The sequence below is a fragment of the Camellia sinensis genome, chromosome 3, assembly GCF_055761805.1.
Source record: "Camellia sinensis isolate YWXY chromosome 3, ASM5576180v1, whole genome shotgun sequence".
Lineage (NCBI taxonomy): Eukaryota > Viridiplantae > Streptophyta > Magnoliopsida > Ericales > Theaceae > Camellia > Camellia sinensis.
Window position 1 is genome coordinate 218,704,372 of NC_138963.1, and position 72,089 is coordinate 218,776,460.

Sequence of the window (72,089 nt, forward strand, 5' to 3'; positions counted from 1 at the left end):
TTTATATATTTTTTCTCTTTTTAAATTTTTTTTCAAATTTATGAATAAATACGATTTAAAAAATATATATTGTACTTGATTAAATTTTATTTTAAGTGTTATTCACGTCATACAAAGTATAAATTTGAACTACCACACCCTTTTTATGTATTAATCCGTACACCTAACTATTAATAGAGTTGTGGCTTGTAACCTAAGTGAAGTATTACTACTAGTCATAAATTCGCAAGATCATGATGATTTTGTGGACTGCTTTCCACTTTCTTCGAGTTAACAAAAGTGTGTTGTGATGGAAATTTAGGGATGCTTTTATAAATAAATATATTTTTTAATTTTTTACGAAAAAATATAAAATATAAATTGAATTTGAAATGATGTATAATTCAAATAATATGATTGTAATCGAAGTAAAGATAATGCACTAAAATAGTATTTATTATTTTAGCACATACTAAACACCTTCTCAATCTCATTATACACTGATACTATAAACGAGTTAAGTAGAGTTTATAAACGACCTAAGTATAGTTTACGAGTGAGTTAAACACGAACAAATTTTAACTAAGTCGATTTTGAGTTTGAGTATTTTAATTTTTATTATACATATAAAATAGTTGAATTGAGTAATTGGTTTAATTTTGATTTGAAAATTTAGGAACTTTAAATTTGATTAAATTTAACTTATTTACATATTGAACCCATTTTAAGCCAGTTTTTATAAAATTAAATTTGAATAACTTTCCATCCCACCAAATTGACCACTAACGACAACCATCAACCGAAAGTGATACTGTAGTTATTGAAGGTAAATTATATTTCAAAAATAAATTTGTTCACATACTAACACATAATCAAATTGATCTAAAATATTGGATCTCATATTTAAAATGTATATTAATACCATCTAAAAATATTAACTACTATTTTGTTAATATATGCCTCTGCTGACTGACCTTACCTGCCAATTTTTTAACTTGTTGAATTGATGTCAAATTCAATAGAAATTTTTTGAAAAGTCAGACCACTTTAATTTTAATGTATTTTAAAATTGATTAAAAAAATTCACACTTTTGACTTATAATTCGTTTAGATTAGTTATCCATAAATTAAACTTAGTAGTTAGGAGCAAATTCAATGGGTTGAACTTGGTTGAATTTGAGTCATTTACGCAAAGAATTATTATTATTATTATAAGTTTCAATAAAAATAAAGTAAATTAGGAATCCCCATTGCATTTGAAACTAATCATTATCTTAAGAAATGTCATTAACCAAACACACACATGCATAAAATATAAAAAAAAATAAAAATAAAATAAAAAAAGTGATGGTAGAAGTGAGAGTGAGTAAGAGTCACGCCTGAGCAAAGAAAAGGAAGCTATTACCATCCGAAAAAAGAAAAGAAGGGAAAAAGGGAGCTACCCAGCAAAAAGTAGGCTGCTCATAAAAAAAGAAACATATAAAAGTAAAGATGTAATACATGTTGGAAAAATTGGGTTTATAAGCTTAATTTGGGTCCCGAAAAATGCTTAATAACTCAAATTTATATGACTTGAATAGCTTGAAATGACGTCATTTTATTCCAAAAACAACATCGTTTTGAGACATTTGAATCATTCGAACCATGAGAATTCAAGTTACCAAGCATTATTGTTGGGCCAATTTTGAGTCTATATTTAAATGGGGTCCACATATTTTTTGAGGTGGATCCGAGTGATAACGTATTCTCACCATGGTAAGTCACATGTTGAAATTGATTCGTCAAAATTATTTATGGATGAATGGAAAGTTGACATCATTTTCGACTTCGTAAAATAGGAAGTCGAAGAGACAAATGTAGGTTGCTTTATTTTGGGTTGTTCCACGTTGAAACAATGAGAGAGTTTATATAAACTCTAAATTGACATACTGTTGGAAAAATGGTTTATATAGGCATATTTTGAACCAACTTTGAGCCCAAAATTGAGTAGGCCCCAAACGTATTTTGGGGCGGGTCCAAAGAGGTGAAGTGTTTCTTGCCGCGTGGCAAGTCACACGGTGAAAACGGAACGTCAAAACCATTTATGAGTGAATGAGAAGTTGACGTGATTTTCGAGTCTAACATTAATTTTATTTTAGACAATTCATTTGAATTTTTTTAATAAAAAAAAAAAATTATTGTGGGAATTTAATTTAAATCTAAATTCAAATTTTTGAATTCCTGAGTGGTTTCCTAAAGTTTGTCAAATAGATTAATATTTATATTCCAAACAGTTTTTAATAAATCTTTTCAATTGAATTGGCTTTATTTGATTAAACTATTCTAATAGTTTAATAAGAAATATTCCAAACAGTTTTAAATTTTGTTCACCAACGGCTATGTTTTCAAAATTGTTTGGAAGGGAAAAAGAAAACTGTTCCATGTGATACGGGCAGAAACTATTTGAAACAGTTTTGCACCTGTTCACTACATGTTTTGTACCTGTTCGGGTCATTTGTTTGCCTATAAATACAATTCATTCCAGCAGTGTTTGTGGACCCAAAATTTCAGTCTGCAATTCTTGCTTTTGCTGTCCAGATTTCTTTTAGTGCATTATTCTTCATTTTAGATTGAGGAATAAATATTCAGAGAGTTAGATCACAAGTTTGGTTCGCCGAACAATTTGTTTTGGAGTGCTACTACAAATTAGTTAAGATCATTGTATCCTGGGAGATAGACGCCACTCAACCGTAAACACCGTAGCGGGGCAAATCTGTCTTAAGGATAGAGTATCACACACTCGACTTGGTCTTTGAATTATTTATTCGGTTCTACAAAATAAATATTGTAAGTTTTATTTTATTTTTTTTAGATTGCTTCAATTTATTTTATTTACACAGAAGATTGTTCCAACAATCTTAAGACAGATCCGAATTTATTCTGTTTACAGAATTTTTTCGTTTGTTTCCTTTTCTGTTTCTTCTTTTAAGAAAATTATTTTATGTGGATTTACAAAATAATATTCTGGTTGGAAAAACAAATACTGACTATATGCTATTTGATAGATAGTAGTAATATACTGTCTATTTTCTTTGACAACTAGTAGTACGATACTAGTGTCATTAACAATTCAGAATATATTTTTGTAGAATTGTTTCAGAAATTAATTTTGGGTTTTAGAAATTATTTTCTGAGTTTTCATTACTTAAAATTCTGTTTTAGTATTTTAATTATTGAAGTGTTACAGAAGTTAATTTTCGGTGTGGAATTAATTTAGTTAAATAAAATTTTATTTTATTTCCAAATTAATTGAAAAATAAAAGTTATTTTATTATTTCTTTTATTTTACAAAAATTAATTTTCTGTGTAGAATTAATTTGGTTAAATTAAATTTTATTTTATTTTCAAATTAATTGAAAAATAAAAGTTATTTTCTTATTTCTTTTATTTTACAGAATTTAATTTCCTGTGTGGAATTAATTTGGTTAAATAAAATTTTATTCTATTTCCAAATTAATTGGAAAATAAAAGTTATATTCTTATTTCTTTTATTTTTACAGAATTTAATTCTGTGAATTTGGATTAGTTTTCTGTGTGGAATTAATTTGGTTAAATAAAATTTTATTTTATTTTATTTTATTTCCAAATTAATTGAAAATAAAAGTTACATTTTGTTTTGTTTCTTTTATTTTAACAGAATTTATTTATGTAGTTTTGGTTTAATTTGTTTAAATAAAATTTTATTTTATTTTCAAATTAATTGGAAAATAAAAATTACATTCTTGTTTCTTTTATTTTCACAGAATTTAATTTTGTGAATTTGGTTTAATTTTCTGTGTAGTGTAAATTCTAATTATAATTTTGTTTTATAAATTAGAATTGATGGCTACTGAAACTAATGCCCAAACAAGTACTTTTGTAGTGGCTGCAATTGCACCAAACCCCTCTCCTGTGCTGACAGTACCAATAAATCATGGAGAGAAGCCAGAGAAGTTCTCAGGAACTGTCTTTAAAAGATGGCAACAGAAAATGTTGTTCTATCTTACAACTCTGAACTTGGCTCGTTTCCTCCGTGAAGATGCTCCTATCTTGAAAGAGGATGAAACCGACCGGCAAGTGGTTGTTGCGATTGATGCCTGGAAACATGCCGATTTCTTTTGCCGGAACTACATCTTGAACGGACTTGACAACACATTATACAACCTCTACAGTCCTATCAAGACAGCAAAGGAACTTTGGGAGTCTTTGGAGAAAAAATACAAAATGGAAGATGCCAGCTCAAAGAAATTTATGGTTGGCAGATTCTTGAATTTTGTAATGGTTGATTCAAAAACTGTGATCAGCCAAGTTCAAGATTTCCAACTCATTCTGCATGACATTCACGCAGAAGGTATGTCTCTCAGTGAATCCTTCCAAGTTGCAGCCTTAATTGAAAAATTGCCAAAAGACTGGAAGGAATTCAAGAACTACCTCAAACACAAGCACAAAGAAATTTCTATGGAAGAATTAATTGTGCGTTTGAGGATTGAGGAGGACAATCGCAATTTTGAAAAGCGGGCTGGTAAGCATCCTATGGAGTCTAAGGCAAATGTGGTGGAACATGCTTCAAAAACCAAGAAACGAAAATCTTCTGGAGAAAGTTCATCACAAGACTCTAAAGGGGGGGAAATAAAAAGTACAAGTTTAATGGCAAATGTTACATTTGTGACAAAGAGGGATATCGGGCCAAAGATTGCCGTATCAAAGGCAATAGCAAAAGGAGAACAAGCAAGAAGCCTGCTCAAGCCCATATGACCGAAGTGGACAATATTTCCAATGGTGTCGATGACGTCGATCTTTCTGCAGTTGTTTCCGAGGCAAATCTTGTCGGAAATCCTAAAGAATGATTGGTGGACACTGGCGCTACTCGCCATATTTGTGCCGACAAAAAGATGTTCACATCTTATTCTACAGTGGACAATGGTGAACAACTTTTTATGGACAACTCCTCAACTTCCAAAGTTTGAAGGACAAGGGAAGATTGTACTCAAGATGACATCAGGAAAGGAACTCACTCTCAACAATGTGCTGCATGTACCGGATATTCGCAAAAATCTTGTTTCCGGATCTCTGTTGAGTAAGAATGGGTTTAGGCTAGTATTTGAGAGTGATAAATTTGTGCTTACTAAGAATGAGATGTATGTAGGAAAAGGTTACATGTCTGATGGCCTTTTCAAGTTAAATGTAATGAGCGTCGTACCCTCAGTTATTAATAATAATACATCTTCTTCTTACTTACTTGAGTCTTCAAATTTATGGCATGGTAGATTAGGACATGTTAATTATGGATTTTTATGTAGATTAATTAATATGGAATGTTTACCTAAATTCAACATTGATTCAAATCATAAATGTGAAATTTGTGTTGAAGCAAAATTATCTAAAACTCCTTTTCATTCAATTGAAAGAATTACGGAACCACTTGAATTAATTCATAGTGACATTTGTGATTTTAAATCAATTCAAACAAGAGGTGGCAAAAAATATTTTATCACTTTTATAGATGACTATACTAGATATAGTTATGTTTATTTAATTCGAACCAAGGATGAAGCTTTGGAAACTTTCATTCAATATAAGAATGAAGTTGAAAATCAACTTGGTAAGAAAATCAAGAAACTTAGAAGTAATAGAGGTGGTGAATATGAATCACCTTTTGGTGAATTTTGTAAAGAACATGGAATAATTCATCAAACCACCACTCCTTACTCACCTTAGCAAAATGGAATTGCTGAACGAAAAAATAGGACTTTAAAAGAAATGATGAATGTCATGTTAATAAGTTCCGCATTACCTCAGAACTTGTGGGGGGAAGCAATACTTTCAGCTAATTACATACTTAATAAAGTACCCCAAAAGAAAGTGAATCAAACACCTTATGAATTGTGGCATGGAAGAGTACCATCTTACAAATACTTAAAAGTGTGGGGGTGTTTGGTTAAAGTGGCTATTCCTAGTCCTAAAAAGACTAAGATAGGTCCTAAGACCATTGATTGCATTTTCATTGGTTATGCCAAGAATAGTAGTGCATATCGGTTTTTGATTCATAAATCAGAACATTCCGAAATGCATGTAAATACTATTATTGAATCTCGAAATGCATCTTTCTTTGAACATGTATTTCCAAATAAGACTGGACAAGAGACTAGTAACAATAAAAGATCTCATGATGCTATTACAAGAACATGATCAAGAACAAGAGTTAGATCAAAATGAGGAAAAGAAACCTAGAACCTCAAAATCTTTTGGTCCAGATTTTCTAACATTTTTGTTAGAAAATGAGCCTTTAACTTTTAAAGAGGCTATGTTTAGTCCTGAAGCTCCTTTATGGAAAGAAGCTATCAATAGTGAAGTTGAATCCATCTTGCAAAATCACACTTGGGAATTAGTGGACTTGCCACCAGGTTGTAAACCTCTTGGGTACAAGTGGATTTTCAAAAGGAAAATGAAAACAGATGGATCAATTGACAAATACAAGGCAAGACTTGTGGTCAAAGGTTTTAGACAAAAAGAATGTCTTGATTACTTTGACACATACTCACCGGTTACTAGAATAACATCCATTAGAATGCTAATTGCCATTGCATCTCTATACAATTTAGAAATTCATCAAATGGATGTTAAAACCGCTTTCTTAAATGGTGAGTTAGAGGAAGAAATTTACATGGAACAACCAGAAGGGTTTTCTGTTCTAAGGAAAGAAAAGAAAGTGTGTAAATTGGTTAAATCATTATATGGTTTAAAACAAGTGCCAAAGTAATGGCATGAGAAATTTGACAAGGCAATGATATCAAATGGATTTAAAATTAATGAGTGTGACAAATGTGTTTATATTAAAAACACAGACAAAGGTTATGTCATTGTATGTCTTTATGTAGATGATATGCTCATCACATGTAGTACTAATGACATGATTAAAACTACCAAGAAAATGTTGAATAAATATTTTGACATGAAGGACATGGGCATTGCTGATGTAATCCTTGGTATGAAAATTACCAAAACATCATAAGGTTATGCTTTGTCACAGTCTCATTACATTGAGAAAATACTTGACAAATTTAGCAAAGATGATGATCATCTTGCTAGAACACCTGTAGATGTTAATTTGTTTCTATCTAAGAATGCACAGGAAAGTATTTCTCAATTAGAGTATGCCCAAATTATTGGAAGCTTAATGTACTTGATGAACTGCACTCGCCTAAATATAGCTTATGCAGTAAGTAAATTAAGTAGATATACGAGTAATCCGGGAGTAGAACACTGGAAAGCAATTATAAGGATTCTCGTAACATTGGGCTGAATTTTATTAGATATCCAGCAGTACTTGAAGGATACTGTGATACAAATTGGATATCAGATACTAGAAACTCGAAGTCCACCAGTGGGTATGTCTTTACTCTTGGTGGTGCAGCTGTATCTTAGAAATCTTCCAAACAGACTTGTATTACTCGGTCTACTATGGAATTAGAATTCATAGCTTTAGACAAAGCAGGGGAAGAAGCAGAATGGCTTCGCCACTTCCCTGAAGATATTCCAATTTGGCCAAAATCAGTGCCTGCTATATGCATACATTGCGATAGTCAATCAACTATAGGTAAAGCACAGAGTCATATATATAACGGTAAGTCACGACACATTCGTCGTCGACATAACACTGTGAGACAACTACTCTCTAATGGAATTATTTCCATAGAATATGTTAAGTCTAAAGACAACATAGCAGATCCACTAACCAAAGGGTTAGCAAGAGAGTTAGTTGAGAATTCATCGAGGGGAATGGGACTTAAGCCTATTAAATAAGAGTTACCACAACGGCAACCCAACCTAGTTGACTGGAGATCCCAAGATCCAAGTTCAAAGGGACAACTGAGTTGCGAATGACTTGGAAGGATCACTGGGGAGTCTAACTCCTACCCATTTCTATGATGAAATAGTGATGTCTGCAGCGTTTTAGGTTAAGTAAAACTTTTAATGATTCTTATATCTAGGTTAACCTAGTGGAGTATAACATGATACTCTTCATAAGAATCACTTATGTGAGTGTGAACTGGGCCGGTTCTATGAGATTTGTGAAGGGCTACAATTCTCTAGAGCACTCATGAGAGACCAGGTTGTTCTGGGCCAAAATAAACACAATAGTGAGAACCAAACTGTGTCTGGGGATATACTGTGTAAGTTCTATTGTCTTGGTTTACACAAACGGCTGAACAGTTCAAGACATCATGTTCACTGGTTAGCTAGTAAATCCGATAGTGTCTCACAAGGGAAGGTTCAAAGCCAAAAGCTACCTATCCTTTGCAGAATATTTCCAATTTCTGTACTTTCTGATATTAGATTATGTTGTTGCATTTTCTCTCCGTCAAATTCCATTCATGTGGGGGATTGTTGGAAAAATGGTTTATATAGGCATATTTTAGGCCAACTTTGAGCCCAAAATTGAGTGGGCCCCGAACGTATTTTGAGGCGAGTCCGAAGAGGTGAAGTGTTTCTTGCCGCGTGGCAAGTTACACGGTGAAAACGGAACGTCAAAACCATTTATGAGTGAATGAGAAGTTGACATTGTTTTCGAGTCTAACATTAATTTTATTTTAGACAAAATTCATTTGAATTTTTTCAATAAAAAAAAAATTATTGTGGGAATTTAATTTAAATCTAAATTCAAATTTTTGGGTTCCTGAGTGGTTTCCTAAAGTTTGTCAAATAGATTAATATTTATATTCCAAATAGTTTTTAATAAATTTTTTCAATTGAATTGGCTTTATTTGATTAAACTATTCTAATAGTTTAATAAGAAATATTCCAAACAGTTTTAAATTTTGTTCACCAACGGCTATGTTTTCAAAATTGTTTGGAAGGGAAAAAGAAAACTGTTCTATGTGATATAGGCAGAAACTGTTTGAAACAGTTTTGCACCTGTTCACTACATGTTTTGTACCTGTTCGGGTTATTTGTTTGCCTATAAACACAATTCATTCCAGCAGTGTTTGTGGACCCAAAATTTTAGTCTGCAATTCTTGCTTTTGCTGTCCAGATTTCTTTTAGTGCATTATTCTTCATTTTAGATTTAGGAATAAATATTCAGAGAGTTAGATCACAGGTTTGGTTCGCCGAACAATTTGTTTTGGAGTGCTACTACAAATTGGTTAAGATCATTGTATCTTGGGAGATAGACACCACTCAACCGTAAGCACCGTAGCAGGGCAAATCTATCTTAAGGACAGAGTGTCACACACTCGACTTGGTCTTTGAATTATTTATTCGGTTCTACAAAATAAATACTATAAGTTTTATTTTATTTTGTTTGGATTGTTTTAATTTATTTTATTTACACAGAAGATTGTTCCAACACATACTTAGAATGGGCCCCAAAGGGCACCCAAAGTTGTGTTGGGGGAGTTATGGACCAAGCATGCTTTGCAATCAAACACTATGCGCGCCGCCGCAACCGTCTAGTTGGGCTAGTTGTGGGTTGGGTCCTATCTTTAATTTTTTTGGATAAAATTCATTAAAATTTTCAAGGTTCTTGCAAGAAAATTTAAATTTCCAAAATGAATTCATTCAAAAACTTATGGGTTTTCCGAACCGGTGCCTTCTTCGGAGGTTTAACTTCGCACTTGTTCGAAGGGTTCTTCTAAATAGACACCACTATGTCTATAAATACAAGGCTCTTTAGCAAATTCACACCATTCAATTGCTTTCCGTTTTCCTCATTCTCTGCATTTTTTCTTCATATTAGTTTATAGAGATTTAAGAGAGTTGCAGAACTCAGGTTTTGGTTCGTTGAACAAACTATTTGTGGTACTACTACAGTTTGTGTTCTTGATTATTGTATCATGCAAGATAAATGCCATTAATCTGTGAGCACTTGTGCGACGGCAAATCTGTTTTAAAGACAGATTGTCACACACTCGACTTGATTAGTTGTTTTTGTTCCATTTTTCGGTGAAGAAAAGATTTTGTAAGTAATTTATTCGTTTGTTTTAGTTTTAGTTTTTTTTAATTGTACACAAAAGATTGTTCCAATAATACATACTCTCACATTATATACACATTTTCCCTCATTATTTATAACTAAATAATAGTTATTAAGTAGTCAAGAATAATATTGTGCCATGTGCACGTGACACTTCTGATTAATGAAGGAGTAAAACGAGAATAATATCTAATCAATTATGATTCTCACCTAATTATGATTCAACAAGTTGTTTTTAGTTTGAAAATACTATGTCAATATATCAAGTTGTTTTAAAAAATTACTTGCAGTCTCGTTAGCTTGTGTTTAATATTTAAAAAAAAAAATGTAAGTAAGAACTATGAAAGTGTATAACATAACTATGACGATAATTGAATGACTAAAATGTTCAATATGTCTAATAAATAAAAAAAAAGATGTTCAACATGTAATTTCTATTATAGAACAATTTTTTTTTTTTAAGGTTTAGGCTAGGAGTATTTTAGTCAAAAAAATTTGCCTATTTGACAATGGCTTAGAGCATCAGCATCAATCTCTCTATAATGGTTTTGAAGTCATTGTAGAGAGCAAAAGTTGTAAAAGTGTGATCCATCAGCCTCACTATATCCGTTTGTTATTTTGTTATCAGCATCAATTCCTTCCTTGATGAAGTGAGCCACTGTTCATCACTACAACAAGCGAATTAAGTGTTACCAGATGTCTACCCAGAAGTTCAGCCGGTCAACTTGTTAACGGCAATTTATTTTTATTTTTTTAAAGAATTGTTGGTAGGCAACTCATCAATTTAATAAATAAAAAAAAAGAATAACAAATACAATAAGAAAATAATATTTTAATATAATTAAGTTAGAAAAGAAAGGATTGAGTTAGAATAGAGAATTTGATACAATGAGTGACTAGCTAAAATAGCAAAATAGCTTTTTAAGCTCTAATTTGATTAAAAATATGAAGAGGCTGATGCAGATGTTCTTATTTAACTTGATGAATACATAAGAACGTGATGAATATAAATTTTGAGAAAAAGTTCAAAAAAATAAAGGAAGAAATTGTGGATACACTAGTTTTAAAGAAGTGAATAGTGAAATTAAAACTTCACATTTAAATTATTTTGTGCTTTCCCGGTCCGGTGAAGAAAATGAATCAAGGAGTGAATAAATTTTAGAATATTTAGGGGTTGATTCTGAAATACATGGCTTTTTGGGGGGGGGGGGGGGGGGGTATATTATGCAAACTTCAATCGTTATCCATAGCGATTAGACATATACTTTGTACAAAATTAGCCTATTCGGCTACCGATTCTTACTTTGCAACTTTACAAAGAAAGCAGCGTCCCTCTCATCTCACCTGGCCGTGACCGAGTTACGTCACCAGTTATTTATTTGACTATAATACCCCTACATAGCAGATCGGGTCGATCCATTGCATCAAGGGCCAACCCGTAAAATCACGTGGTAGCGAATATTACTACGTCCTCTGCAGGTAATAAAAGAATGAGAAACGTTAACTAGAGCCGCGATTAGGTACTACAAGAACACTTTACACCCGTCATGATTTCAAATGCAGCCAACCACAGGAGCCGTTGATTACATAATTGACGGTGAAGACGACTGAGTACTCACAGTATAGTCGTGCATCCTCGCAAAGAGCTCTTCTACTTTTCCGTCACAAAACAAATCAGAGGGTCAGAGATAGAAACAAAAGAATTTCAAAACGACACAAATCCACTCTCTCTCTCTCTCTCTCTCTGCCGACATCCTAACGGTTCGCCGTCTCGTACCGGCGAAGGCGCTTGTCCGTACTCCGGCGACCGCCTCTCAGCCTTTACGCCGCCGTGATCTCTGTACTTCGCTCACATTTTCGGTTTATACGGTTTTTTTTCTTATCAGAATAAGCATCGGAGGGTACTGATCGATTTCTCACTCTCAATTTCTTGTGGATTTTGATTGTTTCGAGTGATGAAATCGTTTTTTGCATAATGTAGTTGATTCGATTTTTTATTTTTTTAATTCGTGTAGCCGCATAGTATGGTTCGTCGATGGAGATTTTGAATTGTTTTTTTCTTGGCTTGCGATTTGATAGTAATATGGATTTTTTAGGTTGTTATTTGTGAGAATATTTTGATTTTTTTGGTTTGCTTTTGGGATTTTTGTATTTGATTTGAGTAGTTGTTGGGAATTTTTCGCCCTCGTTGATTGTGAGGTCGCAATGTTTGATAGATTACGATTCTTCTTAACTGATTTGATTTCGGTGTATATCTTTTGGTAATGCTCATCTTATGGCTGATCGAGCTGTTTTCTATATGTATTAATCCGCTTGGTTGCTAGAAAATGGAGGAAAAAAAGATATATCAAAGCTATCAATTCTCACTAGTTCCAAAAGATATTAGGATAAAAACAAAAAACACCCATTTTTTGTAATTAGAGCATAAAATGCTAGATTTTCTAGTTCCTTCTATAAGTTTTCCTTTTTTTGGTAGCCAAGTAGAGCTCAATTTTCCCTTATATTGTTTGCATTACTAAGAGTATTATTGGTTTTGAGTTATAAAGTTGTTTTGGAAATTCAGAATTTGCTTAACTAATTGTTTTTGTCTTAGGAATACAAAATGATTGGATCCTTTCTTACCAGAGGACTCGCGTATGTTGCCAATTAAGCATACTCTATTTTATCATAATTTCATAAACATTAATTGGTTCAGATGGTATTACAGAAATTTAATTTATCTGATACTTTGTTATGCAGGATGGTTTTTGGTTATGCTTATCCAGCATACGAGTGCTTCAAAACCGTGGAAAAGAATAAACCAGACATTGAGCAACTTCGTTTTTGGTGCCAGTATTGGTATTCTACTTGCTTCGACTTTTGTCGTAAGACTCCTATGTGCAAAACTTTTTATTGGTAAAATGTGTAAAATTTGAAAATTTCAGGATCTTAGTTGCTGTTTTGACTGTTGGCGAGAGAATTTGCGATACTTTTATTTCATGGTAAGGAATCCTAACTTGAGTATATGGTAACATTTTTTGTGCTTTGATTTCGTTATTTTGTATCTCCATAGTGATTGTTATCTTATTTTTCCTTGTGAAGGGTTCCAATGTACAGTGAAGCTAAATTGGCATTCTTTATATATCTGTGGTACCCTAAAACAAAAGTATGTATTCTTCCTCTGATTTTATTTTATTTTGTTTAATTAAGAATCTTTCTCAAGATGGCATCTTTACTTTCTCTTTAATTGTTTCAGGGAACAACATATGTTTATGATTCCTTCTTTAGACCATACATTGCAAAGCATGAACCGGAAATTGATCGCAACTTGTTGGAACTGAGGACACGGGCTGGAGACATTGCAGTTTCGTATTGGCAAAGAGCTGCGAGCTATGGTCAGATGAGAATTTTTGAGATTCTGCAATATATTGCTGCACAATCTACACCAACACCCCGTCCTGCCCAGGTACATTTTGTGAAGTATAATTTGGGATTGATCATATTATTGTTATAGCACTATTTTTTAACCTTGTGCTCTGCTTTTCTTATGTCATATTAACCCGTTTAGTTGGTAATTACTATTTCTTCTTATTTTCTGGTCTTCTGGTTTCTGTGCACCATTGAAATCCTCTTTGTTCCCTAAAATGCGTAATTTTCTTTCTCTTGTGTATTTTGAAATTGGGATTCATGCACTCATATTTCAATGGAATGATGAATGGGGATGTGGCTCCCTCCTCTCTTGCCCAATAATTTTTGACAGAACCATGTTTGCTGGCTTTTCTGCTTGTTCAATTAAAAATGTGAGCTTTTTGTGTAAGATAAATGTTGTCACACAACAGTCTATAGACCACTATACACGCATCTCTCAACTTCCTTTTCAGTGGATCTCAACATTGATTTATAATTCATTAAATAGTTCATGTTATCAATTATCGATAGAAACGTCAGTGTAGCCAAAGTTGTTGTGCTTCGTGTAAAGAAAGCATACACGAAGAAAAGATTGGTTGGACCTAATCATTGGCAGGAGTAACACGTACTGCTCATGAGACCATATTTGCATTGTAGAAAATTGTTGTTGCAACAACAGTCTGCACCTCTCACCTTTCTTTTTAAAGGAGATCTATAATTGAATGGTGCAACTAAAATTTTGCCATCTTTGTCCCTCCCTTTCATACCATTTTTTTGTGTGGTTACTTTTCAATTACAGCCACAGCAGCAAGTTCCTAGAGCTCGCCAACCCAAACGCAAACCAGCTGCTAAAAAAACACCACCTCCAAATGAAGAGCCATCTTCTCCTGCTTCTAGTGCATCCTCAAGTCAAGATGAACATGAGGATGCACAAGAACTGGATAACTCTCAAGTAGCTACAGCAACTCCCCCTTCAACAGCCTTGAATGCACAACAATCAACAACAGTAGCTCCCCCATTGGTAGCATTGAATGCACAAAAAGCAAATACTGTAGTTGAACCGCCTGCTGAAACCTCCAACCATTCAAATTCAAAAGAAACAGAAACAATGCAGATTGAATCAGCATCTTCTTCATCAAACAAAAATGGGAACCCTCCCGTGCAAGAGACAGTCATGGAAGAAGCCATTCGGGTTACACGTGGAAGATTGAGGAAATCCCGTTCTACAGCAAATCGTTAAATAATGAAAGGCCTGTTCCTTTCCAGACATAGCTTGCAATATTGGGAGTATTTTAGGTAGTTAGGTTCACAGACAGATATTGGATTATTGTTGTTATGTACATTTGTCGTTTTCTATTCTATTTGTTGCTTTATGTGTTCATGATTTTTTGTTGATGGATTGAAAAAGGTGTGAGAGCTTTAACATGGTAGGACCAAAGGAATCAACCTTTAATAATGAAATCACCAGTAAAACATCATCAAGTTAGAGATAGCATGGAGCAACAGGTGAGGCTCTTTTACTAAAAGGTTGAAATTTGGATGGTGCCCATATTTTTTCGGAGAAAATTTTGAATGAATTGTTCAGAAATCCTCTGACATGGATGAATGATTTGATCATGTAGAGTTGTCATATTGTTCATATTGTAGTATGTCATTTACAGAGAGTTATTGTGCAATGAGTGGATTACCGTTGCAAACATTTTTAGTTTTTCAATCTCATGTATCAGTGTGAGATGAGTTGCCATTTATATCGCCTGACAGACAGTTCTGGTCGATTTAAATGCAATTCCTTAAAAAGCACAAAAGCAATGTTCATGCAAATCCAAGGTCTGCAAAACCTAACGTCAAACACACATCCATGGGATCAATGACCCATAGGACTGACTGTACTGACACACAGGCATTGGATCAATGACCCATAGGCCTGTTTTACAGTGCATTCATTTTGCGATCTCAATAATTGGTCCATATAAAGCTTTTGCCAAAAGTAAATAAATTATAATGGACAAGACCAGAGGAAAAACAAGGGCAAAAATTATTGATTAGTCACTATTATAATGATTATCAATACAACCAAAAAAAATTACAAAATGTTTTTTCTCTTTTAAATCTAGGTGCAAAATTTACATTTTAAAATGAGCCAAACCTTACCGTTATCTCCAACTACCAACTACTTATTTCCATCATCTTCTTTTTTTGAGAACGATTTCCATCAGTTTATGGGCAATACCAGCTGGCGCAGCTGATAGCTTAACAATACTGTGATGCGCGTTCTAGGATGGACTTGGCAGAAAGCCCATATGCTCGGTCCCATCCCTCATTTGCCGGGAGTAACAAAGGATTATGGGAAAACAAATACGGGTTTTGTAATGGGCAGCAGGGCTTGAATAGTTACAGTTGCAGGACCAGGTTCAGAAATTCCAGGAATCAAAATTCACTGCATTACCGGCTAAGGATATTCCATACCCCACAAATCAATAGCGCTTACTTCATGATCTGGCCGGAACCAATAATCATCATCAACCTGCAGATGGAAGGAAGACCACACGGATAAAGTAGTATGTGAAGAAAGGGGGGTTGGAGGAACAATCAATAATAGCCAACTTAGGGCCCGTTTGTTTTGGGAGATAGAATGGAGAGGATTGATAATGAGGGGATTAATAGTGAGGGGATTGTTAGTGAGGGGATTGATAGTGAGGGGATTAATAGTGAGGGGATTGATAGTGAGGGGATTAATAATGAGGAATTGTTAAATTATTTTTATATAAAATAATAAAACAAATAAAAAAATATAAAAAATTAAACATTATATTAAAAAAAAATTCTCAATATATAAAAAATAAAAAAATTTCTAATCCCCTCACTATTTTCTAATACCATCTCTACCTCCTCCTTACCAATCCCCCTTCCAAGGGTATTAGCAATACCAAGGGACTAATAGTCCCAACCCTTTCTCTGCAAACAAACAGGGGCTTTGGTAATACCTTGGTATTACTAGTCCTAATACCCTCTCTATACCCCAAAACAAACGGGGCCTTAAAGCTTGGAGAATAACTTACATCACAGTCTGATGGAACAATCTTTTGAATCCCAGAAACCTTTGATCCTATTGGGCTCAAAGTATCAGGAGCCATTTTCAGATTATTTTGGTGATCTAAAGACAGATTTGTATGTCGGCCACCACCCGAAGAGCGTGAATCTGTTGAGTTTACCTGCTTGACAGTTACATCCTCATCTTGCCCTCCATTTTTGCTACAAGCATCATAAACACAGCCATGAGAGAGAGAGAGAGAGAGAGAGAGAGAGAGAGAGAGATTATTTGATACAAATGCATCCATGGGCTATGAACTAATACCTCAGCAGATACAGATCAATTGGCCCTGTGCTGCTTCTAACAACTAGTCTAAACTGCCTTTGTGGGAAACTGATGTCCTACTCACTCATACAAATAAGAGATGAGGTACAAACACATACAACCTCAATTCTTCAACCAACATTTATGCAAAAGTACCCACCTCGTCAGGATCAGGAACTTCAACAGTACTAGCACGCGGAGCTTTTATTGCAATAAGAGTTTTGTTCTGTTAAGATAACAGCATAAAATACACAGTGAACTGAAAGGAGCATCAGATAAAAACACATGATTGAACAAAGTTTCAGGGACGCAAAGGAAAATGAACCTTGAAACAAGGAACACTCATGATATCTTCCTCTGTCAAATAGAGGTACCTGAAGTAGTCCAAGTAAACAATATCAGTTGGCAGCAAATACTACCTTGAAAGGCACACACAAAAAATAAAAAATAAAAAATTGAGCAAAAAGAGCATGTACTTTTGACAATTTTCGTTACATTCCACGGTCCTCAAAAGCTCTAGCTTTTCCCTGAAGAAAAGACCAGATGTTAGCTCGATATTCTAAAGAAGTCAACTACAAGAATACCTCTTTCATGTCCCGGTTAACAACCTTATACAGTCATCAAGCCTGTACTCTTCATCATATAAGCTCTCAACTTCAGCCTGTTATGAGAGAATAAGATGTAAGTCGTTAAAAAATTAAAATAGATAATGAGTGGCTAAAATATTACAATAGATAATGTTATCATAGTATGTTTCATCCACAACGTTGAGAAGCTTGTAGTAACTAAATCCGGGGTCATGTTATGTTAAAAGACCCAGTTACAACCGGTTCAAAACCAACCTAATGGTTTGAACTCTCAACATAACTTCTCTTATTCAACTCCCAAACCTTAATAACTATTCCATGAATTTATCAAGATTCTTCAAAATATGAGATTCAACCTAAGACCGAATCAAAGACAGACCAAAATTAATTGAATAGTAAGATTAAGTAAAGGATTGTAGGATTTTGACAACAATGAATCAATCCATATTTCCATGAATACAGTAGAGGCCAAATGAATGGAAAGTCACTGAAACATGAAAGGAAAACAAGTGACTGCCTTCTCATCATTTTGTCACATTATATGCACCTTCAATGTAGTAAACTGATCATCCACCTCTCCTGGTGCCATCATTCCAAATCCCCTGTTTAAAAGGTTCACTGGTCATTAGCACAAATGAAATTCATACAAAGTGAAGAAGATTAAAAGTATTACTTCAAGTGTATATGGTTCTTTGCAGTTTTCTCTAACAATCCTATCCCTTCAAGAACATTAGTAATATCATATATTCTTCTCTTTTGGACCTGTAAAACAGATAGAAAAATAAAATAAATAAATCAACTATAGTACATAATATAGAACAAAGGGTGTCAAAATTGCACTCACCCATAGACATAGAAATCTAAAGTTTTTCCCCTTGTTCATTTTTTCCTTTCAGGGATAGATCATGTTAAACACAACCCTTAGAGAACGTTATACCCCGTTTTTTCTTAAAAAATCTGTCTCCTCTATTTTATATATCATGGGATATTGCATCTCATTCTCATTCAAATGTTCATGAGAAATATCGAACAAGCTAATTTCCTTGGAACCAAAACATTTTTGAGAATTCTACCACAATAATGTTTACATATTAATTCCCCTAAGGGACACCCAGCAGTTCAGGCCACATTCCCCCAATAAAGAGACTCAAGTTCGAACCTCCATAACTTACCTATCAAAGAAATATGTTTACATATTAGGAAAATATTAGAACATACCTCCAACATGTCTGCAGTCTTGTTGAGGTCGAGGGTTCCATCCTTAGCCTCCTGGATCAAACTAATAAATTTCTTCGTTAACAATCCTGCCAGTAACATATTACATCCCTTGAATTTAAAATCTCAATAGCAATTAATAGTTATATAACAAATAATGCGTACTGAAATGGAGCTTAAAGGTACAATATCAATTATGCTTACCTAAAGAACTGTCATAACGACAACCACTCACTGCATTCAGACCATCAGGAGGGTCTACAAAAAAGTTCAATCAACAAGAAACTTAATATCCCCAGAAATATAACTTCAACTCTTGATAGATATAATATTTGTAAAAATGAATTTGATGAGAATAATATTACCTGCATTTGAACCTTGAGTCCCATGTCTTGCAACCTTTGGTTTACCAAAACGCTTACCACCTGTGCAAGTCTCTGGTCCAAGTAAAGTGTTGTTAACAAGATCCGCTTCATTACACCCTTCTATGGTTGCTAGTCTGCTAGTCTTAGCCTTGCAGTTACCAATTTCATTTGTTTGCTTCAATCACAAAAGAATTTAAGCAATAACAATGTAGATGAGAAATAGGTGAGACAAATATCACAAAGATATAAGGAAATTAACTATCTAAGTAAATGCACCAATATTTGAAGGCAATAATGCCTAATGCAAGTCCGAATCAAACACAATGGCCACTAGGCACTAGCATTTATCATCTGGTTCAGATAATAACCATCCTCCCCTTTCTAGCAGTTCTGAAATAGAGGTCTGTTTTCTTTCTGCTTCCCACATATAAATAAGCTAAAAAACTCAAAATAAAAATCCATGGGTTTCTCCCTGTTCAGTTGTTTTCTATCACCAACGCCATCATGTAATAAGTTGATGGTATTAACACATACTGCAAACTTATGGTGCACATTGAAGGTCTTGAGATTTGTGCACACAGAAGTTATGCTCCGACAAGTTCTTTTATTTGGATTAAACTTCATTGGTCTTTTAAATTTAAAATTTCTTCCAAATTTCAAAATTTCCTTTTCAATATGAAATTCCCAAAAACCAACAATTTGAAAGTAAAACACTAGTTCAAAAAACATATCAAACAAAATATTGTCAAAAACTTTTTGGGGCTGTTACCAGAGCTCTGTCTTGGAAGGAGGTTCTTTCTTAACCTAGCAACCAGCATGAGGCCTTCTAATATAGAAAGATAAAATATATAACTTAACAAAGGAAATACATAATAGGAATCACTAGTCTCCAAAGAAAAAAAAGATTTCAAGTGACAAGTTATTGTTCATAAATTCAAGCAACCTTTCATTTGGAAATGAATGGTGTACCAGAACTTCGGAACTTTTAAACCTCCAATTTCTGCTGCACATATAACAAAATAATTCATATTCTGTTAGAAATTTCAAGTATCAAAAGATGCTAGCAAAGCAAAGAGGAGGTGGATCTCAAAGAACTTAGGAGTGTTTGCATACTCTTCCAAGCATGCATACATTCCTTTCATTCAATTCTACTACTCAACCAACCCTTAAGATAGTTTTCCTATTAAAGTCATCAACCAATAACACATAAAGCATAAGCAAAGCAGAGAGGAATGAGACTTCACATATTCAATATAGATTCCTCTTTACTAGAGTCATATAATTCAGTTACATAATAAAAAATCAACATGTCCTAAATTTGCTAGACTTCAATGCGACTCCACGTTGAAATTAGAATGTAATGAACAGTTAACACTGGTTCACTTAATGACCTGAACATTCAAATCCTGACCCATTTCAACTACACAGGTCACCAGCAAAATCCAATTAAGCACCCGTTCTTTGACAAAATATCTTCCTTTTTTATCATGATCATTTGCGTTCGATATCTTTGACCAAGAGGATAACTCAAAAAAATCTCACCAACATGAAACTTTTACGTGTCGAAATAAAGGATGCCATAAATGCATTTAATGTTCGCCAATCGCAAAATCAACAACTGAGGCAGCACGTGCTCAATTTTGAAATGGCACAATGAAAACGAGCATAGGCCTACGCACATACAACTTACGGCATTAAGACATGTTTAACTTGCAATTTTTGTCAATACACGTGCAAACTTCAGAGTCCATTTCAAATAATACAATTTCACGAACTAATCTTTGACATGTATAAAATTTCTCATTGAATGCAGCTGCCGCAATGCGTGCACCACACGTGTGCATTTGCAATTTGATTAGCTAAGAAACAAATTACCAAATATCCAACACCTATTTAACGGGGATCATAAAACCATAACTGAAATTCCATATCAAACATATAAGTGGAAAAAAGACACAATCGATCATAAATGCAACCTATATGAATGATCAACAAGTGCACTTAGAAAACCTAATCAAGATGATCATCAAAATCAAAAACAACGGCAAGCAGGGATCAAATACAGATTTCAACCATACATATATAGAAACATACATGAAGAGAATCAGAAGATGAAAGCTCACCGGGAATTTGGAAAAGGCGAAGGATGTATCAGTAGTCTGGAAGTCCGTAGAAGTAGCTGCGGAGGAGGAGGAGGAACGATTGGAGTCATTGGGAGGAGGAATGAAAGCGAAAGGAAGAGGCCTTCGAAAGTGAGAAGGAGGAGGAGGGAAGGAGCGATTCGAAGGAGAAGGAAACGAAGAACGGTGGTTCTGCGAGTGAGAGTGAGAGTGAGATTGCAACTGAATTTGAGATAGGGATTGTTCCAGTGTTCGATTACGATCTTCGTCAGAGATCTCCATGAAAGCGACGAGAGAGAGAGAGAGAGACAGAGAGAGTTTGTTTCAGTGTTGCAGAGAGAGAGAGAGAGAAGCTGAAAAAAATGGGTGGGGATTGGGGAGGTGGGGTGGGGAAGGGTTTCGAGAGTGAAGGGGAGAGATGGTGAGAAAACAGCGGGGAGAGGACAAGGCGGTGAGTTCGAATCCGCAAGTCCCCGCCTTTTGGCTGCTTCTGTTGTGTTCTGCCCGCTTTTTGCACTTTCCCTCTCTCTCTCCCTCGCCTCTTCTCTCTCTTATTAAATTTTATACGTTGCAAATCACTTTAATTAAACAAATAATTATAAATTTATATAGGATTTTGCTACTAAGGCCTCGTTTGGGAACATGTTAATTTAGTAATTTTTTGGTTATTTGGCTAAAAAAGTAGGTAAAAAAAACTTGTATGTTTGGGATGATTTTTTGACTAATTACGAAAAGATGTGCAAAAAGTAGAGAGAAAAGAGAATCTTTGATTTTTTGGTATAGGTTGTTGACTTTTTGACTAATTTAGTAACTTTTTGGCTAATTGGCTAAAATAGCCTCTTGCCAAACGAGGCCTAAGTATTTTTTAGGGTATAAAAGTAAAAGATAAAAAAATTAAAGAATACAATATATTTTTTGTGAGACGAGGAAAATCCTATCACATGGATTATACAAATCCAACGAAGAGATGGGCTTTGTCCCTATAAATCTACAAAAATTAATGGTCGACACCACCCAACTGGGGTTGCCGACATGAGATACTCCGATAGTGAAGTCAGTCCCTGGATTTAGAGAAAGAAGATGAAGAAAATGAAGAGTGTTTGTGTAATGTATCACCGAAAGAGATGAGGCATACCTTCATTCCATAGGATGTCCTCCTTTTATAGAGGGAGGTTATAATATTTACTTGATGGGTTCCCTTGTTTGGGCTAGGCCCAATAAATTGGTATATATTTTTTTTCTGCTCCCACAATTGCCCCAAAACTTTTATTGTCTGCGGTAGAAGGAATGAGAGTTTTTCTTGCAAAGTTACTCTATCTATACTATTATAAAGTGAACACAATTTCTGGTGTCCTGAAGCTTTACTCTCCTCATGCCATGTGGATGCCATGTGGCAGTATTTTTTATTTTTTTAAAAAATATTAAACAAAGAGATGGGCAAGGCTTGAACCCATGACCATGGGTTTAAGTACGAGGACTCATACCACTTAAGCTGAGTACACATTATAATATTAATTTCATTATTATTTTTTTTTATTCCTACTTATTTAAATTGCACACACATCGTGTGTGCCACCCACTAGTTCAAATAAATGTTAGGTCTCTTGACAAAGAATACAGTTGATAAATAAATAACATGAATACAGTTGATAAATGGATAACATAAATGAATGAATGAATGACTGGATGAATGTATGTATGTATGAATGTATGTACAAATATATGTGGCACATTCAATAATGCACGACACGATGGGACCATATAGGTCTAACATAAAGATCCCTTAGGTCTACATCCGATATCTCTGCAACGATGGGCCACGGTATTGTTACCTCCGGGCAAGGGCCGTAGGCTGTGGTATTATGACCCCCGGGCGAGGGTGTAGGCCACGATATTTATGACCCCCGGGTGAGGGTGTAGTATATTGCCAAGTGCAAGGAGCGCTTCAAAATATGAACTTCCGTGCCGAGCTAAAGATATTTTTATGTGCCGAACACGAAAATGATTGCTTGAACCAAATAATGTAGTTTAAATAAATCTATATAGTGGCCAAAAAATGGACCGCGGTATTATTACCCCCGGGTGAGGGTGTAGACCTATAGTATTACAACCCCCGGGCATGGGTGTAAGTCGTAGTATTCTAAACCCCAGGCATGGGTATAGGCCTTTGCTGATGACGCTCCGTGCCGAGTGCAAAGTTTACGTTGTACTCGAAGACTTTTGCTGATTTTAAGTGGCGATCAAGTGCCAATATTGCAAGGATTTTGAATGATGCATCTTGTCAGTGATGGCCTATTTAATTGTTGAGTAAATGTTGGGCCAATTAGCAATTGGCCGATTTACATTTTGCATTTAGTCCAATGTAGACTTGCCCCATTGCTTTCGAATGACAGGTGTTAGTCAGAAGGAATGTAGATTGGACTGGCCCCACTGCCCTATGGTGCGAGGCAGAGTCGGCTCTAGGAAAATGACGGCGCGCGAAAATATGCAAACTGTCGACTGCCAAGTGTGTAATATATTGCCCCAAAACTGGCGCTTGCTTGGAGTGGTGTGAAAAGGAACGAAAGTTTATAACTCTAGTAAATTTTGTTGTAATGTTTAGTAGAGGTGCCGAGATTTGATCGGCTGAGATGCCCCAATAGAAAAGCAGAAAAATAAAATGGCCAAGGTAATGAAATGGCTAATCAGGAAAGACGGAGGATTATTTCCTAGCCCCAAGATCCTGCTGCTAAAATTTCGTGCCGATCGGATATGATTTGACCGTTGATTTTGCATTTAATGGTCCCGATTGGATGATGTATTGATCGCAATATGCGACTCAGAATTTGCAAAATTAAACTGCTCGAATGTGTTCAGAAGGCTCAAAATAGCTGGAAACAACTATTGAATCATTGGAATCGGACTCCTAATGGCGTAGTGGTAGCCAAAATAAAATTGACGGCTCAGATCGATTGAGAATGGTGCGCTACGAAGCACTAGATAATTGCTCCTATATTACTGAGTTAGACAGCTTAGCTTGGTGGCTTAGCAAAAATTAAAAAGAAAGTTGTTGTTGGTTAGAATTGAACTCTTGTTCTTGGAGTGAAAGCATAATTCTAAACCACTTTGCCATGACATTTGAATAAAATCTATATAATATTTTTTTTTTTTTTTGGGAGTTGAATTTACAAACTCTGACTATACGGATGGGCCCAGAATATGTCAAATAATGGAGAAGGCTATTGGATCATTGTAATGAGAGTCCAGATGGCCTAGATTTCACCAAAATAAAATGAATGGTTCAAATCAACCAATTGCAATGTAATTGCAAAGTACATAATGATTTCCCAGTTGTTTACTGGTTCTTCTTCTTCGACAAAATATTGAATTTTCTGGGCAAAGTTGGACGGGGCTGTACGAATTCGTTTTAGCACCGATTTTGACATGGTTTGTTGCGTTGGATTCGTCTCGATGAGTACTTCACATTGGGATGATCAAAACTTGATTTCGACAACTTCAAAAATTTTAGTGTTCGGAAAATGTGGGCCGTTTCGCAACTACCAGCGAACTTGGGTTACTTATTCGCTCCTTGGGTTGGTGGGTTTGGACTCTTTGAGTTGACACGAATCTGCTAGTATTATTAGATGTGGATTTCGACAAGCCAAGATGCTTGTATTATGCCGAGATATTTGTAATAACCCTCACCACTGCTTACCAATAAACATTGATTACCGTTAAATTGAACTGATTATGACTGAGAACTGAACTGATTATGACTGATAATTGAACTGATTAAAGTACTGAACTGACTGACTAAAAACTGAAACTGAATTGACTAAGTGTGTATGTTTGAATTGCATTCTATCTGTTGATTGTTTATTTGATCTGTTCGTATTTTAGTGTTTAAACTGCTAATTGAAGGCCTTATCGACGGCCGAAACCGGGAATTGATTGATGTTTTATGATCATGATAATTTATGTGATTTTATGGTATAATTACCTGAAAACTGTTTAGGTATGATTAAATTAGATTAAAATGAGTTAATTGCATAGGTTGGCCTTATTTACCAAACTAGCCTTAAGTGCCCACTACCTATACACCTTTGAGCTCATTGCACTTGAACAACATAACTTCATCAGCCATTTCCCTTGTCATTGCCGACTAGAGAGAGAGAGAGTAAGAGGAAAAGAGTGATTCAACTTGATTCATCTTTAGAATTGCTTGGAATTGGAGGAATTGAAAGGAGTTCTTGCTAAATTGAACCTCTAGACTTGCATCCAAGGAACCTAGGTAGGAATTCCATCTTTTTGATTTGTCTTTAAGTTGGTTCTTGCATGATTCATGCTTCAATTGTAGAGTCAAGTCTTGTTTTAGTTCATACATGTTGTAATAGAACATAATTCATGCATGCATGTTAGTATTGTTGAGTTATGAGTTGATTTCATAGTAAAATGGTGCATGCATGTCCATAATTTTGTAATGGTCCATGTTTTCAACTTGTTTTGGGATCAAGTGGCTCCTTAGAACATCAAATTGGAGCTTCAAAATGATTTGAATTCATGCATGTTTGCATGTTCATATTGTTCATGAAATTGGTTTGAAATTGAGTTTGAATTAAACACCCTTGGGCTTTAATTTCTCAAAATTGAGCTTTGAACCGTGTTATTCTATATGTTTACAAGTGTTTTCTGGAAATTTAGCCCAAGAGGATCGGTTTTGATGCTTTTGAACCTGGGTTTTGGCTTGGAGGTGCAATCTGGAATTCCCAGATTTTGCATTTCCGCTCGAGCGGGGGAAGTTCCGCTCGAGCGTGGAATCCGAGCATCCAGTATCTCTGCACTGTTTTGCAGTCCGCTCGAGCGGAGGATTGGGCGCTCGAGCGGAGTCTTGTGTATCAAGCTCGAGCGGGCGTTGGGCGTCCGTCGAGCGGAGATTTCACCCATCCAGTACTTTTACAGTACGCTCGAGCGGGATATTTGACGCTCGAGGGTGTACCTTTGTTGCATGTCCGCTCGAGCGGGTAAACCTGCGCTCGAGCGGGACTCTGTTTTTCTGAAAATTCTGAAACTGCTTTTTGAGTACATCTTTGCATCCCCATCCCATTCTAGGCATTTTTAGGCCTAGTTTAAGACATCTTATTGAGGATATAGATGTAAAACACACCAAGGCAAATTAGGGATTAAATTATGATATTTCCCAACTGTGTAGCTTAGTGTGTGTTCAACCTGTGAACTGTGTAGGGTTGGCGACTGGGGAGACACGCTCTAGCACACTGTAGCCCGAACACTGTGAGTAACGATTGTGTAAAGATATGTTCACAAATGATTATCTTCTGAACAACTGAACTGTACTGTTTTTCGAACTGATTTACTGTTAACTGAATGAATGTATGTCCTATATTCTGAACTGTATTGTGGAATCCTTAGCACCTACTGTTTACTGTTACTGTGACAGAATTCTCTGTCGGTTCCCTTGTTGGAACCACTACTGTTTACTGACTGATGGCCATCATTACTGTTCGGTCTTCTAGACCTACTGTTTACTGTTATGCTAATGGATGTACCACATATGACTGAATAACTGTTCTGACTGAAAGACTGAAGTATTGTTTAATGAACTGTTTTCATTACTGTAAGGACATTTCATTCTTAACCTCTTTACGCATTATGTTATTCACTGGGCTTTAGCTCACTGCTCATATATATATATGTAGGTGTACAGGCACCAGACCACGGCTAGGAGCGTCAGGATTACTCCAGTTTTGTCAAGCCAGCCTATGTGCCTCACTGCGAGGTTCCAAGCCTATTTTGCCAAGGCTTAGAGGTGTTTTAGATTCCCCCTTCTGTACCGTCTTACTGTTTTGTATAGACTGAATGTTTACCGTACTGTTATGTAGGGATTAAGTCCCTAGTCTGAATGATTCTAAATATTGTGCATACTGTTCTGTGCCGTTTATGTATGAATGTATGAAAAATCTTTTTGGCATACAGACTGTCACAGCTCAATGGACATTATTTATTTACTGTATTGGCTTCCGCCAGGCCCTGTACTCTGTTTTACTGTGTTACTGTTCTGCAGGCCTTCGGTAATCTCGGATTACTGGCCGGTTACGTTGCTAAACCCATAGGGCCGGGTTTGGGTCGTGACAATATTAGTGCCGAGGCATTGTGTTGCCGAATATGTCTAATGCTTTGAAGTGGAGGTATGTGGCCGAATAGTCTTGTCGAATAAGCAATGTTAGCCGAATAAGCAATGTCACTAAAGTGCGAGTTCCCAAGCTGGTTAGAACAGTATGTAGTGGTGGAGAGGTGTCAATGTATTGAAACTCTTGATTGGATTGAAACTTGGCGAGTGATTACCTGCCGATCAATTCGCCACAAGGTCTTATGTGTTCGGCGTATAACTCCTAGATCACCCCAAGCAAGAGTTGCCAACCACTTTTTGTTACTTACCGAAAATTGTTCTTAGAGGAGCAAGCCCCAACTATTGGTGCCGATTGACATTCCTCTTGGCTTGTCGAAACACTAGTCGGCATCTCTTAGCTTGCCGAAACAATTGGTCGGCAGTTCGTAAATTCTGCTCTTTGATAGCACTTGGTTGGTTATCCGAGAAATGGTAGAGTACTGCAATCTATATTTTTAATAAATTGAAGGTTATAAGCATATATGTATATAGAAATCATATTGAACACAATAATTATTCAAAGAGAAAAGAATAGAGGTTCCACTTAGCAACTTGTGTTCGCATAATCTCAAGAAGTAAACTACTTAAAAGTAAATTGAACCAAAGAGAGAAAGAAATTACTAGATCAAAACATTAGCCGAATAATCCAAATGTATGCGGAACAACATATGCATCACTAAACTTGGCCTCCTAACCATGGAAATATTAATAGCTCTGCAAACTTAGTCAGGACCATATCTTAAATATGGAGTTTCTAATTAGCTTCATATAAAGTCGATCAAAATATTACCATAAATTACTATAATAACACATGGTCAAACTTTGTCAATAACTCTTGGGGACAAATTTTTCTAGAGAGACAAGATGAAGACCCAGCCATGGGTTTAATGGTAATATCCAGTTCTCGAGCCAAACACGTCGTCAAACTATCCATGACACGTTGGACGTAAACATATAAATGCAAGTCAATATTACTATTTATGTAAATATTTATTATCTTGTAATAAATATTATTTTTATACTCATGATTGGCAAGTCTGCAACGTCATTGGCTCGTCAACTTATGTGGTACCTCTTGGTCTTTTATCTTGTCTTTTGCTGAAATGCTTGATCGGGAATTGATTATGTGATTAACCCTTCATAACTTTCTTTATTCCATTGCTTGCCCAACCTCAAGCAACTTGCTGCAGTGGGTAGCTGAGTTGCCAAAATGTTCCCTGCAATTTTTCTTGACAAACTGAAATGAATACCTAAAAAAGAAATTGCCACAAGAATCAAGGTGATAAATAACTTTATATGCAAAGACTACAAAAATGAGTTAATCGTTTTGATGTTGCAGAGTAAAAAATAAAAGAAATCCAGGAGGTGGGTCCTGCCCCAGTTAGCGGTATGTGGCCAAGGTGATGAATGAAGCCTGTTGTCAAAATTGCATACGGATCAGATACGATCTAACCATTGAGTTTTCATTTAATGTTGCAAATTGGCCGATTTATTTATCTCAATACAAGACGCAGAATTTTCAAAATTGGAATCTAAAAATGAATTCTACACGGCAAAAAACCTAGAAGGTAGTCGCCCCCAAAGTTTATCGGACCACCCGATTAACCCGAACACCCTAAGATGCAACAGAGCGCCTTGCGCCTAGAAGTGTACAATAAATTCTTATGTCATCTTCCCTATGCAGTAGGTCGTGAAATTCATAATTTTTTAAGTTTGAACTCCTGACTTTGAGCCTATAGATCTCCCTCGGTTTAAGTTCGATTGGCCTCATTCTTGCGGCGTTGGATTCATCTCTCGGCCTAGTATTCATTCCACCATTTAGACGCCTCATTTTACCTTTGTTTGGATGTCGTCGGACCTCCGAAAGTTGACCAAAAAATAAGGTTGTTCTATGCCTTTTCTTTTTCTTTTTCTTTTGGGTATTGTTCGGCTCTTGTCCTCGATAACAGTGTGGTCGGCTGAAGGAAGGTGTTTGGCAAAAGAGCTTGGTGCACATTGTGGAATATGCTCTTGGTGGTGAATAATCGAGGTCGTTTTCGTTGCCTAAGAATGGGGCTCGGGGTTACAGATCTACCGAGTAACTTTGTAGCTGTGCCAAACGATTTGTTATGAGTCACGGCACTGCTGAAATGAATATGCATGGCCCGAATGCTTGATATAAATGTAAAGTTACCGAACAGCCTTGTTGCATTGCCGGATAGGTCCATTGTGATTCTAAACCCGATTCAATGGAAAGTAATGAAAAGCCGAGAAACTTGAGTGGTTGTCCGAAGAATGTTGTGTGCTGCTGCCTTTAACGGAATTATTAGCTGGGCGGCATCATTTCTACTCTGAAGTTATTGAGTCAGCAACTGTGTTTTTCACTTGCCAATAGCTCTGGGTCGACTGCCCCACTAGGTTTGTCTTGCTGAGAAATTTGGAAGGCAAATCGCCTTGGCTGACATGCTAAAGCACTTGGTCGGCACGACTCCACCTTTGCCCATAATAGCGCTAGAGAGAGCCGTGGTCGGCCTATAACACGGTGTTTGTGAGCCGAACAAACAAGTCTGATGCATATGCAAATATTTGTATCCATGTATATATATATATATATAAATGTATCTTTGCAAATATAGAGATAGCTTTCAGAAATGAGATTTAGAATAACAAGAAGCTGATGAACAACCCAATAAAGAGTTACTGTTGTTGAGTTGGTTGATAGACAAGCCAAATAAAGTGTCGAATTAAATGAGCCTTTCAGTTTTAACATTTTACTCTGATCTTATTTCGATCTCGCTGAAAAGATAGTGGTGCCGAATATCCTGATTAATAAATCAGCCGTTTGGATGTTTCCACTATATATATACATATATATATTTTTTCTTTTTGGCAACCTACGCTAGTGTGCTGGCCAAAAAAAATTTTAGAGAGATAAAGTGAAGACCCAACTGTGGATTCCACAAAAATTGCTAGTATAGACATATGTATATCTCAAAAATTAATTATAAAATAAACTCCTTTGAGGAAAAAACTAAATAAACAATCCTGGGGATAGGTTTGGCTGAGAAACCCTTTTGATAATGCCTAAAAGAAGCTCTCACAAACATAATCTGAAACCCATTTTTAGAGAGAGAAAATGAAGATGCAAAAGTAAATCCATGAGCACTATTTTATTATAACACCTTTCATCAAGATTTACCATGAAAAAAGAAAAGATATTCCATGGAGTTTGTCAGTACACACAGATATATATATATACAATTCAAGAATTGATTTTACTGTAATTTTATAATAAATTTCATCAGAGAGAAAATTCAAAGCTTAGTTGTGGCTCGTGATAACCATCAAAGTGTTGTAGAATGTTTACTTACAGTAACATGTTTGTTGTATTCTTCGTTAATCTCATTCAGTTGTTCCTATTTACGGCGCCAATTGTGAGACCAGAAAAATCCTCTCACATGAATTATAGAGATCCAATGAAGAGATGAGATTTGCCCCTGTAAATCTACAAAAATGAATATGGTCGGCGCCACCCAACTGGGGTTGCGGGTCGGAGACACTCCGATGGTGAAGTCAATCACTAGATTCAGAGAAAGAAGAAGAAAATGAAGAATGTTTGTGTGCTGTATCACCGAGAGAGATGAGGCATACCTACATTCCATATGATGCCCTCCTTTTATAGAGGGGGAGTGTGATATTTACTTGATGGGCTCCCTTGTTTGGGCTGGGCCCAATAAGTTGGTATATTTTTTTTTCTACTCCCACATTTTTTTATAAGGTTTGATGCATTTTTACTAAAATTAATATATTTTTTAAAATATCTTTATATATTTGCAAAATATATTTTATATATCTTTTAATATTAAACAATATTTCCAAAACACTTGCTAACATTTTTCATTTATAAAAGTGTAAATACATAATCTCACTTGCACTTACATAAAATTATAATTTTTTTGAGCAAGACATAAAATGATAATTATTTGCTTTAATGTCTACTCAGCGTAGAATATAAAAATATATATAAAAAAAATGTCTACTTAGCGTTTAATGCGTTAGATTAATCTATATAATAAGGCAGCTCAGTTTTTGAATTTTGATGTGACTCTTATACCTGTGTCAAAATTTGGATCATTAGATTGAGTTAATCTAAGGGCTCAAAATATCCCACCCCATTTGTCTCTCATTTTGGACAGACAGCCTCTCAGTCTCACTCACTCCCATTTGTCTCTCTCATTCATCTGTTTTTGATTTCAAATTTTGAAAACACGCAGCCCCTCTTTCTCTCTCTCTCTCTCTCTCTCTCTCTCTCTTCTCCATCAGAGCCCAACCTTCCCTGTCGGAGCCCATTCCCTCTCATCATCTTCTCTCTTCATCTTCTCTCTTCCTCCCTCTCTCTCCCAATCTTCATCAGCAATGGCATCCCCAAACCCCATTGACGACGGAGCCGTTGCAAAAGAGGAACAAGGGGGCTACAAAGAAGATGATGAGATGATGAGATGATGAGGCAAAAGGGAACAATGGCGTTACATACGGTTCAGGTGAGCAAACCTGGGTTTTTTCTTTAGTATTTATATTTCTATCACAAGTTTAATTTGGGAATCCATTAGATAAACAAGTCTGTGTTTCATCAATGCTTTCTTTTTTTGATCAATGATTGTTTATCGGGGTTTAATAAGAGAACTCTGCTCATAGTTGTTTTTGTTTACTGGTTTGTTCTTCAGTTGGGTTTCTTTGATTTTGCATTAAAATGTGAAATTGGTCCAGGTAAGGAGTGTTGAAGACGGGTTTCAAGGGTCATGGCACTCTGGAACTGTGATTGCCTGTGAAAATCAGGCTCGAAGAGTCCAATACGACCATCTTTTGTGCGACGACGGTTTGCAACCTCTCATTGATTGTATAAAAGTCCCTCCTGTCATTGATGGCATTGTTCCGGCCATCAGGGTAATGTGTAACCATCGGGGTTTGATAAGGCCATTGCCACCACCGATTGATTTTACGAAATGATCTTTCCACTACGGACAGTGTGTTGACGTCTATTACAAGGAGGCATGGTGGGAGGGCGTGGTTTTTTACCATGAAGATGGCTCCGCGAGCCGAACAATTTTCTTTCCCGATATGGGTGATGAAATGCAGTTTAGAATCGATGCGTTACGGATTACTCAGGACTGGGATGAATTTACTGACGAATGGAAGCTTCGTGGGAACTGGTTGTTTCTTGAGTTGGTTGAGGAATTTGAGCAAGAGTGGCCACTTCAAGTTTCTGTGAGGCAAATTTGGTATGAAGTGAGGGTAAAGAAGGCTTTTCAGAACCTTGTGGAGTGGACTTCTACACTCAAGGGTGTCTGGAAAAATTTGGTGCGGGAAGTTATTTTTGATAATTGTAAGCTTGCTTTAAATCACTTTTTACATGAATTGAATTCATCAGGGGACTTGGCACAGGATGCCCATGGCCTGCCACCATCGTCCGAAACTCATCTTGATGTAATATCGAGGCCTGAAGCTAGGGTCTGCAATTTAACAAAAAATTTAATAGTATTTTAACTTACAGACCCTAGCTTTTTGTTAAATTTTTTGTTAAATTACAGACTCTCTTTTCTCACCCTCCTTCGCTGACGCCCTGCCCCGTCGCCTCCGAAAATGAAGTTGTTCTTCAACGAAGCTGTTCTTCATAAGGTAAAAAGCCCCAATAATAGATTTGAAGAAAGTTAGAAGATTGTTAACTGTTAAATTACAGAAAGTTAGAAAGTTGATAAATTTATTTTAACAAGTTGAATTTGTTAAATTACAGACCCTAGCTTTCTGTAATCACAAGTTAAATTACAACAAGTTAAATTTGAATTTGTAGTTTAACTTTGTAATTTGAATTTGAATTTGTTAAAAGGTAATTTGAGTGAGTGAGCTGTAATGTATTGATGGATATTTGATGGATTGAACAGCATGAAACTTGAATTGATGGATATTTCATTATGAAACTTGAATAGCAAAGCTCACTCAAATGTAATTTAATGTAATTTGAGTGAATTTGTTAAAAGGTAATTTTATATTGAAAAAAAAAAAACTATAATATGGATACTATAGAATTTATAATATTTATTTAGTTATTAATGTATTACAGTTTATTGAGCTTCACCACTTTTAAATCATTAGATTAAAAATTTGATATGAAAAACAATAATGTTGTATGAAACTTGAACAGCAAAGCTCACTCAAATGTATTAATGGAGACATATATAATAGAATATAGAGTATAAGCTCACAGCAAAGCTCACTTAAATTACAGACCCTAGCTTTCTGTAATTTGAATTTGTTAATGAAGTTAGAAAGTTAGAAGGTTGTTAACTGCTAAATTAACGAAGAAAGAAAGTTTGAAGAAAGTTAGAAAGTTAGAAGGTTGTCGCAGAAAAGTTAGAAGAAACACCATATGTTGTTAACTGCTAAATTACAGAGAGAAGGGAGAGAAGGTTGAGAAGCATTTGATTCCATGTGGGAAAAATATGAAACTTCGAGGAAATGAGTTATATTGGCATTCTGGAATTATTAGGAGTAATTTTAAACTTTATGACTTTAGAGATTTGAGTAAAAATTCAGGTAGTCCTCCAAAATTATAACTCATATACCCTTAGTTAGTTTCCTTTTATTTAATTTGTTCTTTATTACTTTCTAATTTTTCCTTGATACATTAAATTCATTTATAGAGTTCCAAAATACATTACTTTTTGAGTTATAGATTGTTCATTTCACTATTGGATATAGTTTGAAAGTTGAAAACATTTCAAACCCATTTCACTCTCCCTTTACTGCCCAAAACCCATTTCATCAACATTGTTTCTCTCTCTTTCTTTGCCACAGTGGTTGTATTCAAACCGATTCATCATCATTGCTTCGGTGGTTCTTTGTTGCTTCATCGGCTCTTCGTTGATTCGGTGGTCGTCATCGTATTCAGGTAACACCTCTCTCTTCCCCTCAAGGTCTCAGTCTCCCCACTCTCACTCTCTTCATGTTTTTTAATCATTTATGGAAATTTTCTGAGTTGTTTTCTCTCATCTCATGAATAATCCGGTATACATACTGTTTAGGTGAGCAAACCTGGGCTTTTTCCTTAGTATTTATATTTCTATCTTTGGGTAATCTTTGGATAATCTGTACTCTAATCTTTAATTTTTGGATAATCTTTACTCAAATCTTTAGTCTTTACTCTAAACTAAATGTGCACTTTGTGCATACTTTGTCTAAAATATTGAAAGAGTGGCAATCTTGAGTGAGCAACAAATTGTGCATATTTTGTTCAATTTGTTTGAAAAGATATGATAATGTCTGGAAGTACATTTCTCTTTCATCTTTATCCTAAATAGCATTCTAAGTGGCACAGTTGTCTTAGTAGTTTAAATGAATTTTAATGTGTACTATTTGGGTGTTGTTTTTATATGTTTTTTAAGGGTGACACTTTTGCTAAGTAAATTTTAAATTTTCTACTTTTTTTCCAAGAAAATATGTGATGTTCCTAAATACTTCTATCTAGATTTTATATTCTTAAGTAATTTTTTGAAATATGTCATGTGATGTTCTTTTTTTCTTTCTTTCTTTCTTCTTCTTCTTCTCCTCTCATTTTTTATTTTACTTTCAGAGTGAGGATTGTAAGTTGTGATAAAAAAAAAGAGGGTAAATTACAAACACACCCCTTAAGGTTTACTTAAATTATAAATTACCCCTGTGGTTCTAGAAATTACATTATATCCTCTAAGGTTTCTAATTTCATAACAAATAGGTCCTTTTATTGGTAAATTATCAAGTTAATTAATAGTTTTTAATAATGTTAAAATTTTATTTCAATTAATAATTTAAATAATTTTATTATTGTATAGGTGAACAGTTAGAAATTTCACTTTTTCAATTATTTTTGTTAAATAAAAAATTCTGACAGGGATGTATTTGTAATTTTCCAAATTACAGGAGACAATTTGTATTTTAATCAAACCTCAGGAGTGTATTTGTAATTTATCCAAAAAATTATACTTTCAGCTTTGCCAATTATTTTGTAAGACTTATAAACAATGTTGAGATTGGCTCAATGAGGTCTAGAAAGAATTTGTAAAAGAAAAACAGTAAAGAAGTCTAGATTAACAGAATCTAGTTAAACGCCAATTGGTTGTTTCTTTTTTTTTCTTCAAATGTTTGGTTTTGGAACTAAATTAATTCAGTAGACCATCTATGTTATTAGTTAGTCATCCTGGAGTAATAAGTGATGGCATAAACTTACTTTATACTTGAAGTAGTTTAAACATACTTTATACTTTTAATTGGATGATTATGCATAATGGTACCTCATAAGTGAAGAAGAAGGTTGTTTCACTTTCAATCCTTAATGTTGGTGAAGTGCCCTCTTAAATGTTGTGGGCAAATTCTTGGTGATTGATTTGGAATATACAACATGTTATCAATCACCTAGAAAGTGAAAAGTATGTAATCCTTTTTTTTTTTTTTAAGTAAGCAGGTCAATTGATTGGTTTGAGACAAATGTGGTGTTGGGTATAAGGTGAGAAAAAGCCATGAATTTCATGTAATGATTTTTTGAAATGGTTTAGATTTTAGAAACCCATTGTCATGTAATGATTTTTTTAAATGGGTTAGATTTAAATGTGTTTATGAATGGTTTTGATTCCAAAAATATTAAAATGATAAATGAACCAGCACAATTATTAAAATGGGTTTTTGAATGAGTTCTAAAATCAATTTTCATGTATTGAATTTCAGAAACTTATCTTTATTTTGTTTAATTTAGTTCACCTATGTAACTATTTTGTTTATATCATTTGGAGTATTAATTATGTGTTTCTCATTATATTTTTAACTGTTCCGTTTCTCTACTTAATTATGTTTAATTCAGTTTCATTCTCTCTCTTTCGTTTTTCAGTTGTGGTAAGTATCTTTTATAAGTATTTGGTTGTAATCTTTGCTTAAAAAAATAGTACACTTAATTTTATTTAATGAACCTTGGGTTTAATTTTAGTTAGATTCATGCCCATTAACATTGATTTCAAATTTGATTATTTTTTTGTTGCCTACTAATTGTTATACATAATGCTTCAACTAGAAAATGAGTTATGCATTATCACAAGGATGGAAACTCAAAGGAGCATGATCATCCAAAAATGGATACTTCACACAAGGTAAGCTTTAATTGTTTAAAATTTTAATTTTGTTTGGTTTTATAGCCTTCAAAAATTCTTCTTCCTTATAACAAGACTCTCTAAGTCTTAATAAAGAAAATTATTCGCTCCCCTTACAAAATTTGAGTTTAATTCTATTTGGAGGTTTGTATGATTTATCGGCATTCTCAATTGATCTATCTATACTATTATTTGCTTTTCTATTCATTTGTTTACTTTAGTAATGCATACATATGTCTATTCTCACTTCGCCATTGAATGACATAATTCAATTGACCATAATAATTATGTTCAATTCTTCTTAATTCATAACTATTGATTTTCCTATTTCTCATATGTATTTTGATGTGATTTTTCATGTTACAGTTTCTTTTGATGCAATTATTCTTCATTACAATTTCTTCCGATTTCTCATATGCATTTTGATGTGATTTTTCATAGCTATTGGTTTTTTGAAGCGAATTTAAGCGAGTGATTTTGTTGCAGATCATTGATCCATATTAGAAACATTGGATTACGTTGCTTCTACCGGTGTGTCGTTGGTTGGCTCTCTCATGTTAAATTATTTATTTATTTATTTATTTTTGGGTTAGCTAGAGTGATTCTTTTGTATCAAAATGTTCACTGACCTGCATTTGAAGGAATTTAAACCTGATAAAGCAAAAGGTTTACCAGTTATGATACTAATTCAATAACATTCTTTTATTGAAAGTTATCCCATTATGACGTGGATAAAAATCTAAAATTTGCTATTTGGACTTTAAATTTAGCAAATATTTCTAAATTCTTTGCATATGCTACATTCAAATATATAATTCATTTTTTGGACTTTCATTTTGAAATTTATAAATGCTTTCGCTTATTCAATATGTAGAAGCAATTTCAGTTTCTTACATGTGAAGTTTTAAGTCGGAATGATATTACCATTTTGAATTTGATTTATTACCATTGAGTTTCGTAGCACGTGATACTAAAAAAATTATTAGCAGTGCCTTCAGGCACGGGTCATCCCTACAGTAAAAGCAATATTTACAATAATATACACTTACGATTCACATATTCTTACTGTTAATGTTTTTCATTACAATATATAATGCCTAGAAAGACCTGGAGGACATTTCATGTCCAAGTTTGACATTGAATTTTTAGGTTCCTGTAGGCTGCCTAGAAAAACATGGAAAACATATTCATCCCAATCACACGTAATAAAAATTCAATATCAAGCTTGGGCATGCACATTCAGTTTCACCAGTCATGATTTATTTTCATTTTATAGTGTTAGGTTTGATTTGTTTGGAATTGTAGAGTATGGTCTGTTAAATATATTTTTATAACTGCATTTTAATCTTAATATTATTTACACCGTGTCTTTAGGCACGGGCATACGCTAGTTAGTATATAAATAAATTAAATTTAAAATATTTTTAAATACATTAAAATTTTAAATTCACTTATATGATTATTTGTTTTGATGTTTAGCCTTTCGTTTGGGATATGGGTTAATTTTTTAACTATTTTAATCTTGGACTAAAAAGTATCATTTGAGATGCACTTTTTAGCTTTTTTGATTTTTGTAAGAGAAAAAATGTAATTATTATGATTTGGATATGATTTTTTATCTTATTGACTTTTTAGCCTATTTTGTCTTTTTGTGACTAAAATAACCAAAAAAGCCCATGCCAAACATAGACTTTAACCTCGTTTGGGAACATGCTATTTTAAGATTCATTTGGGATGTGAGTTGATTTTTTGGTTATTTTAGTCTGGGTCTAAAAAGTCTTGTTTGTTTTTGACTTTTTGACTTTTTTGACTTTTGTAAGAGAAAAAATGAAATGATTATGGTTTGAATGTGACATTTTTTGAGTGTTTGGGAAATTGCTATTTTAATTTTTGGCTATTTTAGTAAGCTAAAACTTTTGTATTTGGAAAAGTGATTGAATTTTTTTGTAATTTGATGTGATGGTTGTGAAAGAAAAAGTGAAATGATTATGAGTTTGTAATGACATTTTGTCTTATTAGCTATTTTAGTTTGTTTTATTTTTTTTGTGAATTTTAGCCTAAATTGGGCTAAAATCCCACTTTCCAAACAGTTATTAGGCTAAAAATTTATTGTCTTTTTATGACTATTTTAGAAAAAAAAAACCCTCATTTAGCTTATGCAAATGATTTTTTTTTTTTTTTTTTTTTTTTTTTTTTTTTTTGGCTAAAATGAGGTTAAAAAAATTAATATGGCTATGTTTGGGATATTACTTTGGGCTAAAATAGTTATATAGGACAAAATTGACTATTTTAGCCAAATAGGACAAAATTTCACACATTCAACCCATAATCATTTCATTTTTTTTTTCTCACAAATGTCAAAAAATGAAAAAGTCAACCCACATCCCAAACGAAGTCTATGTTTGGGATATTATTTAACTTTTTACAAAAGGATGTGTAAAAAGTAGAGAGAAAGAGAATCTCTTATTTTTTTAATGTAAATTGTTAGTTTTTTAGTTTTTTTAATGACTTTTTAGCTTTTAGGTCAAAATGTGCTAAGGCCAAACACGGTCTTAGTGTTTAACTTGTTGAGACTAATTTATTATATAAATAAATTTAATTTATTTTAAAATACACTAATTTATATTTTAGTTTGATTAGTTTATATACATTTAAGAGTAATGGTAGGAATTTTAAATATTTTATTAATATTTTTATCAAATATTTTACATGAGCATCCTATACCTATGTGAGACATTTGATAAAAATATTAGTAAGACATTTGAGATCCCTAACATTCTCCTTTTAGGTTTTATAAAAACACAAACTACTCAAGTTCAAACTCATTTGGGATTGATTCAAAAAATTAAACAAAATAAATTTGAACATATTTTAAAACTTATTAATAAGGTATGAAGCATCGGTATTTTGACAAACATACTGTAGTCACATCAGATACTTACTAGTGTATGATATTTTTGTATACGTGCTAGGTACACGACATACATATTCAAATTTATTCTTCTTAATTTTTGACGTACCCAAACCTACCTAGTGTATACTCAAGTCGTATCATACCTCAGTCGAAACACTATTTTCTTCTACTATATAAATAAAATTCTTTTCACTAGACATCTTTTTTATTTTTAATTTTATACATAGCATGATTTTAAAATTAAGTTATGATTTGTAAGTTATTTAATATAATAATATTTAATTTTGATTTGTACATTTATTTTTAGTATTAAATATTAATTGTAGGTTAAATCTTAACAAATTAAACCATTTAATTAATTTTTACATTATTTTAAATTAAAAATAAATATTTTTTACAAACATATTAAGCCATACCCGTACCTTGCATTTTAAAAATTTTATCGTATTTACCTGTACCGTATTATTAGTCTAACCTGTGCTTGTGCTTCATAGTTAATAAGCCTAAAATTAATCAAGGGATTAATATTGATATTTAATGTTGGGAGAAGAGAGAGAAGAGAAAGGATCTAGACATATGAAATTTCATACACAAATTAAATAGTATTGATATTATTATTTTATATTATTATATGATGTGAATATATTTTTAATTAACAGCACATTAAAAATAATGTGTACATTTTCTCTCATCTAATGTGAATGTTCACAACACATTTTCGAAAAATTTGCTTTCATCTAATGTAGTGATGTGAACATTCACAACATGTAAACCTTATTTTTAATTGACAACATATTAAAAATAACGTTCATCATATTTTTAATTGAGAACACATTCTTATTCACAACATGTAGTAATGTGAACGTTTACATTCATATATTTTAGTATGAATATTCACATCATGTAATTGACAACACAATGATAAAAAATCAATTCAAATTAATGTGAATATTCATTTCAATTACATGATGTGAATATTCACATCATATGATTGATAACACAATGACAAAAATTCATTTCAAGTTAATATGAATATAATGACAGTCAACATCCTAATGTATAAGAACTATCAAAACATAATGACAATCAACATTAAATATCAACATTAATAGGAGACATAAGAAATTAAGGATGGTTTGATTTTCTTACCCCAAATAGAACCTAATAGAATAATAAAAAAGAATATAAGTTAGATAAAATAAAACTCTTAGAAAAAAGATTTATTAAAAAAAAAAAGCTCCTATTAATCAAACACACCTGATCTAATTAACATGGGCCAAAAGTGATTTGGGGATTTTTGTACATGTTTGGGCCTTTTTTAAGGCCCTATAGGGACGCAAAAAGCTCGAGTTTGTAATAAAGAGAGAATATAGATTTTCAAAAAAAAAAAAGGAAAAAAGAGAGAGAATATATAACGGCATAAATTGTGAACAGATTAGAGTTAAAATTACATTGTGGTGGTATTAGGTAAAATGTTTTTCTTTTAGGAAGATAAAATTATTGCATTAATTCCAAATGTTGGTACCAAATAATTGCAAGACAAGATTTTAAACACTGCCACTGAAAATTTTATTCAGCAGACGGTGCAGGCTTATAGGTTAGAGTTTACAGAAAATAAAAGGAAAAAAAAAAAACAAAAAAAAAAACATAACAAAACAAAACAAAATTAAATTCAAGCACAATTTATTGTTCAAATGAAACTCTTAAATTTGCAATTGAAAAGCTAGTGTACACTTCTTATCAAAGAAATTATACATTATGAGATGTGGGCAATTGCTCCCCTAAAAAAAAAATTTGTGGTCAAAAATTGAAGCAATTACTTCAGTTGTGGCTGGTCATCGCTACATATCCTAGTACCGCTTAGAATATACCCACCGAATGAGCTCATCTGCATTTGTGGATGGGTTCTCGATGGAAGAACCTGCAATGCAATAATAAACAAGTAAACAGTCAACAGAAGGATCGGTAATTAGTTTTATGGATGAACAAAACAACCTGTAATTTTCACTAGATCATTACCAAAATGAAATCCATGAAAATTTAGTACCAAACCTCCACTTGCTTCAACAAAAGTAAACTAGAAAGGAAGTACTCGATATTTCACAATTTGAAGAGTTCAAATAACATGAAACAACTACGCACTGGACTTAATGAGATAGAAAGATCCACGAGAAAAGTCCATTCACATAAAAGAAGGAAAAACCAAATATAGAAATAAAACCAGAATTGGGTATGGAGCTCACACATAAGACTGTTAACATACATGCCCATGACAACCTTGGATTATAAAACACGTGCCTTCAAATGCATAACAAGGCTACTCGTATAGTAGAAAACTGTTAGATAGTGAAACTGGTAATATTTTAAGTTTTTCTGAGGCTCCTCTATGGCAGTCAAGTTTTGCCTTGCATCCCCTATATATCACATTGGAGACCATCAAGTTTTGCTTATATAGCAATTCTGAGTTCTGAGTTAGAGCCCCATGGCATATAACTTCAACCTTACTCCTTTCCTCTCAGTATGTGAATAATGTTTGTGCAAATGGCACATGCTAGCTCCTTTACATATATGTTTTTTTGGTACAATCCTTTACATATATGTTGATTCATGCATTCATATTGAATTCATAGTTCTACACTTTTCCTCTAGATCATTTAAACATAACAAATCATAAATGAATGTGAATTAAAAAAAGTAAGAAAAAAAAAGGGACCAAGACACAGTAAATTTGTTAGAACAATCATAAATGAATGTGAATTAAAAACAAAAAGAAAGGGGGGGAAAAAAAAGGACGAAGAGATAGTAAATTCATTAGAAGATCTAAAACAAACCTGATATTCACGAAGCCAGGGTTCTGAAATTTGCAGTCCAACTGCCATTTTCCCAAGTTGTAGATTGTGCATGCATGTTGCAAGAGGCTGAACACACAGAATAAAGCATGAATTAGTTTTTTTCCTCTCATTGTCCCAAGGTAATAAACTGCAAGTCTACCAACCAAAGCCATAGCAGGAAAATGAACAGGCTCTGAAACAGATCACAGATAGCAACACTTCATAATAATTCAACAATGACATAAATTTCAATAATTGGAAATGAAGTATTCACAAGGGGTGCTTCATAGCATAGACTTGCTACCATTATAAAAAATAATAATACAAGTACAAAAGAAAAAAGCTATGACGGCTGTTTTGTTGTATGAATTGCCTTATTTTACAAGTTGCACCATTTGAGTTAATTATTCAAAATCTACGAATTTGAAAATGAGTTAATTCAATTGTGTGTACGCATTGAATGGAATAGATTTTGATTCTCCTAATTTTAAGATCAGCTAAATCTATGTTTTTTTAAGAAATAACCAAATTTAACTATTCATAAACTTGTTAGATTTTTTAGTTGTTTCACTTTTACACCCACATACATCTAATTATTTAAATTGTTGATATGCTAATACCGAAATAGTCAATTCACATTTTTTGGATAACTGTTGTTATATCAACTGAGGTAACATAATACCGTTTCTTTTCTCTCAAGGAAATAAAGACATTAATGACAGAAACCCTCCAAAGTAAACACGCTTCATCTTAGCTTCATTACAGGGAAAATAAAATAAAACAAGGAGATGAGTCTATGGAACTGAACTCAAACATTTTGAAACAAGTACTTTAACCAAAACATCACCATCAGTGTTCAGTGTTGCCACTAAAGAATTATCCCTATTGGGCTGGGTTAGCAGTATAACTCAAGTTTTGCTAAAACTACTCTACATGGAGGACTTATCAGCAAGGAAAAAAAAATGCTTAAAGCATGCCTCAAAAGTGAATATAAGGCCCTCTGTCTCCTCCCACATTATCTATTTAACATAGTAACATGCCTAAAGACATAAGCAAAAGAGCTAGAAAAATATATTACAAATATAAAGTAAACGCAACTGACTTGAACATATTGGTGATAAATTGCAAATGGAGCTGAAAATGATAAAAGCGGGAGGAGTTCTTTAACAATAGTCCAAGCATCCGCATCTGGAGTAGCAATTACTAGGCTGCACAAAGGATACGAACATAAGAATGTTAAGTGACATCTTTTGAATTATAAACCAAATGATCATACAAATGGCAATCAACCTAGAAAACCCATTTTCTTTCCACAAGTTGATGGCCTCTTGTGATGCCTTCTCTCCGGCTTTTGGGGTTTTGCATGCTTTGGTAACTGGAGAAGTAGATGTCTCGGGCATAAGATCCAGCATCCCATGTTCAGAAGAAAGTGCAGTTCCATCCATGCTTTCTGAGCACAGAGGAGATTTTTCTTCCTGCACAAAATTGTCCGCTGGTACAGTTAGAAAACCATGAGACAATATGCACCTAAATAATAAGGAAGTGTCCCCCCCTACATTTGACTGACTTCCAATGGCATCTCCAGCTTGGCCAATTTGCACAGAAGTTTCATTTTGAGTGGAACAAAGGTCAGTGAGCGAACACTGCACAATCCTGGACCAGATAAACTAGTAAGCACATTGAAACAGCTCCACACAAACTCATAAGCACCTCAAAACATAGTTCGGTAAAGATTCAAAATAAATGCTAAAAAGTTTCATAAAAAGGAAATATGAAAGAAAATGTAAAATAACTACACTTCCAAAAATAATAAAGCTTAAAACAAGATGCACCTTCTGCAAGTTTCACTGCTGAAGTTGAACATTCTTACTATATCCACTGGATATGGCGTAACCCCAAGATAAGTATTGCACACAAAACCTGTACCTGCTGAGACCAGCAACATCATCAAACAATTACAGAGTGCATGCAACAATGGGTGTCCTACTCTGCTTTACTTTAAAGAAACTTCTGTATGAAATGAACCATGTAAACAAACTGCACGCGGGAAAGAATTTAATGTAACAAATATCATGCCTAAATCTATTACCAAGACTTAAAAATAGGACATAAAAAGAGTTATCTCTTATGTGATGAAACTATCTCTGTATTTTTACAAGGTAACTGGGATAACATAGAAAATGAGCCTCCATACCCTGGCTGCAGGTTTGGGGGCGGGAAGCTAATGATTTAGGGTTAAGGTACAGTAGTTGTAACTCAAATCCCCATTAAGAATTACAGAAACAGACGTCTTGGTACATATAGAGGCAGTTTCTTTTAATGAAGAAGCATGCATAAACATTTAAAATAAGCTAAATAATAAGGATACAAAATATAAAATTAAAAAAAAAAAAAAAAAGGTATCATCAAAATATGCTAAGTATCCACTATTTAAAATCCATCCATTAATCTTCACACATAATGACTAGTTTCTTTATTTAAGCAATGAAGTAGCAATTATATTATCCTCAACAGCAAGTGGGGACACTCTGAAGTCTGAGCCTCCAGGAAAATTATGTGACACTTTATAAATTGTAAATTGAGATATTACTCAAAATGAAGCTTGAAATTCAAAAAAGCAAACTTGGTAGCATGAACTTAGGGTAGTTTTTAAGTATAACATACTCAACAAGTACTTTAAGCAGCAAGAAAAAGAGTTGTAAATTGTAATGAAGAAACCAAATAGCAGACCTCCCAAACGTTCAGCCACAGCACCAGTAAGAATACCACCAACCATATCCACCAAAAGGACATCAGAATGTGCACTGACATTCGCCATGGAGAGAAGAAGAGATAAAGAGTCCACCCGCAAGAACCTGAAAAGAATTGTAAATGAAGTAACAAATAGATTCCATTATATTATTATCCAGAGATGAGGTGAAACCAATTTTTAACCCCCTATTCATATGAAAACATAACTTAATCTTCCACAGCCAGAGAAATTAACAAGAAAGAAATGCTCACTAAACAATATAGGCAATTTTTATCTGGAGGATGGCTATAATGTTATTTCCACTTAGGAAGAATTACTGCATTTTGAATACAAGCCTCTTCATCTACATAAATTAACTCATGCCTGAGTCTATACATCAAATCACCAACATCAGCTGTCCCTGACGCAGAGTTGACCGAAATAAACTTGAGAACCAGGACCCACAGCATTAACACCTAACCACATAAGTGGAATGGAAATACCGAACATCTGAGAGGACATAATGGCTTAACAAGCTACCAGTACCATCACTTTTGTGCAGCCAGCAGCAATACAGGTAGCTGGAAATTATTCTAATACCATGATATATAAAAGCAATTAATTTTTGCAATTACTCTGAAAAGGGATAGAAAGAAATTCCTTATACATTCCAACCGATTCACAAATGAGCATAGGGACCAACTTATGGGAAAAGTAAGCCAACTTGAGGGCAATAGTGGAATGAAGCTCTCATCAGAATTATAAGTAGGAGAGAGAGAGAGGGAGAGAGAGAGAGAGAGAGAGAGAGAGAGAGAAACAAGAACTAACATTCAGAGTATGGTCTGGGCCTTAAATGCAAATATGTGACCAGCTCAACAATAATAGAAGTTAACAACTCTGGAAGCAAATGGAAGTGTAAAAAAGACCTTCTTTGAAACATAATTAAAACACAATAATATAGAAATTGACATGAAGGCAATGCACAAAATAACATGGACCAACACATGCACAAAACAAATTCAAAGAGACAAACACATTCATAATCCAATAGAATGAAAGTTCTGCACAGGCTTGTTTGAACTTCCCAAAAACAAATACTCATTCAAAATCTACAAATGATGTAATCATACCGAAATGAGAAACAAAAAACATAAAATTCATGAGTGGCAATACTATTACCCAATTCTGGCTGGATATTTCTTGAAGTATGTCTCACATATACTGAAATAAATAAAAATAACAAGTCAGCAAACAGAAAACAGTACCATCATCAAACAAGCACTAAAAGCTTACAGGACTAGTTAGAGACTAAATATAGAATGAGAGCTCTTTTCCATTTCCAAATCCTACAACCTTTTGTCTCTCCCACAAGTTACAAACCCCATTAATATGCAAGCTTTCAATAACCTAAAATCATAAGAAACCTAATTGTAGCATTTTGGGTTTTTCCTTGTACTACCCGGCATTATCCAAAGGAGAAGAGAGCATACAATCTGCATAAAGGTTTCCATGAGGTTCCAATATGATCTAGAAGACAGAACATAACTTTCATGCCACTAAGTAATTTAAGCCAGAATGATGTGGGGAGAAAATGCAGGTACCCTCATTTCATATTTATCTAAAATTCTCCCTTTTATATTATATGGAATTTTCAAAATATATCATTAATTAAATATTGTCCTGCGGACTGCATAAAAGAAAGATTACCTTCGTGTAAAAGGACGCCTCAAAAGTACCTTGGGTGCATATTTCTTTTGCTTCTTTAGTCTATACTTCTCCTGCAGCACATGAGAATTCAACATATATTTCACATAGACATTATCCTATACTCAAGCACCTAGGAGAACCTCACTTGTGAGAATGATGTTTTCTTCTCAAAAGTTGCACTGTTAGCAATGAGAGCTTGGACTATTTCATCCCCTGTGGCACCCTGTCTGCATCAAAGCTATACATTAGCCAAAAAATTATACAGAAACATCCAAAACAGACAAATGATGGCTAACAGCCACATAGCATAACAATAAATTTAGAGACAAATATTTATTTCTGGTTGGCACAAATGAAAGGCCTAATTTTACATCAAAACTCAAAAAATTATTTGGATTGATAAATCATTTATAATTTGTTTGTCCAATTTGAATATAGGGGGATTTGATCAAAATCTCCTCATAATAAAATTTTAATGCATTAAGGACAAACACAAAATGTTTTCCTTGAAAAGTCCAACATATACTATTATTATCAAAATATTAAACTTTAAAATAATATAATTTTTGACGTAGATGTCGGTTTTTAATAAAATTAGTATTTTTAAATTTTCTTATCAAGATCTATCAAATAAGATCCATGTTGATTATGAAATTCTTAAAAAAAAATAAAAATAAAAAAAATAATAATAATATTATTATTACCGTCAAAATAAATGTAAACAGTAACAGTAACAGTAACATGTTACTTTGATTTACAGTAACATGTTACTCTGACAATATTGTCCAAGAAAAAAAAAATATATATTTTACTTTGTCCTTTCCTTACTCAATTATGTGTTTTCTCCTTAAAGGGTTTATGAAGCAAATAAATTAGGTTGTCCTTTTCATCAAACAAGGGTCCAATGGATGGGTTTTGGCTAAATTTTCCTTGAATCTAATACCCCAATCAAAATTGAAGAACTATTCCAGCAATTCAAGCACCAAATTTTCTCTTCCCATCAGAATTACAAACAAAAAGATGTGACAAGATGCAAGATATATGTAGGCACCTATTTCAAGAAAATATATTGGTAGAACGAATGAACTTGTTGCTTTTTTGTAGATAGATAGAGAACTTAAACATAATGAGAGCCCTTTTCCATTTACTTCTTTTATGATTAGTTGCTGCAGTGTTGACTAGAAATCTAATAATATTTTCACAATAGATAAACTAACATTGTTAAATCTAATCTGCATTTCCACACCAACAAAAGCCATGCAATTCCAATGGAAAGCCAAACCATCCAAACTCATGCATTTCCAAACTTAAGAAATCACTATTAGTAGGAGGCCTACTGTGTGTGACCTCCTCATCATTAAATTAAATATAGATAACACACAATATTCTCTATGGATCAATTGCAAAGAAGCTGCAACTCCAAATGTTTGTACAAAGTATATTATCGACAATAACATCCTAAAGTAATTTCAAACATATGGCATGGAATCATAAAAATGCATAAAATAAATAAGCAAATAAAACACCATACACAATGCACATATTGCAATATAACAAATTGACAACACATTCAAGTAAAATCATCACTGTTGTGTTCCCAATCTGCCAAATCTTTAGGGTTGTGTAAAATGCAATGTTAAATATGTGTTTTGCACAAGGCCTTTAATTGAAAATGTTGCATAACATACCAACCTTCGCATCTCATCTATATCTTCACCAGTGAGGCTTTGGGCAGTATTATTATCAACCAATCCTCGGTTGTCTTTGCACTCGTCTTTAATTTGGCAATCCCCTTTTTCTTCAACATTATCACCTGATAATAAAAATTCCCCAAAGACATCATTAATTTAAAAACCATAATGCAAAGAACGAAGAAAAGGGTCACAACTGGCAACAAAAAAACAAGTTGGAATAGATCTGAAAAATAAAAAATAACACAAAATACAATTTGCATAGAAGTCTAACAAATACTGTGTAAAATAAATTGATGAATGTAAAATAAATTGATGTATATTATTGATTGATTTTTTTGATGTTTACAATGATTGATATATATAGAAGAGAAGAATGTAGTAGGTGAAGGTAGGTGAAGATGTAGTAGGTGATGGTAGTAGGTAGTGGTAGGTGTAGTAGGTGTGGTAGGTGAAGGTAAATTCTAACAGCCCCCCGCAAACTCAAGGAGGATAGAAACTAACCAACTTGAGTTTGAAGAGAGGAACAAAACAAGAAAATACATAAAAATAAAAAGAGGATAGGTGACACTGTATGGTCGTGTCAGACCATTGGTGAAGACACTGGATGGTGGTGTCATAACGTTGTAGAGGACACTGTATGGGGGTGTCATAACGGTGTAGAAGACAGTTTATGGGGTCATGTCGGACCGTTGGAGAAGACAGTTTATGAGGTCATGTCGGACCGTTGGATGCAGACAATGTTGTGACAGTTTACGGAGTCTTGCTGGACCCTTGTAGAAACTAACCGGAATCAATGTCGGGACAGTTTACAGAGTCTTGTCGGACCCTTGTAGAAACTAACCGGAATCTATGTCGGGACAGTTTATAGAGTCTTGTCGGACCCATAAAGGAGCTAACCGGAATCAATGTCGGGACAGTTTACAGAGTCTTGTCGGACCCTTAAAAAGTCGCACCCTCAAAAGGTGTGCCCAATTCATAAAAAGGCGTGCCATCAAAAGGCGTGCCATCAAAAGGCGTGTCCACTTTATCAAAAGATGTGCCATGAAAAGGCGTGCCAGTTTGTCGGGCGTCAAGAGGCGCGCGATGCGCGTGGCTGCCTTGGCTATATAACCAAGACGAAGGCAGAGGCTGAGGCAGAGAAAAACTGAGAGAAACCTCTGAAAAATCCTTCGTGTTGCTGAGAAAGAGAGTTCCTTGTGCTGAGAGAGATAGTCTGTAACACTTTGTTGCCCAGAAAATGGCCTCGTCTTCCCGTGGACTGCTCACCCTCTTTCCCGACCTCAACGAGTCAACAAGAGAGAGAACTGGAGCGGTGGCACTGGAACCTCAACCGAGTGCCCCGGAGTTTACTCCGCTGAACTTTCCGATGCGATCTGTGGAGCAAAGAATGGCAGTGCAGTCGGATGTGGAAGCCAATCAGTATACATTAAAGTCATGTGTGGAAACCATGACTGCGGTGACAAACTTGTCGAACCGGCTGCAGAGTAGGGCAAATGAGGTGCAGCAGTTAAACTCCCAGCTGGCTCTGCTCCAACGCATGTATAAGGATGCGCGAGCAGAGATAAGTGTGCTAAAGGCGGAAAATAAGGAGCTGAAGCGGAAGGCCACCGTGATGTTCCGATTTGGAGGTCCGCCGTATGCTGCAGTGGAGGAGTATGGGGGAGTGAACTTGCCCGGCGGCGTGGAAAACACGGAGGCCGGACGAGCACGGGACACCCAAGATAAAAGTAAGAAGAAGAGACCTGCAGCTGAGTAGAGAAGGGAAAAGAAAAATCCCACTGGGGGTGTGGTTGTTTTGTTGGTGTGTCTGTTTGTTTTTTTTTTTTTTTGATGTAAAATGGTGAACGGGGTAAACCCCGACATGAATAAAAGGAGTGGTATGCAAGTCGTCTTCGTCTAAAGTTGTTTTGTGTTTTGTGTTTTTTTTTTTTTTTTAATAAATAAATAAATAAATAAATAAAATAAAATAAAATAAAATAAAGAAATGGGGCAACGTGGGTGAGAGAAAAAGTAAAGAGAGAGAGAAAAGCTGTAAAGTGTTTGGTGACAGCTATCTTCTGTAGGTTCTGCTCATGGTATACTTTCTTTAATGCCTCGTGATAAGCATCTTTACAAATGTGCTCATGCTCTCAACAGTGTTGCTGCAATTCCTAGACGTGCAACTGTTGTAAATTGCTGCAGCCAAAACCTTGAATATGGTTGTAATAGGGCTTCCATGAGGAATTTTGGTCCTGTAAATAGAGCAAGGATCCTTGGTGCTGTAAATAAGGGGAGCCAAGGAGGAAGACTGGGATAGAGATTAATATTGTCGCAGAGGAGATCCCAAAACCCCATTGCTTGTTGCATACATCCTTCTCGAATCCGCGATTCTAAAGACCTGTGAAGAAGATCGAGTGCGAGGACTTGAGAGCAAAGCCGTCGAGCAAGACTAGGATGCGCCGATCGGTAGAGTTTTCGGGAGAGAAGGAATGGCAGATGATTGGGAGAAATGAGAGAAAGATGAGAGAAGTGATCGTCTTTTGACGGAGGAGCCGCACATGGTGCAGCAATGGGCGGCAGCGGAGTACCCACCGTGTTCTTCCATTTCTTGTGAGTGTGCTGCTGTGTGTTAGAGATCAGTTATGGAATTTGTGGCAGCGGAGTGAAGGTATGTGTAGGGGTCCGGCGGGCGGCCAAGGCGAGGCTGCCGCCCGCCGGTGAAGCAGAATTATTAGTTTCTCAACCTTGCTCTGATACCATGTAAAATAAATTGATGAATGTAAAATAAATTGATGTATATTATTGATTGATTTTTTTGATGTTTACAATGATTGATATATATAGAAGAGAAGAATGTAGTAGGTGAAGGTAGGTGAAGATGTAGTAGGTGATGGTAGTAGGTAGTGGTAGGTGTAGTAGGTGTGGTAGGTGAAGGTAAATTCTAACATAGTGGCATTAAATTGTCAAGCTATGCACAACAATAAGCATAAGAGGACAAAATGTGAATCATTGTCTGTATTATAAAAAACGTAAGTAATAGTAAAGCACGAACTAACTCTAATTTGCATTTAAAAAAAAATGTTAAAAATATGCTCAAAAAAAGTACGGGCTCCATCTATTTTAACAAAAACCAATTTGACAAAAAAATGTCTTAAAGAGTTAAGTTAAGGCTCAATTTATCCAAATGAGATTAGTTGGTTTCCCATAATAGCTCAGAAAATACATTAAATCAAACAAGTTGAGAGAAGAAAATGGAGAATCAAACCTTCAGTAATAGAAAGTGGAGATAAAAATGGTCCTTCCTTTCCATTCTCAACTTGAAACAAAGTACCAAAAGGACGACCAATCAATGGCTGAAGAAGACAATTCTTATTCCCAATTTTCAAACTCCTGCAATTCCATTCCGTATCAATCCAAACAGTAGAGCACTGGAAACAAATTACGTTATCCATATACACATGTACACACATACATATAAGACACAAGATTAGAAAAAAGACTTACGAGGCAGCAGTGAGACGAGCAAAAACGAGACGGTCACCATCGTTGATGTCGAGCAAGACACTGCAACCTTCCCAGGTAACTCTAGGGTTTTGATTTGAATCTTCCTCAAGTTTGTTATTCTGGAGCATCTTTGAATGTTTATTTTATTTTTTCCGACAAAAGAAAAAATTTAATTCCCACAGAGAAAATTTTCAGTGTTTCCAGTGTTGATGGAAAATTAGGGATTTAGGAGGGAAATCTAGGGTTTGTGATTTTCCCGTGTTGTGCCTCACTGTATGACGGCGTACGATAAAAATCTGTTACTCGGCACTTGGCCAGACCTGATTGGAGGCACGGCAATCTTCGCGTGATGATGAATTATTCTATTTGGATTAGTATTTATTTTGCATTGGGCTCTATGGTTTTGCGCCTCATTTGGGCCTTAGCCCACTAATTTCACACCATGTATTGGGCTCTATATGGGCCCCAACCCACTGAAAATAGTCTGCACCAAGACACTATAGGCCTTGGGCCGGTCCTGAGTTTTTTGGAGCCAAGGCGAATCATTATAATGGGGCTTTTAATGAGAAAAAAAAGACACAAATAAAAAATAAGCAAGTCAAAAATAAAAAGGCAATGAAATCGATAATTAAAGAAAAGAGATACCAAATTAAAAAGAAAAGCCCTCAAATAAAAAAAATAGTGAATTTAAAAAGTAATTAAGACAGAGAGAGAGAGGACTACAGTGGTGCTACATACATTAATTAGTGTACACACTAGTGTACCAACTAGTGTTATGATATTATTATTGACTACATTTATTATATAAATTACAAACACCCAAAATCATACAAATGATATCACATCATCTATTAATACATTAATTAGTACATATAACATTATTCAAGAGGACTAACAGTTGGTGATTCGATGATTTGATGTCGTAGAAATCACCTCGCTAATTGCTTCATTACCTGTAGAATTTAAACTTGTTTGCTTCATCGCGGTTTGCTTTCACGATTTGTTCGAAACTTCCAGTAAAAGAGTGGAGTCTGGAGAAAAGAAGCAAGACAAGTGATATATGTATTATTTATGAACTTTACCCCATATATTTATATTTTATATTTTCAACCCTGAATTTTTTTTGGGCCCTTTTTGTTTGGGCTACTAATATTTCATGACTTAAACATATTATCGGGCCCTTAAATTTTGTTAATTTTTTGGGGGGCCCAAGGCAGGATTGCCTTGCTTGCCTTGGGCCAGGGCCGGGCCTTGGATCAGCGAAAGCAATTGTGGAGCCCGGACCAGAGCTGTCGGGCAATATACCTACTATCATTTATGAATAGAATTTATATGCAAAATGATGCTTATTTACATTCACTTAATATAAATAAATAATTAATTATTATAGCTCAAAATTATAAAAATATTATTATGCTATTTTACATAATTTTATATTTTAATATTGTGAAATAATAATATATTTATTGAATAAGCAATGGGAAAAGTGGTACAGGGACAGACGGAAAATTTAATTTTCTTACATTTTTGCTCAAAACAATTATTGATGGAATAGTTTAAACAATTGTAAAAAATGTGTTTTTACTTGGATAATTTTGGTATTAAAATTTATGTTACACAATTTCAATTTTCCTCACTTAAATTTTATCTAATCTATATCTATATCTATATCTATATCTATCTATCTATCTATATTATTATATATATAACCAAATGTAGTTGTTAAGTCGAAAAGTTTCAAAACTTGAATTCTAAATTCTCATAATTTTGAAAGAAAAAAAATATTACGTGGCACTATCTTTCACCTCTCTTTTCCCTCTTCAAGCCTTTTCACTCTCTCTCTCCCTATATAAAATATAAAATATTAAAATATTCATCCATATCCATCACCAACAATAATATTTATCCCCAAATAATAAAATATTCATCTATATCCATCACCTACAATAATATCTTACGTGACACTATCTTTTACCTCTCTTTTCCCTCTTCAAGCCTTTTCAGACACTCTCTCCCTATATAAAATATAAAATATTAAAATATTCATCCATATCCATCACCAACAATAATATTTATCCCCAAACAATAAAATATTCATCCATATCCATCACCTACAATAATATCTATCTCACTCTCAATCTTAATTTAATAAATAAAAAAAAAATCCGGAACTCCTATAACTTTCACATACACACCTCTATTCAATTTATTTCAATCAAATTCAATCATTTTCTCATCTATCCATATTTTATTTCTCAGAATAACTCATCTTCTCCATTGTTACATTTTGCAAGTTTGATGATCTGAAAAAAAATCATTACAAGGTCAGTGTAATATTATTTCTTATTTTATATGCATTTTTTTAGTGTTTGTTACTTTGTGTGTATATATTTCTCTTTCTTAATATTTTTCAATTCATCTACACATCTTTTCATATTCTCTATTTTTATGCTCCTAATATTATTTCTTATTTTATATGCATTTTTTTAGTGTTTATTACTTTTGTATGTATATATATATTGCCAATATTTTTCAGTTTATTTACATATCTTTTCATCTTCTCCATTATTACATTCAATCATTCTCTCATCTACCTATCTTTTTTCAAAATAACTCCTCTTCTCGATTGTTATATTTTACAAGTTTGATGATCTGTGAAAATCATTACAAGGTCAGTGCAATATTATTTTTACTTTCTATGTATTTTTTTAGTATTTGTTACTTTGTGTGCATATATATTTTTTCTAATATTTTTCAATTCTTCTACACATCTTTTCATTTTCTCCATTTTTATGATCCTAATATTATTTCCCACTTTATATGTATTTTTTCAATGTCTATTACTTTTATGTGTGTATATTTTTTTGCTAATATTTTTCAATTTATTTACACATCTTTTCATCATCTTCATTATTATATTTTACATGATTTGGGCTTGCTTTTTTTTTTTAAAAATAAAAATAAAAAATTGTGAATTGCGTTTGTTCTTCAATTTAATCAGATTTGAAACTCATCAAATCTTGAATTTAATTTTTTTTTATTTTATTTTATCTCATATCTATCACACCATCACACCCGTTAATAGTTTCAGATAAACTCTTGAAATCAAGAAGATCAACTATGCATAGAGTTAATCTCACATTTGCTCCTTCAAGCTCTTTCAATCGTCTACAACCAATATACATCCAGTTAAATACACACACAAAAAACAACTTCAAAACCTTAAACACAATTTCTCAATTTTAAAATTTTTAAAAATAAAAAATATATTTGGCTTAAAGTGATAGGTACATCTAACAATATTTAATTTTAAAATGTTTAAATTCTATCTAAACATACCTAATTTAAATTTTTGAAATTTTTTTAATAATATGAAAAAAAATGGTTCAAATCTATTAGTGTATTATCTAAATTTTGAATTAACTCACATGGCATAATCTTATTGGATTTAACATTTAAATTTTAAAATTAACTAAAATGTCTAATTATATGATTAGAGGAATTTCAATACTTTGTTTTGAATTTTTCATTTTTTTTTTATTTTTGCAAAATTTAATGCTAAGTGTTGATTTTTTATTGGCTATCCATGATTTTATCCAAAAAATTTTTTGTAGGCTATAATGATAACAATTGACTACCATTAATTTAAAAAATTTCTATCAATGTTTTTTTTTTTTTTTGAAAAAATCATCATCAAGCATGCAATTTAAAAATTAAATATATTTTATTCTATTACAACTTTATTAAAAAAATAAATTTATTTTGCTACTATTTAATAAAATATATATGCCTTTATTTTGATATAACAAACAAAATTAAATTATCTTTTACTCATACGTAATCTCTCATAAATATTTTATTTTTTAAAAATTTTGATTATCAACAACCGAATTCTCACATTTCTCTCTTCTTTTTTTTTTGTAGGATGTTTATTTTACTTTTATCTTTATTTTTCAAATTAGATTTGATATCTATCTTTTTACCTATGTATATATCTATACTATATATATAAGCAAATATAATGTGTTCTCTAAAATTTTTAAAGTCTCTATACTCAATTCTTAAGCAGAGTTAAGATTCTATTTCCTACATGTTGCTTTCTCAAAGTTATGTTTTTAATTTTTCATCCTTATTTTTCTCCAATAAGAAATATTTTTTTTCTCTTACTATTGTTTTTATTTTAAATTTTTAACTTTTAAAATCTTTTTATTATCGAAGACTCCTTATCTTTTTTTTATTGATTTTTTATTTATCTTATTCTTCTCCAATATTTTCATTTTTCTTTATTTCTTATTTCTTCCTTTTTAATTTTTTTTTGTATCCCCAATCCTATCATTATCTCCAACTTTATTTTTATTATATTTTTCGTATGATCTTTTTTTTTTTTTAATTTATTTTAATCTCTAATCTAATAATTATTTTCAAATTCATTTCTATCTTATTTGTCAAATGCTTCACACTTTAGCTATATATTTTAACATGCCATCGAGTTTTTTTAGTGTTTGCATATTGGGTATAAAGTTTTGTTCAAACTCTACGTTTAAGATTCGAGTTACATTCAACCATCGACAACGTCATAATTGGTTAGGCAATTGTAGGATTTTAGGGTTTTGATGAATTTTATTCTCTTTGTATACCTATATGTATATGTAGTGGGGGCATTTTTTTTTTTGTTGTTTTCTTTAAAGGGGCCTTTGAACATTTTTACATTATTTGTAGTAGTATTCATTTTTACATTTTTATATTATTTGTAATGGTATCCACTTTTACATTATTTGTTTTTAAAGTTAGAATAATGTTCGATATAAATATAGTTCATGCTGCTAAATGACCTACTTGGATTAAGATAATTTATAATCAATGTTTCAAATGACAAATTGATGGAAAAAATGAATGTATGAACTTAGGTATTAGATAGTTATCATATTCAAAATATTTGTTAGTTATAACTCCCTATTATATTTTAAATTTATAAGAATTTTATATTTTATAATACAAAAATGAGTATAATAAATTATTTAACTTATACATTCTCGATTTTCGTGCATAGCACGGGTTACCGCTAGTATGTGACCACACTCAAATGTCTACCAACTTCCTTTATTAAATAATCAAATATAGGATATATTATGGCAGAATGATCTATAATCACCGAGAGCTTCAAATTCTTACCATAACACAACACAATAATCTGCTACCCTCTCAATCAAGAAAGCAAAAGGTTTTAATTACTTATGACAAATAGATTTTACGTGGAGCCTTCTATAAACATATCCATTACCTTCCCACTTCTCAACTTCAAGCACTTAAAGCAAACCAGGCTCAACAACCGCTTTAGTTCGCTTACATGGGAAGGATGATATACTGGAATTGGTAATTCTATATACCCAAAGTGACCTGAAAGGTAAAAAAATGAACAAAACTTTAGCAATACTTCAATGTGTCCAGCGGTCATGACCATTCAAACTTCTCAGTGTAATCAGAAAATAAAAAGGATTAAAACATGAAAAATACCTTCGCATGTCCCCGGTTCCGCAGCACCACATGATTCACATTGAACAACTCTTTCCCAACAAAACAAAATCTCATAAGTTATTGGCAAAAGTGGCACCAAACATTCTAACACAAATTTTCTAAAATAACAAAGAATGCTCTAAGGTTGAGAATTTAACTGGATAAAAAAAAAAAAACATTCCCACTTTGTGAATTAGAAACAGAATCATTATACTATATTTTCAATCAAACATTTAGTAGTAGTCAAGGATTCTTCAAATTTTATAATTTTGCATGATTTATGTGTTTTTATGTATTTTGAGTATTTGAACTCAAATTATAGTAAATAATACATTTTAATTATTTTTTTTTATATTTTGTATAAAATAAATACTAACAAAAACAAAAACAAAAACATAATTTGTTTCCAAGAAAGTGAGGCGACGGTGGCGGTGGCGGTGGCGGTGGCGGTGGCGGTGGCAGTGATGGACAACAAAAGACACTTTGTGCCCAAAAGCCACAACAGGCCAAAAAAAATAAAAATAAAAAACTCTTCATCCCCACCCACCCATCCATCCTTTATCGCTCACCTCACTTTTTCAAATTTCAAATTTTAAAACACATACTCACTCTCTCTCTCTCTCTCCCCCTCAAAACACGCTTTGCTACCCCAAGAAGAAGAGGCCAAATCTATAAAGGCCAAAATAATAAAATAAAATAAAATAAAACAAAATATAGAATTCTTACGAATGGTTCAGTTTAATTTATAGCAAATTTTTTATGTTAAATTTTGGATACTAAAACTTATAACGTTATAATTTAGATTTATGCAGGTAAGTCTTATTTAATTATGTGGTCCTTTTTAATTATATAAGTGGTGGGAATTATCGTAAGTCCATCTAAAATATTATGTACCTTAATCTCAATTGATTAAATTATGTTCCATCCGTAATCATCTAATATTGTTATTAAACTCAATTGATTAAATTATTAAATTTCATTCATTTTAAACTCAAATGATTAAATTATTTTTCATCCATAATTACCTAATATTGTAATTATGAAAGGTTTACAAATATTTATAGTGTGTATCACCAAACAAAATGTATGTTTATAATGAGAATATCTACACAGAACTCTCAATTAAAAATAACAACCCCGCCTAACCTTAATACAAATTAAGAAATAAACATATAAAATTTATAATATTCACCAATAAAAAAAAACAGTCATCTATTTTACTTCACCAACAAAATAGTCAAATAAAAATAAATAAATAAATAACATATAAGAGAAATATTGTTATGCAATTATAAGAAAAAAGCCTTGCCTGCTACAAATGTGGATCAACCAACTCACAATTCGTAATAAAAGCATCAAAATCTCTCATACGCCTTGAGACTCCATCCCCATTCAACTTTTTTGAAGCAAATCCATTAACGTTAAAATCACCTCCCACAACAATTTGGCGAACACAACCCAAACAAACCAATTAACTCCAACAAACGACCATCTAAACCTAGGACTTAGGACCATAAACCCCCATAAGCTAAGCCACTCATCGTTGTCATCAAAATCTCTAAACCTTATAGACAAAAAACACCCTAAATACTACTTGTAGCTTACCGACCAAAATCTCCGAAGGATCTACTACTGAAAGATAAGGCCTCCTAACTCCTATTCCAAGTCCCCCAAATGCTCCTAAAAAAATTTCAATTTTACTTTCTAGAAAGATTACAATATCTGGATTATTCTTGATCAAAGTATCTTTCACTGCACTTCTCCTACTCCTAGACCCAAGGCCATGAAAATTCCAACTTGTTATCTCCATTTATAACTTATCCTACCTATGACCTCTTTTGCTCAACCATCATAATTAATCCTAGAAACCAAATTCCTTAACTATCATTTAGACCAATTTTTGAATTTTATAGAGGTTTCAGAATAGGTTGTTTTTGTATTGAGGGTACAGGTTTTTATCTTTGCATACGGATTGTGCATGTGCCTTCTGTAATAAATACGAAATTTTTATAAAACACCAAATACACAATCAAAGTTACTACTTACCTACCCAAAGCAATGAAAATCCTAATAACAACAAAGCCAAAGACAATCCATCCAAAATTCAAAGCAAAACATAACACAATCATATACTTCCATGAGAAATGCTAAAGACCCAAAATTGAGACTCACAATGATGTAAAAAGGGAGTTGGGACCTATATGGTTGAGTGTGTGACAAATCAAAAGTTGGCACGTATTATGCCCCTGGGTCAAATTGAGGCAGCTTTTTAGGGGTCTCAAACATTTTCATAGTTGCATAGAACACCCAAATCAAATACAAACACATACATAAATAACTTCAAATTTTAGAAATTAAAGCCCTAATGTTCACAGTCATGCTAACAATCAGCAATCCTAAACTCTATACAAAGCATAACTCAGATTCCACAAAATCCAATAATGAACACCCATCTACTTTATTTGGTACACACACAAAACAAACCCCCAAAAAAACAAAAATTCAAAATCATATACGCATCTGCATCGATTGCAGATGCAAAAATAAAAAACATAGTAAAGAAAGAGAGAGAAACTTACAGCGGGAAAACGGGTATCGAGCTTCTTCTTCATGATGTCAGTTTTGGGCCATTTGATATTATATAAATATACAAATTTTAGGGGAAAAAAACAAAAACATAAAAATAGATTAAAATAGGAAGAAAGGGTAAAGAAAATCTAAGCGAAATCGAAGCGTAGTTCAAACCCCATGCTGTTTTTGGGCGGGAAAAACAAAGAGTCTGCAGAAGATTCTCTGAGGCGGCAGTGGTGAAATCATCGGTTGAGAGTGTTTGTAGTGAAATCATCGGCAGAGGAGTGGTGGATCTAGATCTAGAAGTGACGGCACCGAAACAATGGCACCATCGAGTGGTGAACACAGAAGAGAACGGCAGATGCGGACTACGGTGCTGCTGCAGAAGAGAGGCGTGGTTGATGTGGTTGGCGGTGGTTCTGGTAACGGTAGTGCGACGACGGCATTAGGGCAGGTTTGGCGGCATCGAGAGTGAGAACCCTAGAGAGAGATGAGACAGAGAGAGAGAGTGTGTGTGTGAACACAACAACACCCATCTTTTTCTTTCTCTGTACTACAACACATTGACAGAGATCCATCAACGTGAGACAGAACGTGGAGAGATAGAGTTCTAAGAGACGTGTTTGGCAGACGTGGGCGACAGAGAGGGTAGAGAGTGTTTCGGCGGGAAAAAATTTAATCTGGACCCTTAGATATTGATTAGGAATCATCCCAACCATTCAAATGAAATGTATCTCTTATACATTTTAACATATTTTCAAAAACCTTCCTCCCTTATTATATAGATATATATATATATATCTATATATATATAATAAGAAAGAAAGGAAAGAAAGAAAATTAAAAAAAAAAGAAGGAAATTTTTTTTTAAAAAAAATTATGAGCCAACTCAACCCGTGTTTTTTTTTTTTTTTTTTTTTTTTGGGACTCCTGCATGACTAACTAGGCACTAATCAATTTTTTAGAATTTTAGAACATGCAATATGTATATTTTCTCATAGATAAAGACAGATGAAGAAATCATGTGTCAAGTGGATTTAATTAATTTATTATTCAGTTGTAACTAGCAGTCAAAATCATTTTCTCAAGCATATCTTAGCAATCAAAATCATTAACGTACAACTAAAAAATATATACGTACAGCCCCAGCTTAGGCCTTTAGTTCAATTAGCATTAAATCGCCAATTACTTTTATAAATCCCTCAAATTTAAAAAAAAAATATCTAAATTAAGTGAATCTAAAAAATAATTAAGTGAATCTAAAAAATAAACAAATTTGCTTTAAATATTTAAAAAAGTTGAAAAAATTAATTATTAAAAAATTAAGAAAAATTTTAAAATCTGAAATAATATCAATAAGTCTTACAAATATGTATTATTTACTCATAAGTCATGATGAGTGAATTTTTTTTACACACTTAGCCCTCGCAAAAAGTGTGAATTTTTTTTACACACTTAGCCCTGGCGAAAGAGATTAGTGGTGAAGTTGTGGTAGTGGTAGTGTAAATGGAGTGGCAGGGGTGAAAGAGAGGTAATGGTAGTAGTAGTGGTAGTGGTGGTAGTGGAGTGGTGGTGATGATAGTAGTAATAGTAGTCGTAGAGGTGAAGTGGAGATAGTGGAAGTAGTGATGGGGGTGGAATGGCGTTTGTAGTAGTGGTGAAGGTGGTACTGGAGATGGATGGTGAGAGAGAGAGAGAGAGAGAGAGAGAGAGAGAGAGAGAGAGAGAGAGAGAAAGAAAGAGATAGAGAGTGAGAGTGAGAGTGAGAGACAGAAAAGAGACATAGAGAGAAGAGAGATGGACGAGAGAGACAGAGAGATAGAGAGAAGAGAGATGAGCGAGAGAGACATAAAGAGAAGAGAGATGAACGAGAGAGATAGAAAGAAAGATAGAGAGAAGAGAGATGAACGAGAGAGACAGAGAAAGATGAGAGATGAGCGAGAGAGATAAAGAGAATAGAGATGAGCGAAAGAGATAGAGAGAGAAAAGAGATGAGAGAAGAGATAGATGAGTGAGAGAGAGAGACAGATAGACAGACAGACAGAAAGAGAAGAGTGATGAGTGAGAGAGAGAAAGAGAAGAGAGAAAGAAAGATGAAAAAATGAATGAAAAGATATAGACAAAGAGAGAGAAAGAGAGCGAAAAGAGATAGACGAGAGAGAGACAGAGAGAGATGAGCGAGAGACAGAGAGATGAGCGAGAGAGATAAAGAGAAGACAGACAGAGAAAAGAGAGATGAGAGATGAGAGAGATAAAGAGAAGAAAGATAGATGAGAGACACAGAAAAAGAGAGACAGAGACAGAGACAGATAGACAGACAGAGAAGAATGATGAGTGAGAGAGAGAAAGAGAAGAGAGACAAAGACATAAAGAGAAAGAAAGAGACAGACAGACAAAGAAGAGTGATGAGTGAGAAAGAGAGAGACAAGAGAGACAGAGACACATAGAGAAAGAGAGAGACAGACAGACAGAGAAGAGTTATGAGTGAGAGAGAGAAAGAGAAGAGAGACAGAGACAGAGAGATAGAAAGATGAAAAAATTGGTGAAAAGAGAAATGTTCGAAAGAGTAAAACAACGTCGTTTTTATTTTTTTATTTATTTTTTGTAACAGAAAAATACCGTTGCATTTATTTAAACCATTTTATGACCATATATATATGAAGCTGTCTTAAAGCCACAATATATATATATATATATATATTTTTGGCAACGATACGTATTACAATCGCAAAAAACTCTTCTTTTTTTTTTTGCGACTGCAGTTGGTACCGTCGCAAATACTCTTTTTTTTTTTGCGACAGCAATTTCTGCCGTCGCAAATACTTTATTTTTTGCGACGAAAGTCACATTTTTTGGCGATGGCAAGTGCCGTCTCAAAAACTCACATTTTTTAAGACGGCAAGTTGTGCCATTTTTTGCGACGACAAATGTGCCGTCGCAAAAAGTTCCGTCTCATAAGCCCACTTTTCTTGTACTGAGAGAGTGAGAAAGAGAGAGAGAGAGAGAGTCAGAGAGTGAGAGACAGAAAAACGAAATCTGAAATCTGTCCTAATATTTGTCCTAAAATTATAAATTAAAAATATTAAATTATCTTAAATATTTGTCCTAATATTTTTTTTACTGAAAAATATTATAATATATTTTAAAATCAAACAATTCTTATATTCTTATATTATATATATATATATATATAATACTCTGGTTTTCTTACAACAAAGATGGAGAAGAAAATTTTCGAACGCCTGAATGCTTACAATTGATTACAATATATAGAAATAACAAGCAAAACAGAAAGCATGTGACTTTTGAAAGCAGCTGGCTGAGCATGTGAAAAGTAGATGCTGTCGGTTGCTTTCGGCTGATTGATTGAATAGTTGAGCAGCTTTAAACAAAAGTTGACTGGGTGAATAGTGATAGTGAACAGTAAAAGTGAACAGTAACTTTTTACTATTCATCACTTTCGGTGGAACATGTGAGTAAAGGAATCAATATAAATAGAAATTAGCAGCTTTTCTCAAAAGAGTATTGATTGAAGCTAATTTGTATTTATAGGGAATCCTATGTTGATTAAGCAAATGGGTCCTGAGCATCTTGGAACTCTGGGCCTGAATATTGATTAGTTGATTCTTCAGAAGAATGTGAGCTGACTGATCCTTCTTCTGATTGGTCTGAACGGTCTGAACTGGAAGCAGATTGGGCTTCAGCTTGGTCTGTAATTTGTCTTGCTAATTGGAGCAGTTCATCTCTGGATAACTTGGGCTTGACCTTGGATTTAGCCTTGGGCTGAGCAGGAGGTGAAATGGGCTTAGCCTTTGTTTTGGATTTTGATTTGGACTGATTTTTGGGCTGGGCCGGAGCTGGAGAAGCTTTGGACTTAGCCTTTGATTTTGAATGTGCTGACTGAACTGGTTTGGATTTGGGCTTGGAACCACTGGATGAGGGGCTTCCAAGATTGATTGGAGGAAGGCTGGGCTGACTTCCTTGACTGATTGCAGCAGTTGGGATCTGCTGGGCTTTAACCATTGCAGGAGTTGGAGCATATTGACTAGATGGAAATTCTTCATGAACAATTTCAAATATGCGGGGCAAATTGAATTTAGCCCACCATTTGACTGAGTGATGTCGGATAATTATGTTACCATCAATCCCATAATGCCATTTGAATATCCAAGGGATTTTATACTTGGCTATAAAAATTAACAATAGTGGGAATGATCTCTGATGGGTGGTAAATGGGTAAACAGCAGCAAAATAGTTGATTAATTCAAGCAGATTATCAGGGAGGATATCTGAAATGGCACCATAGTGAGACCACCATCGCAGAAACCAGGAAGGTAATTCAGACTTGAATTTTTGATCAAATGAAATAAACCAAGAATGGCTAAAAGTTTCATTCTGGTACAAGAAAATCTTGAACCAGGCATCAATGTAATCATGATAATTATATTGAATGGAATGGCCAGGTAAATCACGAAGCTGATAAGGAGGACCCCATTCAGCCAAAGAAACAATGTTGTGAATGTAAATGGAGTGGTACAGAATTTTGTAAGCATAGGTACGATCTTGGATTGGCTTAATCAAAATGGATTGATGATGGAGTAGAATATCTTTGTAATAGGAGAGTGTTTTCTCTGGATGAGAAAGGGTGAAATGGCATCCAGGACCAAAATAGGATTTAGCAATGTCATTAAGAATTTGGCTTTTTGGGTGACTGGGTTCTTTATAGAATAAGTTGGTAATATGTGATTTGGTGTATTCAGTTTTGGATGACCGGACTGGGTTAACTGGGAATGGAGTGACTGAGACTGACTGACTAGGGGCAAAAGGATCAGAGGCCAATGCAGTAGAGTAATCAGGGCGGCAAAGGTTACCAAGAGCTTGGTAACGATTATCCATAACAAGTGAATAGGATGGGGTGATTGACTCCAAAGGAGGTGGAACAAGAAGTTGACTTGGTTTATTGGAAGATGGGACCAAAGCCTTGGAAGGAGGCCTTGGGCGAGACATCTGTGGAAAACAAGAATCAGTGATTAGCAACCAGAAAGGAGATCAAGATAATCTTGGTGATGATGTAAACAATTGTAGTTGTGAGCAAGTAAATTGCGACGAGCTTGAATCTGTTGGTAATTGATGTATTGGGCTCTTTTGGTAGTAGGTCTAGCTAATTTGAGGCGGTGAATGCGATGGGTAAGCTGTTTGATGAGGGTTTTGAAATAGGTAATTCGGGATTTATGGTAGGCAGTAAATGGTGTCATCCCTTACCCCCCTGTAAAAATTCCCGGGTAAGAAAATCAGGCAGGGAATTTTGACAACCAGGTATATAGGTAATATCAAAATCGAAAATACTTAAAATAGCTTGCCAACGAGCAAAAATTTGCTTACTAGCAAGATTTTGAACATCTTTTTCAAGAACATATTTAGCAGATTTGCAATCAACACGAAGTAAAAATTTTTGATTTAAAATATCATCTTGGAATTTTTGAATACATAAAACAGTAGATAAAATCTCTTTTTTAATAGTGCTATAATTTAATTGTGCTTTATTCCAGACACCAGAATGATAGCGGACAATTTGTTCAGACGATTGAGGAGTAAGTTGCTGAAGTAGAATGCCACCATAACCAATATCGGAGGCATCAGTTTGAATAATTTTGAATGAATTTTCAGTGGGAATACCAAGACAAGGAAGAGACTTGACATATTGTTTGACCTGTTTAACAATAGAAGTATGAACAGAAGACCAAGGAGGAGGATTATCCTTTAACCTATCAAATAGAGGTTGACAAGTTTTCCGAAGGTCTTTATAAAATTCAGCAATGTAATTGAGGGAACCTAAGAACCTTTGTAATTGAGTTTTATCAAGAATTTCATCAGGAAATTTGGATGCAAATTCAATGGATCGACTAATGGGTAGGATAGTATTATGGTGAATATCATATCCTAAAAAGCGAACTTTAGTTTGAAATAATTTAATTTTAGGAGCAGAAATAACAAGACCATGACTTTTAATTGTGTAAAAGAATGCAGTTAAATGTTTCCAATGTTCACTAAGGGATTTTGAAAAGATTAAGATGTCATCAATATAAACAATTGAAAAATGACTAAATGGGTTAAATATGTCATTCATAATATGTTGAAATTCACTAGGAGCATTTTTCAAACCAAATGGCATTACATTCCATTCATATTGACCAAAGGGTGTGTTGAATGCAGTTTTATATCTATCTTTAGGATGAATTTGTATTTGCCAAAAACCACTTTTTAAATCGAACTTACTAAAAATAACAGCTTGACTAAGTCGTTTAATTAAATCTTTTTTATTAGGAATAGGATACCGAATCCATTCCAAAACAGAATTTAATGGTTTGTAATTAATAACAAGCCGAGGGACACCACGTTCTAATTCAGCATTTTTATTAACATAAAAAGCAGGACAGGACCAAGGTGATTTACTTGGGCTAATTATGCGATTCCTTAATAATTCATTTATTTCTCTTTTGCACATTTCAAGTAATTCATGATTCATTTGAATCGGTCTAGATTTAGTAGGGATATGTTTTTCATTAAAATTTTTAATATATGGTAAGGTAACTACATGTTTTTTCCTATGCCAAAATGCAGTAGGCAAAGTAGAACAAACTGTTGATTCAATTTTTAATTTGTAATCATTGATTTGAGAAATAAGAATTGGGTCAGTCAATTGTTGGTCAATACGTTTATGATTTATTTCTTCTTTAAGAAATTTTAAATGTCTGGTTAAACGGTTAATTGTATGAGAAATAGAACAATCTTGTAATTGATTTAAGTGTAATAGTTCAGGAGGAGATAAAAATTTAAATGTAACAGGTTGTCCTAAAACATGTGTAGTGATGCCTGTACTGGATGTAGTAAAAGGATATAATAAATAGATAAATGGAGAGCCTAAAATGATTTTATCAATCATATTGGTGACTAGGACAAAAGAGGTTTTATCAGAGCCAAGTGATGTTGTATCCTGTTTCTAACTGTTTAGCTACTTCTGATCAATCGTCTTTCTTGTTTGTTTAATTAATCCTGTTTTCAGTTCATCTTAATCACCCACAAGATCAGTCTGTTCTACCCACCTAGTTTAAGTCACCCACTTCTTCCCAGTCTTTTGTAAGTCCTTCGGTTTAGGCAGAGTCAGACTTTGGGGTTTAAAGATAGGGTATGTATGTATACTAGGTATGTGGTAAAATTGACAAGAATAGGGTATGTATTAAGATATCTGTAAAACTGGTTAATTAAATCAAAACAATGAATCGATTATTTAGAAGTAACTCATCAGTCAGTTCTAGGTCATCGACCTTGCCTTCCATACCTAATCCAGGAATCATAATTAATGAAGAAGATGTTGAAATACAAAATGATCAAATTAATTCTGGATGGAATATTCCCAAACTGCCGATTAAAGAGATTTATAAAACTTCTTTTATACAGGATGTTTTTAAAGTTACTCTCCATGTTAAAACTATTGAACAAGTTTATGCTCTCGAAAAACCAAGAGAAACCTGTCACTTATTTGACAAAAAATTAATCAAACGACATTTAGATCGAGGTTACAATTTCATGCATATTGGTTTAATTCAAATTGGTGTCAATCCATTAACTATGATAGGACAAAATACTTCTGTTTTACTCTGTTTAAGAGATGCCCGTTTTCTTAATTATAATGTTAGTTTAATGGGAATGATGGAAACTGGTCTTAATAAAGGTCCCGTACATTTTAACTGTTTTCCTGATTTTACATTAAGTTTACGAGATTCACATATTCTCAAGGCATTAACATTAAACATTCAATTACATGGTGAATATACTGAAATGTTAGATTCTTCTCATAATATTGCTTTGATTTACCGTGTTCATTATAAATGTATGCAAACTAATTTAAATGTTCATGCTTTACATAAAAGTCCCAAAGATAAAACTTTATTAATCCAAAGCAGTAGTACTAATGAATCCAACATTAATATTCCTCACATGATTGAATGGAAAGATATTAATTTACCTGATCAATGGGTTACTGTCAATGAAAATTACAAACATAATCAACAACAATCTTCAATCCAAGATATTAAACATATCCAGCAAAATACTGATGGATCCGTTAATATTAAATTTAATCGCAGTCAGTCTTCTAGACATAGTACATCTAGTGTCCTAGTCACCAATATGACTGATAAAATCATTTTAGGCTCTCCATTTATCTATTTATTATATCCTTTTACTACATCCAGTACAGGCATCACTACACATGTTTTAGGACAACCTGTTACATTTAAATTTTTATCTCCTCCTGAACTATTACACTTAAATCAATTACAAGATTGTTCTATTTCTCATACAATTAACCGTTTAACCAGACATTTAAAATTTCTTAAAGAAGAAATAAATCATAAACGTATTGACCAACAATTGACTGACCCAATTCTTATTTCTCAAATCAATGATTACAAATTAAAAATTGAATCAACAGTTTGTTCTACTTTGCCTACTGCATTTTGGCATAGGAAAAAACATGTAGTTACCTTACCATATATTAAAAATTTTAATGAAAAACATATCCCTACTAAATCTAGACCGATTCAAATGAATCATGAATTACTTGAAATGTGCAAAAGAGAAATAAATGAATTATTAAGGAATCGCATAATTAGCCCAAGTAAATCACCTTGGTCCTGTCCTGCTTTTTATGTTAATAAAAATGCTGAATTAGAACGTGGTGTCCCTCGGCTTGTTATTAATTACAAACCATTAAATTCTGTTTTGGAATGGATTCGGTATCCTATTCCTAATAAAAAAGATTTAATTAAACGACTTAGTCAAGCTGTTATTTTTAGTAAGTTCGATTTAAAAAGTGGTTTTTGGCAAATACAAATTCATCCTAAAGATAGATATAAAACTGCATTCAACACACCCTTTGGTCAATATGAATGGAATGTAATGCCATTTGGTTTGAAAAATGCTCCTAGTGAATTTCAACATATTATGAATGACATATTTAACCCATTTAGTCATTTTTCAATTGTTTATATTGATGACATCTTAATCTTTTCAAAATCCCTTAGTGAACATTGGAAACATTTAACTGCATTCTTTTACACAATTAAAAGTCATGGTCTTGTTATTTCTGCTCCTAAAATTAAATTATTTCAAACTAAAGTTCGCTTTTTAGGATATGATATTCACCATAATACTATCCTACCCATTAGTCGATCCATTGAATTTGCATCCAAATTTCCTGATGAAATTCTTGATAAAACTCAATTACAAAGGTTCTTAGGTTCCCTCAATTACATTGCTGAATTTTATAAAGACCTTCGGAAAACTTGTCAACCTCTATTTGATAGGTTAAAGGATAATCCTCCTCCTTGGTCTTCTGTTCATACTTCTATTGTTAAACAGGTCAAACAATATGTCAAGTCTCTTCCTTGTCTTGGTATTCCCACTGAAAATTCATTCAAAATTATTCAAGCTGATGCCTCCGATATTGGTTATGGTGGCATTCTACTTCAGCAACTTACTCCTCAATCGTCTGAACAAATTGTCCGCTATCATTCTGGTGTCTGGAATAAAGCACAATTAAATTATAGCACTATTAAAAAAGAGATTTTATCTACTGTTTTATGTATTCAAAAATTCCAAGATGATATTTTAAATCAAAAATTTTTACTTCGTGTTGATTGCAAATCTGCTAAATATGTTCTTGAAAAAGATGTTCAAAATCTTGCTAGTAAGCAAATTTTTGCTCGTTGGCAAGCTATTTTAAGTATTTTCGATTTTGATATTACCTATATACCTGGTTGTCAAAATTCCCTGCCTGATTTTCTTACCCGGGAATTTTTACAGGGGGGTAAGGGATGACACCATTTACTGCCTACCATAAATCCCGAATTACCTATTTCAAAACCCTCATCAAACAGCTTACCCATCGCATTCACCGCCTCAAATTAGCTAGACCTACTACCAAAAGAGCCCAATACATCAATTACCAACAGATTCAAGCTCGTCGCAATTTACTTGCTCACAACTACAATTGTTTACATCATCACCAAGATTATCTTGATCTCCTTTCTGGTTGCTAATCACTGATTCTTGTTTTCCACAGATGTCTCGCCCAAGGCCTCCTTCCAAGGCTTTGGTCCCATCTTCCAATAAACCAAGTCAACTTCTTGTTCCACCTCCTTTGGAGTCAATCACCCCATCCTATTCACTTGTTATGGATAATCGTTACCAAGCTCTTGGTAACCTTTGCCGCCCTGATTACTCTACTGCATTGGCCTCTGATCCTTTTGCCCCTAGTCAGTCAGTCTCAGTCACTCCATTCCCAGTTAACCCAGTCCGGTCATCCAAAACTGAATACACCAAATCACATATTACCAACTTATTCTATAAAGAACCCAGTCACCCAAAAAGCCAAATTCTTAATGACATTGCTAAATCCTATTTTGGTCCTGGATGCCATTTCACCCTTTCTCATCCAGAGAAAACACTCTCCTATTACAAAGATATTCTACTCCATCATCAATCCATTTTGATTAAGCCAATCCAAGATCGTACCTATGCTTACAAAATTCTGTACCACTCCATTTACATTCACAACATTGTTTCTTTGGCTGAATGGGGTCCTCCTTATCAGCTTCGTGATTTACCTGGCCATTCCATTCAATATAATTATCATGATTACATTGATGCCTGGTTCAAGATTTTCTTGTACCAGAATGAAACTTTTAGCCATTCTTGGTTTATTTCATTTGATCAAAAATTCAAGTCTGAATTACCTTCCTGGTTTCTGCGATGGTGGTCTCACTATGGTGCCATTTCAGATATCCTCCCTGATAATCTGCTTGAATTAATCAACTATTTTGCTGCTGTTTACCCATTTACCACCCATCAGAGATCATTCCCACTATTGTTAATTTTTATAGCCAAGTATAAAATCCCTTGGATATTCAAATGGCATTATGGGATTGATGGTAACATAATTATCCGACATCACTCAGTCAAATGGTGGGCTAAATTCAATTTGCCCCGCATATTTGAAATTGTTCATGAAGAATTTCCATCTAGTCAATATGCTCCAACTCCTGCAATGGTTAAAGCCCAGCAGATCCCAACTGCTGCAATCAGTCAAGGAAGTCAGCCCAGCCTTCCTCCAATCAATCTTGGAAGCCCCTTATCCAGTGGTTCCAAGCCCAAATCCAAACCAGTTCAGTCAGCACATTCAAAATCAAAGGCTAAGTCCAAAGCTTCTCTAGCTCCGGCCCAGCCCAAAAATCAGTCCAAATCAAAATCCAAAACAAAGGCTAAGCCCATTTCACCTCCTGCTCAGCCCAAGGCTAAATCCAAGGTCAAGCCCAAGTTATCCAGAGATGAACTGCTCCAATTAGCAAGACAAATTACAGACCAAGCTGAAGCCCAATCTGCTTCCAGTTCAGACCGTTCAGACCAATCAGAAGAAGGATCAGTCAGCTCACATTCTTCTGAAGAATCAACTAATCAATATTCAGGCCCAGAGTTCCAAGATGCTCAGGACCCATTTGCTTAATCAACATAGGATTCCCTATAAATACAAATTAGCTTCAATCAATACTCTTTTGAGAAAAGCTGCTAATTTCTATTTATATTGATTCATTTACTCACATGTTCCACCGAAAGTGATGAATAGTAAAACGTTATTGTTCACTTTTACTGTTCACTATCACTATTCACCCAGTCAACTTTTGTTTAAAGCTGCTCAACTATTCAATCAATTAGCCGAAAGCAACCGACAGCATCTACTTTTCACATGCTCAGCCAGCTGCTTTCAAAAGTCACATGCTTTTTGTTTTGCTTGTTATTTCTATATATTGTAATCAATTGTAAGCATTCAGGCATTCGAAAATTTTCTTCTCCATCTTTGTTGTAAGAAAACCAGAGTGTTTTGAGAGCCTTACAAGCTTCCCCGTTGTACCCAATTAAAGATCCTTACAGTTGCTATTACAATTGTAAGTTAATCAATATTTCAATGTTTTAAGTTTAATATTTTAATTATGTTGTAAATTATGTTGTAAATGTGCAATCCAGTTATCTGATTTTGATTTCGTAATCCATCTTTCCTTCATATATGCTGCTTCCGCCTTTTGGTATATATATATATATATATAAAATAAGAAAGAAAAGAAAGAAAGAAAATTAAAAAAAAAAAGAAGGAAAAAAATTTTTTTAAATTTTTTTGAGCCAGCTCAACCCGTGTTTTTTTAGTCGCCAATTACTTTTATAAATCCCTCAAATTTAAATTAGAAATGTCTCCCTCCAAATTTAAATTAACAA

The 72,089-nt window shown here is 33.8% G+C and overlaps 3 protein-coding genes across 10 annotated transcripts; 1 reads left to right on the forward strand and 2 right to left on the reverse strand.

Annotated features, from left to right (window-relative positions):
- Positions 1 to 11,465: 11,465 nt before the first annotated feature.
- On the forward strand, positions 11,466 to 14,741 carry LOC114280315 (HVA22-like protein i). Of its 3 annotated transcripts, none has more exons than XM_028222671.2 (7): positions 11,466 to 11,874; positions 12,567 to 12,607; positions 12,713 to 12,811; positions 12,898 to 12,954; positions 13,055 to 13,118; positions 13,209 to 13,418; positions 14,160 to 14,741. In XM_028222671.2, the coding sequence occupies exons 2-7, from the start codon at positions 12,576 to 12,578 to the stop codon at positions 14,598 to 14,600; spliced, it is 903 nt and encodes a 300-aa protein (XP_028078472.2). In that variant the 5' UTR covers positions 11,466 to 11,874; positions 12,567 to 12,575; the 3' UTR covers positions 14,601 to 14,741. The 3 variants fall into 3 exon arrangements, with proteins under 3 accessions (XP_028078472.2, XP_028078473.2, XP_082778405.1); XM_082922279.1 differs by having other exon boundaries at positions 11,664 to 11,813; XM_028222672.2 differs by lacking the exon at positions 12,567 to 12,607 and having other exon boundaries at positions 11,658 to 11,874.
- A 638-nt stretch (positions 14,742 to 15,379) lies between these two features.
- ATE2F2 (winged-helix DNA-binding transcription factor family protein) lies at positions 15,380 to 21,584 on the reverse strand. The gene is made up of 13 exons (XM_028222677.2): positions 21,006 to 21,584; positions 18,883 to 19,057; positions 18,722 to 18,775; positions 18,521 to 18,606; positions 17,976 to 18,064; positions 17,850 to 17,904; positions 17,324 to 17,376; positions 17,192 to 17,242; positions 17,041 to 17,089; positions 16,876 to 16,941; positions 16,716 to 16,792; positions 16,420 to 16,612; positions 15,380 to 15,884 (listed from the first exon to the last, which is right to left on the reverse strand). The coding sequence occupies exons 1-13, from the start codon at positions 21,282 to 21,284 to the stop codon at positions 15,810 to 15,812; spliced, it is 1,302 nt and encodes a 433-aa protein (XP_028078478.2). The 5' UTR covers positions 21,285 to 21,584; the 3' UTR covers positions 15,380 to 15,809.
- A 19,189-nt stretch (positions 21,585 to 40,773) lies between these two features.
- LOC114280316 (eukaryotic initiation factor 3 gamma subunit family protein) lies at positions 40,774 to 52,011 on the reverse strand. 6 transcript variants are annotated; one of them, XM_028222675.2, is made up of 13 exons: positions 51,675 to 52,011; positions 51,436 to 51,560; positions 48,190 to 48,310; positions 46,643 to 46,724; positions 46,498 to 46,568; positions 45,970 to 46,011; positions 44,790 to 44,914; positions 43,892 to 43,985; positions 43,616 to 43,712; positions 43,350 to 43,534; positions 43,162 to 43,267; positions 42,060 to 42,146; positions 40,774 to 41,149 (listed from the first exon to the last, which is right to left on the reverse strand). In XM_028222675.2, the coding sequence occupies exons 1-13, from the start codon at positions 51,800 to 51,802 to the stop codon at positions 41,045 to 41,047; spliced, it is 1,368 nt and encodes a 455-aa protein (XP_028078476.2). In that variant the 5' UTR covers positions 51,803 to 52,011; the 3' UTR covers positions 40,774 to 41,044. The 6 variants fall into 6 exon arrangements, with proteins under 6 accessions (XP_028078476.2, XP_028078474.2, XP_082778409.1 ...); XM_028222673.2 differs by having other exon boundaries at positions 43,892 to 43,988; positions 51,675 to 52,006; XM_082922283.1 differs by having other exon boundaries at positions 46,643 to 46,720; positions 48,186 to 48,310; positions 51,675 to 52,006.
- Between the last annotated feature and the right edge of the window lie 20,078 nt (positions 52,012 to 72,089).

What these genes read in the sequence shown, in the direction of transcription:
- LOC114280315 (XM_028222671.2), top strand. Translation starts at nt 12,576, where the DNA reads ATGATTGGATCCTTTCTTACCAGAGGACTCGC. An exon ending in TTTCTTACCAGAGGACTCGC is followed by an intron (nt 12,608 to 12,712) that starts GTATGTTGCCAA and finishes TTTGTTATGCAG; the next exon opens with GATGGTTTTTGGTTATGCTT. An exon ending in CGTTTTTGGTGCCAGTATTG is followed by an intron (nt 12,812 to 12,897) that starts GTATTCTACTTG and finishes TGAAAATTTCAG; the next exon opens with GATCTTAGTTGCTGTTTTGA.
- ATE2F2 (XM_028222677.2), bottom strand. Translation starts at nt 21,284, where the DNA reads ATGGAGATCTCTGACGAAGATCGTAATCGAACACTGGAACAATCCCTA. An exon ending in GACTCAAGGTTCAAATGCAG is followed by an intron (nt 18,776 to 18,882) that starts GTAATATTATTC and finishes ACTTTTTTGTAG; the next exon opens with ACCCTCCTGATGGTCTGAAT. An exon ending in AAGAACCATATACACTTGAA is followed by an intron (nt 17,905 to 17,975) that starts GTAATACTTTTA and finishes CCTTTTAAACAG; the next exon opens with GGGATTTGGAATGATGGCAC.
- LOC114280316 (XM_028222673.2), bottom strand. Translation starts at nt 51,802, where the DNA reads ATGCTCCAGAATAACAAACTTGAGGAAGATTCAAATCAAAACCCTAGA. An exon ending in AGGCGTCCTTTTACACGAAG is followed by an intron (nt 46,012 to 46,497) that starts GTAATCTTTCTT and finishes TATTTATTTCAG; the next exon opens with TATATGTGAGACATACTTCA. An exon ending in TGTGGCTGAACGTTTGGGAG is followed by an intron (nt 43,989 to 44,789) that starts GTCTGCTATTTG and finishes TGCTGGTCTCAG; the next exon opens with CAGGTACAGGTTTTGTGTGC.